General features: G+C 44.3%; 1 protein-coding gene across 3 annotated transcripts; it reads left to right on the top strand.

Annotated features, from left to right (window-relative positions):
• The first annotated feature begins 14,037 nt into the window (after window positions 1-14,037).
• Window positions 14,038-60,900, top strand: LOC133628677 (mothers against decapentaplegic homolog 4). Of its 3 annotated transcripts, none has more exons than XM_062017111.1 (12): window positions 14,038-14,320; window positions 29,104-29,469; window positions 30,380-30,554; window positions 30,980-31,009; window positions 34,593-34,808; window positions 36,534-36,653; window positions 36,786-36,896; window positions 38,797-38,847; window positions 40,745-40,928; window positions 41,736-41,904; window positions 43,592-43,730; window positions 44,825-60,900. In XM_062017111.1, the coding sequence occupies exons 2-12, from the start codon at window positions 29,221-29,223 to the stop codon at window positions 45,034-45,036; spliced, it is 1,656 nt and encodes a 551-aa protein (XP_061873095.1). In that variant the 5' UTR covers window positions 14,038-14,320; window positions 29,104-29,220; the 3' UTR covers window positions 45,037-60,900. The 3 variants fall into 3 exon arrangements, with proteins under 3 accessions (XP_061873095.1, XP_061873097.1, XP_061873096.1); XM_062017112.1 differs by lacking the exon at window positions 14,038-14,320 and adding an exon at window positions 28,272-28,317; XM_062017113.1 differs by lacking the exon at window positions 36,534-36,653.
• The last annotated feature ends 11,189 nt before the right edge of the window (window positions 60,901-72,089 follow it).

Raw genomic sequence — 72,089 nt, 5'->3', positions numbered from 1 at the left:
ACATGTGTCTGTAGTAATTCTGGGCTTTTTTAATTTAGCAAACGCAGTACCTGGGAGCTGGAGTGAGAAAAACTCAGACACAAAACAAAGTCCAAATATTTAAGTGCAGTTCTTCACCTGTTTGAATCAATCTGTCCTGGAGGTTCATATAGATTGTTGACAACTTCCTGTCACAGGTGATTGAGGAACCAATGAGGAGGAGTGTGCTGCTGGACCTGGTACTGACAAATAAGGAGGGTCTGGTTAGAGATTTGAAGGTTGGAGGCAATCTCGGCTGCAGTGACCATGAGATGATAGAGTTCAATATCCTGTGTGAAAGAGACAGGACACAAAGCAGGACCATAACCCTGGATTTTAGGCGAGCCAAATTTGGCCTCTTCAAAGACCTGCTTGGATGGATCACATGGGATATGATTCTAGATGGTAGAAGTGCCCAAGAGAGCTGTTTGATCTTCAAGCACCACTTCCTCCAAATCCAGGATCAGTGTGTCCAAATGCGCAAGAAAGGAGGAAAAGGAGGTAGGAGGCCTCCATGCATGAGCAAGGATCTGCTGGGACAACTCAGGCAGAAAGCAGCCATCTATGAGAGGTGGAAACAGGGCCTGACCTCTTGGAAAGAGTATAGGAACATTGCCAGAGCATGCAGAGGTGCAACTAGGAATTCTAGAGCCCTTCTAGAATTATATTTAGCCAGGGAAGTGAAGGACGGTAATAAGGCATTTTTCAAGTACATCAGCAACAGAAGGAAGACAAGGGGGAATGTAGGCCTGCAGAGGGTGCCCTGGTGACCGAGGATGCAGAGAAGGTCGAAGTACTGAATGCCTTCTTTGCTTCAGTCTTTACAGTCAAGGCTGGCCCTCAGGAAGCACAGTCCAGCAAGGATAGTAGGATGGCCTGGACAGCAGAGGACTTGCCCTTGGTGGAAGAGGAAGAGGTTGGGCAAGCTTAATGCTTATAAGTCAATAGGTCCTGATGGGATGCATCCTAGAGTGCTGAGTGAGCTGGCTGATGTGATTGCTAAGCCTCTCTCCATCATTTTTGTGTTCAATACTATCATGGAGGATGGGCGAGGTGCCTGAGGACTGGAAAAAAGACAATGTCATTCCATTCTTCAAAAAGGGCAGGAAGGACAACCCAGGAAAATACAGGCCGGTCAGCCTCACCTCCATCCCTGGAAAAGTGATGGAACAACTAATCCTGAATGTCGTCACTAAACATGGTGTTTATCAGGGGCAGTCAACATGGAATCACCAAGGGGAAATCCTGTTTGACCAACCTGATAGCCTTCTAGGAGTGCATAACCGGCTGGCTAGATGAGGGGAGAGCAGCGGATGTCATTCACCTTGACTTCAATAAGGCTTTTGATATTGTCTCCCATAACATCCTCATCAGAAAGCTCAGACAGTGTGGCTTGGATGAGTGGACAGTGAGGTGGATCGAGAGCTGGCTGAATGACAGATCCCAAAGGGTGGTGATCAATGGCACAAAATCGAGTTGGAGGCCTGTGGGCAGTGGAGTTCCTCAGGGATCGGTTCTGGGGCCAGTCTTGTTCAACATCTTCATCAATGACCTGGATGAGGGGACAGAGTGTACCCTCAGCAAGTTTGCTGATGACACCAAACTGGGAGGACTGGCTGATTCCCCAGAAGGCTGTGCTGCCATTCAGCCAGATCTTGACCGGCTTGAGAGTTGGGCAGAGGGGAACCTCATGAGGTTCAACAAGGACAAGTGCAGAGTCCTGCATCTGGGAAGGAACAACCCCATGCACCAGTACAGGCTGGGAGATCGAACTGCTAGAGACCTGGGAGTCCTGATTGATAATAAGTTAAACATGAGCCAGCAATGTGCCCTTGTGGCCAAGAAAGGCCAATGGCATCCTGGGATGTAGCCAGCATGTCAAGGGAGGTTCTTCTCCAGCTCTACTCTGCCCTGGTGAGGCTTCATCTGGAATACTGTGTCCAGTTCTGTGCCCCTCAGCTGAAGAGAGACAAAGAACTTCTGGAGAATGTGTAGCGCAGGGCCACCAATATGATCAGGGGAATGAAATATCTTTCATACGAGGAAAGGCTGCGGGAACTGTGGCTATTTAGTCTAGAAAAGATGAAACTGAGAGGGGATCTTATTAATATTTACAAATATCTAAAGGGTGGGTGTCAGGAGGTTGGGGCATCCCTTTTTTTGATTGTATCTATCAACAGGACAAGGGATAATGGGATGAAGGTGGAACACAAAAAGTTGCATTTAAACATAAGAAAAAACTATTTTACTGTGAGGGTGACAGAGCAGTGGAACAGGCTGCCCAGAGGGGTTGTGGAGTCTCCTTCCTTGGAGGTCTTCAAGACCCACCTGGACATGTTCCTATGCGACCTGATCTAGGTTGACCTGCTTCTGCAGGGGGGTTGGACTAGATGATCTCTAAAGGTCCCTTCCAACCCCTACCATTCTGTGATTCTACGGTTCTATGGGGATTACGGTCAGTTCATTACAGATGGACTTTGCCTCTGCCTCTTCTCAGGAGGAGGCCTCCGCACACTTCCCACTGCTACAGTGTGGAGTCCCTCCCACGGGAGACAGTCCCTCATGAACTTCTCCGGTGTGGGTCATTCCCATAGGCTACAGTACTTCACAAACTGCTCCAGCATGGGGCCTGCCATGGGGACAGCTCCTCACGCACCGCCCCAACATGAGTCATCCACCAGGTGAACAGTCCTTCAGGTACCGACTGCTCCAGCATGAGTCCCTCACAGGATCACAAGTTCTGACAGCAAACCTGCTCTGGCATGGGCTCCTCTCTCCCCACGGACTCCGAGGTCCTGCCAGGAACTTGCTGCAGGGCTTCCCATGGAGTCATAGCCTCCTTCAGGCATCCACCCGCTCTGGCATGGGGTCTTCCATGGACTGTAATGGTACAGCTGTGTCACCACGGTCTTCACCACAGGTCACAGGGGAGTCTTTCTTTCAGGGCCTAAGCATCCTCCTCCCCCTCCTTCCCAACTGACCTTGGTGTCTGCAGAGATGTTTTCACATTCTCACTCCCTGTTGCTGCTGCAGTTTTGCAACTGCACAACAACTTCTCAAATATGTTAATCACAGATGTGCTACCTCAATCACTAATTGGCCAGGCCTGGGTCAGGTGCAGGGTCCATCTTAGAACTGACTGGCCCTAGCCCTATCAGCTACAGGGGAAGCTTCTGGCAGCTCTTTAAAGAAGACACCCCTGTAGCTCCCCCTACCAAAAAACCTGGCCCAGGCAAAACCACTGCACTGTCAAAAGTGAATCGGTCTTAACAATTTAATTAAAGCTCTAAGTTTGTATACCTGTTCCCTGCATCAGTGAGGTTTTGGAAGTATGTTCTGGAAGTCTTTAGGCAAATGACAAGGAGGTTTTTTTCAAGTGTTCCTCCAAGTACATTTTCAAAGCTATGTTATCCTTATAAAAGCATGTTTGTAGAAATACCCCAAAGGGGGGAATTTCACCTGTGTATAGCTGTCTGTTTCTGCAATAAATTTATTCTTTCAGTTGAGGGACATTTTGACCAACTTCTTCTCCTTCCCACCTCAAAAACTAGAAGTTGGAGTTTCCCAAATTTTAGCTCAATTTTCGGATCAAAAGTAAAATTAGTGGGTTTGAAAAATCTACCCTGAATATGTTTCCCCTAGCATGGATTACTGAAAGCTGAAACATTTCATCACTTTCTAATAAACACTGAAAACTCTGGCAGGTTTAAATACAGCTGTTGGACTTCGTGCTTTTACTTTTGTGGAGTTGATGGCAATCCAGATGGAAAACAAAGTATTTTTAATATACAATTTCCCTCCCTGTTTTCAATGTAGAATAACAAAGCTTCAAAAATCAGAGGTCTTGAAAGATCTCTCCCTTGTAAATGTTGCCTCACTCAAAAGTGGTTTGTTTGTGGTGAGAATCCTCACCCAGACTAAGATGGTGATTGGAGAAGTTAAATCCCACAGATAGTTTTTTCATACTTTTCATGTTTTCCTCACTAAGAATGTATTTGGCTGTAATTAAGCATCAGTCTTCAAAGAAAAAGGAGTGTGATTTCCTAGTTTTTGCCTAAATGAATCAAATTTAATTCAATGTCTTATCCCCGCCCTTCAAACAGACTGTCTACCCAGGAAAAGATGACAAATAGCAGCCTTTTGCATTGCATTTTCTCACTACAATCTTCTTAAGAACATGGAAGTGACTTTAAATGACTTAGTAGTGTGAGCAGGAAATTTTGGTATGGCAATATAACAAATTTTTTAAATTTCCATCATTCTTAGTTCTTATCAGAGTACCTATGACAGCATACCAACACCCTGCCAAACATCTCTCATTTTGCAAAAATTGATTGTGATTTGCAGTGGAAATGGGGTTTTTTTGTGCACTTTTCCCTTCTGTTTTGTATTTTAATGGTGGCCTAACACTACAAAGGTAGAAAGATGTAACCTTCTAGGCTTTTTTTAAAAAAAAAATAATAATTTCCTTTTCAGCTGGATTCCTTTGGAGAGTTTCCTTTTTCTGGACGAGGTGATCATAGAATTACAAGAATCACAGAATCTCAAGGGTTGGAAAGGACCTCGAAAGATCATCCAGTCCAACCCCCCTGCCAGAACAGGACCACCTAGAGTAGGTCACACAGGAACTCATCCAGGTGGGTTTGGAATGTCTCCAGAGAAGGAGACTCAATAACACATCTGGGCAGCCTGTTCCAGTGCCCCGTCACCCTCATAGTGAAGAAATTCTTCCTTGTGTTTCTTTGGAACCTCTTGTGTTCCAGTTTATACCCATTGCTCCTTGTCCTATCATTGGACATCATTGAGAACAGACTGGTTCCATCCTCCTGACATCCACCTGTAGTGGGTCTGGGACGGTAGTGATTTTCCACAGCAGCTCCTGCAGTGCTGTGCTTACTGTTGATATCAATATTATGACTACCGCTTGCACAACATCGGGGCTGTCCCTCCAGCATTCCTTCCCCCACCTTCACCAATAGCTGTGAGTGGGCATGATCTTGGGAGGGACTATGGCCAGGACAGCTGACCCAGGCTGACCAAGGAGATATTCCATACCATATGACGTCAGCTCAGTAATATAAACTGGGGGAAAGGAGCAGGAAGGGGAGGCGAGATTCATTTCTGGCCTTCCCAAAGCAACCGCTACGCGTACTGAAGCCCTGCTTCTCGGGAGGTGGCCGGACATCGCTGCTGATGGGAAGTAGAGAGTAACAGCTTATCTGCTTCTGCTTTGCTTCCCGCGCGCGCGGCTTTGCTGCTTATTTATTAAACTGCTTTTATCTCAACCCACGAGATTCCCATCTTATTTTCTCCCCTTCCCTGGCTTGCTTCTCGGGAGGTGGGGGGTAAAGCGGTGTGGTGGGCACCTGGCATCCAGCCAGGCTCAAACTACCACAGCCCTTTTGGCGGCCAACGTGGGGCGAGATAATAGCAGATTTACATTAACTGCATTGCAATTACAGTAAACCAATGAGAGCAAAGTTCCTGTGCTGGTCACGGAGCCTTGCTGCTATGCAGCTTATCTTACACTTTCTAATGTTTGGGAACACGATGCTCCTAACATTGACTCTCGGCTGTGCTTTAACCTTAATAGCTTTGCTAAGCTGGCTATATAATTTTGTGAAGAGGATGAAAGGGCCTGGGAACATGATGGCCCAAATAATAATAGCAAGTCTCATTCTGTTACTGATGAATTTAGTGTGCTGTGGGAGCTATCTTGTGGAGGCCATGGGGCAAAGCACCTCTTTCTCCTCAGCTCGGACTGATCTAGACAATTCTGTTACACAGACTTCCCAGGTCCTTAGTCACCCTTATACGAGAGTTTTAATATTACTAATTAACGTGGTTGGTATATTATATATCTTGTGGAATCTGGAGTCATCTGGGTATCAGAGAGTACAAATTTGTGATGGAAACATGTTAAAATGCCCCCTGAAGCGGCCAGTCCCTGGGTGGCAGGGTATGTGGATGAATTTAGGCAAATTCCTAGGACGGTTATCACCTCCTGTAACCTGGGATTTTACATCTGAACAGATAAAAAACCCTGCTTTACTGACACGCTACCTGATAGAAGGGTGTCTTACCTACCCTAATGAGGCCCATCAGGTTCAGGCACTATACTGGGGCCTAGCCTCTGCCTACCGAGCTGCACTCCAGTCCTCTCAGAGAACTGTGATTGAAATGGAAACTCAAACGGTACCTGAGACCAACATAGTTGAGTCAGTCGCAGTCCAGCCCTCTCAGAGAACTATGGCCGAGGTGGAAATTCAAACTATACCTGAGACTACCATGGTTGAGTCAGGGAACCAAACAACAACCACAGTGGTTGCCCCAGTAGTGAAAAAGAAGCAGTGGATAAGGAGGTCAAGTCCATATCATCGATTAGTAAGGGCAGACGAGGAGGAAGAGGAAAGGCTAGAAGAAGAAACTGGTCCTTCGGTAAGGAGATCAGGAGAAGTGAAAGAAATCGAAAAGGAAATGGAAACTACACGGTCCCTCACCTCAACAGAACTTAGAGATATGCGAAAAGATTACAGTCGCCAGCCAGGTGAGCGGATTGGTGCCTGGCTGCTCCAATGCTGGGATAACGGGGCTGACAGTCAACAATTGGAAGGCAGAGAAGCCCAACAGCTAGGATCTCTTGCTAGGGACCGGGGAATTGATAAAGGCATTGGAAAGAAAACCTCAGTTTGTAGTCTCTGGAAACGACTCCTCTCAAGTGTACGGGCAAGATACCCATTCAAGGAAGACCTTGTAAATGCCTGAGGAAGTAGCTCGCGCCCAAGAGGCACCACCATATAATGAACTGTCAGAAGATGAGAGGCATTATGCTTTGTTTACTGATGGATCCTGCCGCGTGGTAGGAAATCATCGTAAGTGGAAAGCTGCTGTGTGGAGTCCCACACGACGAGTTGTTGAGGCCACTGAAGGAGAAGGTGAGTCAAGTCAGTTTGCTGAAGTGAAGGCTATCCAACTAGCTCTAAAGATTGCAGAACGAGAGAAGTGGCCAGTACTCTATCTTTACACTGACTCCTGGATGGTGGCTAATGCTCTATGGGGATGGCTACAGCAATGGAAGAAGACCAACTGGCAGCGCAAGGGTAAACCCATCTGGGCTGCTGCATTATGGCAAGACATTGCTGCTCGGGTGGAAAATATGACTCTGAAGGTACGTCATGTAGATGCTCATGTGCCAAAAAGCCGTGCCAATGAAGAACAATGGAATAACCAACAGGTAGATAAAGCTGCTAAAATTGAACTAGCTCAGGTAGATCTAGACTGGGAGCGTAAAGGTGAGCTATTTATAGCTCGATGGGCCCATGAAACATCAGGACATCTGGGAAGAGATGCAACATATAGATGGGCTCGTGATCGAGGGGTGGACTTGACCATGGAAGCCATCACACAGGTCACCCATGAATGTGAAACATGTGCCGCAATCAAGTGAGCCACACGAATCAAGTCTCCCTGGAACAGAGGCCGATGGCTGGGTTTTCAGTATGGTGAGGCCTGGCAAATTGACTATGTTGGACCACTACCACGAACACATCAAGGCAAGCGGTATATACTCACCATGGTGGAAGCAACTACCGGTTGGTTGGAAACATACCCTGTAAACCACGCCACTGCCCGAAATACTGTCTTGGGTCTTGAAAGGCAAGTTTTGTGGCGACACGGCACTCCAGAAAGAATTGAATCAGATAATGGAACTCATTTTCGAAATAATCTCATAAACTCCTGGGCAAAGAAACATGGCATTGAGTGGATATACCACATCCCCTATCACCCTCAAGCCTCTGGAAAGATTGAGAGATATAATGGGTTACTAAAGACCATGTTGAGAGCACTGGGCAATGGGGCATGGAAGCAGTGGGATAAAAATTTAGCAGAAGCCACTTGGCTGGTCAATAGCAGAGGTTCAACTAACCGTCCTGGTCCTGCCCAAACAAAACCACTACATACTGTGGGAGGAGATAAGGTCCCCGTAGTGCACCCAGGGAAATGGCTGGGGAAGGCAGTATGGGTTGCACCTCCCATGGGAAAAGGCAAACCCATTTGTGGGATTGTCTTTGCTCAAGGGCCTGGCTGTACTTGGTGGGTGATGAGAAAGGATGGGGAAACTCGATGTGTACCTCAAGGAGACTTAACCTTGGGGGAAAAATAACCTGTTATGTGAGTTATCTGTTGTAGATGAACTTTGCAAGAAAAACCGGACAAGTGGACAAACCAAGCCGGTGCTGGTGCCCAACACTGAACATACTGTTTCCCCTGGCCTGGATATTCATCTTGATGGATGAGACAGAAGTTATGATCTGCTCCAGTGAACATCTACAGAGGATGAAAGATATAAGAATGTTGTTTGTTTGTTTGATGCAAGATGCAAGAGGGAATACAAGAATGATGTTTGTCTGTTGAAGAGTGGGGGTACTGGTTAATGAGAGTATATAAGAATGTATATGGATTGTTAAGATGGTTTGTCTGAGCATGACATAAATGGTATGGAATGAGGGGTGGAGACTGTAGTGGGTCTGGGATGGTAGTGATTTTCCACAGCAGCTCCTGCAGTGCTGTGCTTACTGTTGATATCAATATTATGACTACCGCTTGCACAACATCGGGGCTGTCCCTCCAGCATTCCTTCCTCCACCTTCACCAATAGCTGTGAGTGGGCATGATCTTGGGAGGGACTATGGCCAGGACAGCTGACCCAGGCTGACCAAGGAGATATTCCATACCATATGACGTCAGCTCAGTAATATAAACTGGGGGAAAGGAGCAGGAAGGGGAGGCGAGATTCATTTCTGGCCTTCCCAAAGCAACCGCTACGCGTACTGAAGCCCTGCTTCTCGGGAGGTGGCCGGACATCGCTGCTGATGGGAAGTAGAGAGTAACAGCTTATCTGCTTCTGCTTTGCTTCCCACGCGCGCGGCTTTGCTGCTTATTTATTAAACTGCTTTTATCTCAACCCACGAGATTCCCATCTTATTTTCTCCCCTTCCCTGGCTTGCTGAGGAGGTGGGGGGTAAAGCGGTGTGGTGGGCACCTGGCATCCAGCCAGGCTCAAACTACCACACCACCCTTTATATATTTGTAAACATGAATGAGGTCACACCTCAGTCTCCTCCAAGCTAAAGAGCCCCAGCTCCCTCAATGTTTCATCACAAGGGAGACGCTCCACTCTGTCATCTTTGTGGCCCTGTGCTGAACTCCCTACAGCAGCTCCCTGTCCTTCTTGAACTGAGGGGCCCAGAACTGGACACAATATTCCAGTTGTGGTCTCACAAGGGCAGAGTAGAAGGGGAGGAGAACCTCTCTTGACCTACTAACCACAGCCCTTCCAGTCCACCCCAGGATGCCATTGGCCTTCTTGGCCACAAGGGCACATTGCTGGCTCATGCTCATCCTGCTGTCCACCAAGACTCCCAGGTCCCTTTTCCCTCTCATACTCTCTAACAGTTCATTCCCCAACCTGTACTGGTACAAGGGGTTATTCTTTCCCAGATGCAAGACTCTACACTTGCCCTTGTTGAATTTCATTAGATTTCTCCCTGCCCAACTCTCCAGCCTGTCCAGGTCTCGTTGAATGGCAGCACAGCCTTCTGGGTTGTCAGCCACTCCCCTCAGTTTAATATCATCAGCAAACTTGCTGACAGTGCCCTCCATTCCCTCAGCAAGGTCATTAATGAATAGATTGAATAGTACTGGTCCCAGCACTGACCCCTGAGGGACTCCACTAGACACAGGCCTCCAACTAGACCCTGCTCTGTTGATTACAACGCTCTGCCTTCTTCCCTTCAACCAGTTAACAATCCACCTCACTACCTGATCATCCAGCCCACACCTTTTCAGTTTTGCCATGAGGATGCTGTGGGAGATGGTGTCAAATGCTTTACTGAAATGGAGATAAACCACATCCACTGCACTACCACCATCTATCCACCTGGTTACAGCTTCATAAAAGGCTATCAGGTTGTTCAAACATGACTTCCCTTTGGTAAAGCCATGTTGACTGCTCCTAATGAGCTGCTTGTCCTTTAAATGCCTGGAGACAGTATCCAGGATAAGTTATTCCATTACCTTTCCAGGGATGGAGGTGAGGCTGATCAGTCTGTAGTTTCCTGGCTCCTCCTTCTTACCCTTTTTGAAGGCTGGAGTGACATTTGCTCTCCTCCAGTCCTCAGGCACTTCTGTTCTCCATGACTTACTGAAGATGATGGAGAGTGGTTTAGCAATGACTTCCGCCAGCTCCCTCAGCAACTGCGGGTGCATCCCATTGGGGCCCATGGATTTATGTACATCCAGATTGCTCAATTGATCCTTAACCCAGTCCTCATTAACCAAACAGAACTCCTCCTTTAACCTGACTTCCTCTGGAGTCTGGGGCTCCTTGAGGACAGCCTCCAGTAGTATAGACAGAGGCAAAGAAGGCATTCAGTAACTCCACCTTCTCTGTATCCTCTGTCACAAGGGTACTCGCCTCATTCAACAGTGGGCCTACATTGCCTCTAGCGTTAGCTTTGTCTGCAATGTATTTGAAGAAGCCCTTCTTGTTGTCCTTGACCTCCTGTGCAAGGCACAACTCCAACAAGGCTTTAACTTTCCTAGTTGCCCCCCTACATCCTCTGACAACAGCCTTATATTCATCCCAAGTGGCCATCCCTTCCTTTCATGATCTATAGACTCTCTTCTTCCACTTGAGTTTGCCCAATAGTTCCCTGTTTAACCACGCGGGTGGGTCTCCTGGTTCCCTTGCTTGATTTCTTAACTGCTGGGATGCTGATCCTGAGCCTGGAAAAAGTGATCTTTGAACAGAGACCAACTGTCTTGCACCCCTTTATGCTCTAATACCCAGTCCCACGAGATGTCCCCTAGTAATTGCTTAAAAAGGCCAAAGTTGACCCTTCTAAAGTCCAGGGTTACAATCCAGCTTGGTATTCTGTTCCTACCACAGAAGATCTTGAACTCCATCATCTCGTGGTCACTGCAGCCAAGGCTACCCTCAACCTTCATTGCATCAACCAGACCCTGCTTGTTTGTAAGTACAAGATCCACTAGTGCTCCTCTGCTAGTTGGCACATCCACCATTTGCAGCAAGAAGTGATCATCAATGCACTGAAGGAACCTTCTGGACTGTAAGTGACTAGCTGTGTAGGTGTTCCAGCAAATGTCTGAGTAGTTGAAATCTCCCATGAGAACCAGGGCCTGTGATTTTGAGGCTGCTCCCAGATGCCTGTAGAAGGCCTCATCAACTTCCCTATCCTGATTAGGTCGTCTGTAATAGACACCCACAACAGTGTCACACATGCTAGCCTGCCCCTTAATTCTAAGGCACAAACTCTCAACTTGCCCCTCATCCTCACCTGGACAGAATTCAGTACATTCTAGCTGTTCTTTCACATAAAGAGCAACTCTACCACCTCGCCTTGCTGGCCTGTCTTTCCTAAAAAGGACATAGCCATCCATAACCACATTCCAGTCATGGGAGCTGTCCCACCATGTCTCTGCAATAGGCACCAGATCATAGCCCCTTGCCCGTACACATATTTCCTGCTTCTCCTGTTTATTCCCCATGCTACATGCATTCATTTCAAGAAGGAAGCCGATCGTGTTGGGTTCATCCCCGGCACTGGCTTGTCACCCTTAGGCTCAACTCCAGTGGGCCTGGTTTTATCCCCTTCCCCCTTCAAAACTAGTTTAAAGCCCTTCCTATGAGCCCCACTAACTTGTTTGCAAGGATCCTTCTCCCCTTTTGAGACAGATGAACTCTATCTGTCACCAGACTTGGTGTCATGAAAATTTCACCATGGTCAAAAAACCCAAAGTTGTGTTGGTGGCACCAGTCTCTGAGCCACCTGTTAATCAGATGGGTTTTCCTTTTTCTTTCAGTGTTCCTCCCTGCCATGAGGGGGATGGAGGAGAACACTACTTGTGCTCCCGAGCCATCTAGTATTCTCCCCAGTGCCTTGAAATAATTTTTAATAGCTTTTGTATTCCTTTCCATAACCTCATCATTACCAACCTGCATTACCAACAGCAGGTAGTAGTCAGTTGGCCGCACCAGATGAGGGAGGTTCCTGGCAACATCTATAACCCAAGTCCCAGGGAGGCAGCAGACCCCTCTGTGGGATGGATCCAGTTGACATATGGGGCCTTCAGTTCCCTTCAGAAGTGAATCACCTACTACTATAACCTTCCTTTTCTTTTTAATTGAGGTAGTCCTAATGCATGAGAGTGACTGACTCACCCTGGGTGCTTCCTCAAGTTTCCCTACCTCTTCATATTGCATTGCCTGGCACTCAACTTCCAAAGCCCCATACCTGTTGTGCAAGGGCAACTGGGGAGGAGCAGGTAGCCAGGAAGAAATCTGCCTGCCTCCCCACGAAGGGACCTGTATCCATTCCCCTCCATCTTTTAAGTCCCCTCTGTTAACCTGACAGTAGGAGATCCTGTACTTCTTGTGAAGGCTCAACTTGTTGCTTACACCTCAGAGACTGTAGATTCTCTGTCCACCAATCTATCTCTCTCTCTCGCACTCCCTGACACTCCTCAGTCTTTACCCCTCCTCCTTCAGTTCAACCACCAGGCTAAGCAGGTCATTCACCTGGTCACATTGAATACAGGTGTTGTCTTTTACATCACCTGCTAAGAGTGCCAGACCCCAGCACTCTCTGCAGCCAGAGACCTGAACACCTAGATGTTTACAAGGGACCTCTCTCTGGGTCACCACACTCCTTCGAAAAACACGTTTTGCCGAGGTTGCTACCATAGCTGTTGCCCCACTGACTGCTCCAAGTAACTCCTCTTTCCCCGATGACTCACCAACCACAACCCTGTGCTCGAGTTTGCTCGGTGGTGTTTAAATCCCCTGCTGCGGCCACGCCTCAGTTAGCCCCACCTCCCTACCAAGGGATGCCGGATCACTGGAGAGGCTAGTGCCCCTCGCCACGTGTAGCCTGGCCTGAGAAAAATGAACCCCTGAGTACCTGTTCTGCTGCTCCGGGGACAGTCCACTCTGGCTGTGGCTCCAAAGGCTGATCGCAGGGAGTGATTAAAAATGGCAAAAGCTGTTGCATTTGCGGCCTGGTGCATTTTTTGTGGCTGGATTTGTGGGGTTTTGCCCTTTTGGGAGGTTGCATTTGTGGGGCTTTGAGTTTGTTGGGGTTGCATTTCCAGGGCTTTCAACTTCTGGGGCTGTGTTTGTGGGGTTTTACACTTCCAGAGGTTGTATTTATGGGGATTCAGTTTGCGGGTTTTTGCACTTAAAGGGGTTGCTTTTGCGGACCTGTGCATTTTTGGAGCTGTGCCTTCTTGGGGTAGTGCTTGTGATGTGGAGCTTTATACTGACATGTATTAATAAATCTTATACTGACTTATTGCAGTAGTATAAAGTATAAAGCTTCTATCTCATACAGACAAAACTATCTGCACACATGAGCTGTAAAAGGGTCATGCTTATCTGCTTATACAATACCTCCTTGGAGGCAGAAAAGCCAGTGAAACCAGTTCGGCTAGGGGCCAAGTGATATCCGAAGTTGTGCAAAGATCAGGGGTGAGAAAGACTCAAGACTTAGCAGCCTTCATCCCCCACGGCTCCTGACCACCATCACCGGGAGACATCACGCAAATGAAAGGAAGAGAAAACCTAATTTACATGCGAAAGCGGGGACAGGTTCTATCTTTGTATAGGCGGATAATATAATCATATGATTTTGTAACAAATGTAAGTCAAGCAAGTTGCCGAGTCGGGTACACACGTTTGTGGTGGAGCGAACCCCCGTGCGCCCGGCGCCGAATAAACATACCTTCTTTATAACTCTACGAGTTATAGAGCCTGTTTCCGCACGTCATTTACGATTTGCGCCGCCACCAACCACAAAAATAAACCCCGAACACACCCGCCCGCTTTGCTTCCAGGCTGCCGACGGCGCGACAACCGCGAGACGGCGGGTGTACAAGCACAGTGGCAGCGGGAAGGGGGTGGGTGTTACCTGGAGGTCGCGCATGCGCAGTGGTAGTTGGACGTGTCGGCAGCGGAGCGCGAGCGCCAGTGCTGCGATAACAACAAGGCGGCGGCTGGCCCAGGGTGGCTAGGTCTCCCTTCCCTCGCGCCACGGGTTTGTGAGTGTAGCTCCACCGGCCCAGCCTGGCTGCAGACTGGGGAGGGGAAAGTGGAGGCCCGGCTCGGCCCGGCCCGCTCTGGCCTGGCTCCGCCCCCTCCGCTGAACCGTGGCCGGCCGAGGCGAGAGAAGCTTCACCACAGCCGTAGGCCGCGCCCGGATAGTGGCCGCTGCCCGCGGCCCAGGTAACATCCGCTCTCGGCTCCCACCCGCCCGCTGAAGCCGCCCGCAGCGCGCCCCCTCTTCTCCTATCCGTCTCCCCTGCCGCCTCAGCCCTAGGCCGTGCAGGGGACGTGCTGGCTGCCGCTCCGGGGAGCCGGGGCAGCACCTCCACTTCTCACCCTCTTGCTACCCGGGGCTTCTTGGCCCCGCTGTACTGGGTTCCCTTCCTCGTCTCCTACCCCATCTCCCCTGCTTTCCCCGAGGGAGAAACAAATATGATCCTCCCTGCCTCCAAACTTTTAGTATTTAGTATTTTTTTTTAATCTTGCTGCTTTCTCTAAAGGCTCTTCAGCTGGCCTGTCCCCGGTTAAACTTTATGTTCGTGCAGATCGCTCTCTTTGTGCTCTCCCCCCCAACGCTGGAGAACGTCCTGGCTGATTTTTTTGTGGAAGGTCCTTCGTGTTTAGTTCTTTGAAATCTACTATCTTATTTGCAATAATAGACAACGGTGCTTTTAGCTGATTTTTCAGACAATGCAGGGCTGCTTAGCGCAAGGAGTGTTAATTAAAGGTTATTCCTCCTTTACTGTTATTTTTCCTTCCCATCTCTGTTTCTGGGCTGATTTGTGACTTGCTGTATAGTTAAGTCTTCCAGGTTTTACTATGGAAGGCTGGTTAATTTATGAGGTAATCTAATTGCAAGTTAAGTATGTTATTACTTCGAGCCTAAATTGTACTACTGCAAACCAATTGTCATCAAACATACAATTGGAGTAGGATTGTGGTATCTTTTGCCACCACTTCTCAAATTATCTTGGTTAGGAATGGTGGGCCACTGTCAGCAAGCAAGAGGTATTTCAGTCTCTGCAATCGCTTTCATCTTTATAATTTGCGGACTCTTGTGCTGTTGTTACTTTGTTCAGTAATGGAAGTAAATACATGCAAAGTTGTTGAAATGGCTATACTGCCTTATAAAACTGAATATACTTTCGTACTCCAGTGTCAGGATAAGTAGGCAACTTGTCCTTCTGGCCCTCTGTCTGGATTGCTACTGGAAGGAGTTTCTTCTTACTTTGCATTCATGAACCTCTTTCAGTTTGCTTGTTGCATATGCATGCGTGTTTAATATGATACAGACACTTTATTTCAAAGAGCTGAAGCCTAAAGAGAAGCAGTAAGTGTCTCAAACTGAATAGAATTTCTTTTTTATGTAGATGGCTCTTTACATAATGCATTTGAGTGCAGCTAAAACAATAAGGAGGTGAGTTTTGAGAGATACCAACAGATTTAGTGAAGAACAAAGGTACTGAGAGTGGGTTGGCTAATCCTGGTGAGGGGCAGCCTTCACCGTGCTTTTGTTAAGATCCTACTGGAATTTTAAGACTCTGTTTTTCTATGTTGTTAACCATGTGAAAAACTATACTTCTGTTTGGGGCTGGAATTTTCTGTGCTTGCTTTGCCCAGAGATGATTTTTTTTATATTATTTTTTTGAAAGCTCGAATAAATGCAGAGAAAATTATTCCTGTGCAGATTACAAATAAAGAACAGATGTTACCTGGTACACCTATTGCTAGGGTATCAAATACAAGTGAAAAATCATACCACTTCTGCCTGAGCAAGGTTTGACTCTGCCTTGTATTGTTCAGCATAGCCACAAATGTTTCCTCTGTTTGTGAAATTTTGACAAATCCCTACTTGTCCATGTCGAAGGAAGCCTTTTTCAAGAAGATGAGTCTTGCAGGATATTGCAAGAGGAAGAGTTTGGTTCAGGTTTGCTCTGTCATTCTACGGCAAGGACTTCCACTCCCTTCTGCTTTCTGAATGTGGTTTCTCCTGACACTTTCAGGTTTTCATCCCCTCCTTACCCTCCCCGGGTGCTAGGCTGAGGAGGAGATGGCCTCTTGCTCAGTGGGACAGCAAGGGTGCTCTCTCAGACGGCAGAGGGTGCAAGATGACTAGATCTGTTTCATATTCCAAGTGCTTCTGAAAGCTGTTGAAGTGCACAGGTAGAAGCTGAGAGGAGTAAAGATGCTGACAGTTGCAGTTGGGCAGTGACATCGGATCAGATCCTTTCACAAAGAAATTACTGCTCATACTTTTTTAACTGTGAACTTCTGTAAAGATGAAAGAGTTGCCACTCCTAGTTAGTGTAAAACTTATCCAGTTGCTTTTATGCTGTCATGTATCATAAATTTTTGTAGCTACTGACAGCGGGATGAGCAGAATTGATACTGATGATTCAGATATGTGTACAAAAATAGTATTCTGGCGAATGTTAGTTCTTACTGTATAGAACAGTGTACCTTCTTAGTACTCTCTCTTACTCTTTAATACTAGCTGTTCTTATGTCTAGAAACATTTTGTTCCTGTTCACCCTTTGGGCAAGTAGATAATAGTTAATTGTGCTGGAAAGTATCTGCAGTTGAATCACTTATATCTTTGTCAAATCATGAGCTGCCTTTTGGGTTTTTTTCAGTTTATGGATTTTTCTTTATCATAAAACTTCTACCACTGCATTATTCTGAAGGGAGGCTGGACTAGATGATCTTTAAAGGTCCCTTCCAACCCTACCATTCTACCATTTGTGGTGGTTTGACCCTGGCTGGATGCCAGGTGTTTACCACACTGCTCTATCACCCCCTTCCTCAGCAAGCCAGGGACAGGAGAAATTAAGATGGGAGTCTCGTGAGCCTCTGTATCTACAGTGGCTATACCAAAAGCCCATCAATACCCCTTGGGGTCTTTGAAGTACCCTCTCCTGAGGTAATCTATGCCAAGAATACAAGAGGCCTCTGGACCAGTCACAATGGGATGTTTTTCCTATTTGTCCCCTGTTAAGCTCAATTCAGCCTCTAATACAGATAATTCTTGACATCCCCCTGTCACTCCAGAGATCCAGACAGAATCTGTGCCCCTATACCTTGATGGCATCGATGTACACTGTGCTCCTGTATCTACTAAGGCCTTATATCTTTGTAGGTCTGATGTGCTAGGCCATCAAACCTACACAGTCATCCCATCATTCGGTTATCCCATTCCTCCTCCTGACTGGAGGCAGGGTCCCTCTATTTCTGTAGTATATCAGAGTATTCACTATCTGATCCTTGCAATTGCAGACGTGAAGTCTCCTCATTGGCATCAAAGGAGGTGATTGCAGTTCTTTTATGTCTGGGAGATTGCTGATTGCCATCTTCTTTCCTTGCAGCTACTATGCTGACAGCCTTCTTGGGTGATCCTTTTTAAACACCTGTCTTCCCCCTTAGTTCATGTACACAAGCTTCAAGCTTAAAAGTGGGTTCACCGTCCCATTTCCTCATATCCTTTCCTTGGCCACACAAAAAGAGCCAGAGTTCATTTCATGGCATACTCGTACGTCGGGGACTTCCTTTTCCCTTGGTCAGGGCAGTGGATGACTGAATTCTTGGGATATTTCTGACAGACCATTATCCTACAGTGGTGAGGAGGTGCAGAGACTCTGTTCATAGTTTTGCAACCAAGTAGATATTCTCTCCGCTGTTGGTATATCCATGTCTGGATCATACATCATTGCTAAGATATTAGAATACGCAGCTGGGGCACTCTGAATCACTTTTCTCCACATGACCCGTGTACACTGGACATAGTCTGGAGCTGTGGAGACCTCGGCATTATCTAGATCACTATAGATGACTTCCATCACAGCTAATTCCCTTAGGTACTGGATGTCTTCATCGGCTGTAGTCCACTTTCCTTGGGCATTTACAAGATCTTCCTTGAATGGGTATCTTGCCCTTACACTTGAGAGGAGCCATTTCCAGAGACTGCAAATTGAGGTCCACTGTTTCTTTTTTACTACGGGGGCAATCACCGTGGTTGTTGTTTGGTTCCGTGACTCAATCATGGTGGTCTCAGATACAGTTTGAGTTTCCACCTCGACCATACTTCTTCGAGAGGACTGGACTGTGGCTTGGTAGGCAGAAGCTAGGCCCCAGTATAGTGCCTGAACCTGATGGGCCTCATTGGGGTAGGCAAGACACCCTTCTATCAGGTGGTGTGCCAGTATAGCAGGTTTTTTTATCTGTCCAGTTGTAAAATCCCAAGTTACAGGAGGTGATAAGTGTCCTAGGAATTAGCCTAAATTCATACACACACACTGCCACCCAGGGACTGGCTGCTTCAGGGTGCATTTCAACATCTCTTTATCCCAAATTTGTCCTCTCTGATACCCAGATGAGTCCAGATTCCACAAAATGCGTATTATATTAGCCATGTTGATTAGTAACATTAAAAAACTCACATAAGGGTGACCTGGGAAGTCTGTGTACCAAAATTACCTACATCAGTCCGAACTGAGGTGAAGGAGGTGCATTGCCCCATTACCTCCACAAGATAGCTCCCACAGCACAGTAAACCCATCAGTAACAGAATGAGACTCACAATTATTATTTGGGCCATCATGTTCCCAGGCCCCTTCATCATTCTCACAAAATCGTACAGTAAACATAGCAAAGCTATCAACTTTAGAGTGCAACACAGAGTGAAAGTTAGGAACAGCATGTTCCGAAACATAGCAAAGTAAAAGTTAAACTGTATTACAGCAAAGCTCCGTGACCTGCACAGGAGTTTGCGCCTATTAGCTTACTATAATTACAGTGCATTTAATGTAAAACTGCTATTATCTCACCCCACGTTGGGTGCCATAAAGGCTGTGGTGGTTTCACCCTGGCTGCATGCCAGATGCCCACCACACCGCTCTATCATCCACCTCCTCAGCAAGCCAGGGACAGGAGAAAATAAGATGGGAGTCTCGTGAGTTGAGATAAAAAGCAGTTTAATAAGGAAATAGCAAAGCCATGCATGTGAGAAGTGAAGCAAAGCAAAATAAGCTGTTACTCTCTACTTCCCATCAGCAGCAATGTCCGGCCACCTTCCGAGAAGCAGGGCTTCGGTACGCGTAATGATTGCTTTTTGGAAGGCCAAAAAAGAATCTTGCCCCCCCTTCCTGCTCCTCTTCCCCAGTTTATATTACTGAGCTGATGTCCTATGGTATGGAATATCTCCTTGGTCAGCCTGGGTCAGATGTTCTGGCCATGATCCCTCCCAAGATTGTGCTCACCCACAGCTATTGGTGAAGGCAGGGGAAGGAATGCTGGAGGGACAGCCCTGATGCTGTGCGAGCAGTAGTCACAACATGGATGTGCTATCAATACCAACAGTAAGCACAGCACTACAAGAGCTGCTGTGGAAAATCGCCACCACCCCAGACCCACTACACCATTCTACCGTTCTTAAACTATAAAACTCTGTAGTAATGTTTTGGTGGTTAAAAACTATCAAATGGATGTGCTGCTTTTCTGACATCTTAGTGTTTGTCTAATTTTGGAAGCAACAGCTTATGCAAGAGCCTTTCTTCTCCTTTATTTGTGTGAAATGTTCTAGCAAGATGTCAGTTTTTATGCTATTCTAATTAACCAGTTTGTTAGTGTTATGTTACTGCCTGGTATCAAACTGCTGGAAATCTGTGACTGGGATGATGGTTAGTAGTAAATCATGCTCCCATAGATTGGTGACAGCTTCAAGTAAATAGTATTTCTTTTTTCTTGGATATGTTTTTCCAAGTGTTACCTTCATATTTACAATTTGGGAATATGAATTTGGAATTTCCAAAACTTGAAAATTTCTGTAATCTGGATTTTTTCGCATTAATTCATTTCCCTCCTCACCCCAGTGTAGGTATCTCCAAAAATGCAGACTGTACGTCTTTCCCTTGAACAGTATACAGCACCATAGGCTTCTGTCTGATTGTGATCTTTCTTTGTTACTGCAATAGACATGACTTCATTTTCTTACTTGGAAGCTCAGGTGTTAGGAGCTTTTTTTTTACCATACTGGCAATACTTAAGTCATGACTCATCACAAAGGATATTCTCTCTGCAAATTTGCTGACTTGCTTATACCCTTCTACAGTATGTTACAATGGATAATAGCCAAGTTACCTTAAAATTCATAGCGTGGCTAGAAGTGCGATGTTGGTCCCGGTGAATGCCACTAGACACACTTCCTTGTCCTATATTCGTCTTTAATATCCCTCTATATGTTTATGTACATAAAACTAGTTTTTACATGGATATACTAGTACTAAGAATCATATAGACTGATTGGGGTGGGAAGTGACCTTAAAGCTCATCTAGTCCCAACCCCCTTGCCATGGGCAGGGACACCTTCTGCTAGCCCAGATTGCTTCAAGCCCCATCCAACCTGGCCTTGAACACTTCCAGTGATGGGGCAGCCACAGCCTCTCTGGGCAACCTTTGCATAACTGCTGCTAAAAATCTGTGTTCATATTATTTAGAATAGTTCAACTAGAAGGGGGACCTACAACGATCATCTCTTGATGGTAATTTGAAATGCTCTAAGGTGACACAGGATTGTTATCTGATCAGTTTGTTCTCAAAGATTAAAAATCTCAGCCATTATATTTAAAGGCTTCCTGAGTCTTGAATGTGTCATCTGATCCTTAGCACATGTAAAATCTTTTTTCTTTGATTTTTAACTTTGCAGACTGGTTGTATTTCCATCACAACTGTTTATTTCAGACTTCTTGTGCATGCGATTGCAAATCCATCTTACGTTTTTGCTTCACTCGTGATCTGTCAGTGTATGTTTCACGTTCCTCTGCCTTCCCCACCAGCATCTCTGGACCTTCAGCATTACGTCTGTATCTGGAACATCTTTTCTGAGCTAATCTGCAAGACTGCTTCCCATTTTCCATCACAAGCTTTTCAAAGAGCCGTTCCTGTGCCAACATCTGCAGGAACTATTTTTCCAGTTGTGTCAAGGCTGTACTATATTTTTAAATTTTAAATACAATATTTCACAGTTCTTAGCATCTTAGTTTTTAAAACCAAATGTTACTTGATCACTCCTAATCACACTACAAGATTCTCAAGTTGTCTTGTTTGGAAAAATATATAGTTTACTGTAGAAACTTAACAAATAAAATATATTCTAAGAAAGTGACATGGAGAGGGAGTTTTGCCCTTTTGCCTGTGTCTTAAAGTAACTATCCAGTGGCATTTGGACTGTCACATTTTTAGACTGAGTTTCTTGGTGAATTTGATCCCTCTGCAGCTGCAATTGGCTTAAACCTTGCTGTAAATTAAGAGGATAGTGTATCGTATTGGCATCGGGCCTGGATTAACTGTCGTGCCCAAGCCGTTGGATTACTGATTGCCTTGATCATATTCATTTGGATTACATCCTTGACTTCCAGTTCCATCTGTAACCACCTGATTTGTCCTCATAAGCGTATAATTTCCTTTTCTTGTTTGGGGTTGATTGGTCTCCCTAAATGCAAAGCATGGCTTTTGTGGGAGGAGAGGGGAGAAGATAAGCAATTTATGAGTGTAAAAAGTATGCCTTGAAGATTGTGCTTACTGTGTAGAAAATAATGTGGTTTTTTTTTTTAAAGAACTCTGGATTTGTAACTTTTCAGCAAATTTCAACCACATTAGAGTATTGGACATGGGAATTCTTTGGAGAAAGGTATTTTCTCAGATATGTTTCCAGATTTGCTAGTTGAATGGCTAGGACATGTTGATAGGGGTTTAGGTGAAATCTTCCTGTTTTTTCAGCAACCCCTCTTTGTCTCAGTTGAGCTTCTGAACTACTGCAGTAATACCTCTGTAAAAGCAAGGAAGTGAAGTCCATGTGTTTTTTTTAACTGTGAAAAGCAGAAAAACTTTTTTCTCTTTTTAAAATCCTTGTACCCTCTTCAGACTCTCCGTATATGTCTGTATGCATCTGCATGCTTTTTTGATGAAGAATTTCAAACTGAAATACACCTCAGCAACTCTCAGGCCTCGTGTGAGGCCTTCCAAATGATCGCATCTCTCAAATACCTAGTGTGCTGTCCAAAGAGTTGCTGCAAATATTAGGCTTGCACTGTTTTTGTTACCCTTGTTTTTTACATGTAAAAGCACTTGTTCGTAAGCTATGCTAGCTTATTATATTTTCTTGCTGGTGCAGCTGAAGAGATGATATTCTACCTTGTTTGCCAGTATTTTTCTGTATTTATTATCCCTTTGGGTGAGATATCATCTGCTTTTTTGTACTTGGCACAGTTTGGTTTTTTTTCCTAGTTGATCAGGAGCACCTGATCCTGGAGCTCTGAGCTGGCTTTTGCAGAAGATGCTGAACTTTAAATCCAGTCTCTGTTTTCTAGTCATGCTAGTAAAAAAGACTGCTGATTTGAGAGGGAGAACATAGCAGTTGAGCTGCGAACAGGGGAGTAATTTGAGTCAGTATGGTGCTTATTTTGCTTTCCTGCCCATAAGATAAATGTAAGCATGGTGAGAGTACTAGTGTAAATGTTCAGTAATATTATTTCCACATAGGTAACTAAAATAAAATATATTATTGACTTGTATGAGGTAGCATACTGATATAAATGTTTTTAGAGTATTTCTATATTGCTCAGGTAACCATTTCTGGCAGAATTAACCATAGACATGAAAATTAGGCATGTGGCACCAGTATTTTTAATTTTGACAGCTGCTTCACGCTTTGAAATTCATTGCGCAGGCTAAAAAGATACATCACCCTTCAGCAAGGCAGCCATAGGGAAGTAGGACGTACTGAAGAATTACAGTATTTGTTCAAGTCTGCATCAGTCTTGAAGGAAGAATTTCAGTTCATGGTTACTTATCAGTTCTCTGAGATAGTAGTGTGTTTGCTACAGATCACCAAAGATGTTTTTAATTACCTGACAATCTTCTTTTGTCTTTGTGATTCTTCCTCCAATACTTAGATTATCGCAGAACACTAGTTGTTGTTTACTTATTTTGTAATATAGCTGTTGATACTTTGAAATAAATTATTTTCTCTAACATAATAAGATACATCTCTAACTTTGTTATCTTGTCTAGCATCTTTTCCTTCTGTGGTCTGCTCGCAAAAGGGAGAGAAATACCTTTTTGTTCCTTGGTAGGCAAAGTTGAGAGCTTCAGTACAAGTGTTATCTCCTGCTTTTTACATGTTCCCTGTCTCTTCCCTCTGCCCATTTTCCCCTTAAACATACTCTCTCTCATTTCTGTTTCTATGAAATTCCTATGTAGAGGGAATTAGAAGACTTTTTCTCAATATATTTGACCCTACCTCTTCCATTGTAAATCAAAACAAGAGCTGTAGTGTGGGATCACCTAGTTGGGTGCTAAGGAGGGAATCTGAAGTTTTGTGCTTACATCAAATAAACATTAAATCACATAGGCATACTGTTGTTTTGCAGAGCGCTGGAACACAAAAAGTTCCACTTAAACATAAGAAAAAACTATTTCACTGTGAGAGTGACGGAGCAGTGGAACAGGCTGCCCAGAGGGGTTGTGGACTAGATGATCTCTAAAGGTCCCTTCCAACCCCTACCATTCGATGATCTGGCACTCCATGTCTGAGGGCATGCTGGAACCTCATCTTCAAAGGCTTATTTTCTAAAAATATATTGCATTTAGCTTTTATTTGCACACATGAAAGTAATATAGTAAGAAGGTGTTAAGGCATCTTTTGAATGTGCAACTCAGTCAAAAATAGACTTGTAGAGCTATTTTCTGAGAAACTAAGTTTGTGGAAGGTAAAAACTTGACTTGTCTGCAAAATATCCTAAGAATTCAGAACTGCATCACAGCATTTATCAAGATGTGCCAGATTAATAACCTCCACTTCACCCCCTTTTTTCAGGGATCAAATATGCAAGATGAAATACAGGATCTCTGTTGAGAGGGACTTGTAAAGGGAGGCTTCCGAATTATGCACCAGCAGTGGGTAACAGTGTTCAAAATCCTAAACAAGTGATCTGGCTTTCAAAAGTGCCAAACAGTCAGAAGCTCCTGTTGAGGACAGTAGCAGCTGAGGGGTGACAACATTTCTGAAGATTGTTCCATTTCAATAAGGGTTTCATAGAATCATAGAATGGTAGGGGTTGGAAGGGACCTTTAGAGATCGTCTAATCCAACCCCCCTGCAGAAGCAGGTTCACCTAGATCAAGTCGCATAGGAACATGTCCAGGCGGGTCTTGAAGACCTCCAAGGAAGGAGAGTCCACAACATCCCTGGGCAGCCTGTTCCACTGCTCCGTCACTCTCATGGTGAAATAGTTTTTTCTTATGTTTAAGTGGAACTTTTTGTGTTCCAGCTTCATCCCATTACCCCTTGTCCTGTTACTAGCTACTATAGAAAAGAGGGATGTCCCAACCTCCTGACACTCACCCTATAGATATTTATAAATGTTAATAAGGTCACCCCTCAATTTCCTCTTCTCCAGACTAAACAGCCCCAGTTCCCGCAGTCTTTCCTAGTATGAAAGATGTTCTATACCCTTGATCATCTTGGTGGCCCTGTGCTGGACTCTCTCCAGCAGTTCCCTGTCCCTCTTGAGCTGAGGAGCCCAGAACTGGACACAGTACTCCAGATGAGGCCTCACCAGGGCAGAGTAGAGGGGGAGCAGAACCTCCCTCGACCCGCTTGTTGTTCATCTGAAAGTCAGCAAGCAGAATTCTCATTCATGGTTTTAGGGGTGTGGAAGGTAGAGCTGCATGTCAAATTTTAAGCATCTTCTTATTTCAAGCTCTTTTGACTAATAGCTTGATCAGAAACACAGAATCATTATGGTTGGAAAAGACCTTTAAGATTATCAAGTCCAACTACTAACCTCACACTGCCAGGCCTATCACTAAACTAAACCATATCCCTCAGCACCTCATCTCTGCATCTTTTGACTATCTCTAGGGATGGGGCCTCCACCCCATGGAACAGCCTGTTCCAATGCTTAATAACCCTCTTGGTGAAAAAGTTCTTCATATCCAATCTAAACCTCCCCTGGTGCATCTTGAACCCATTTCCTCTTGTCCTATCATTCATTACTGGAGATAAGAGACTGACCTCCGCCTTACTAGAACACCCCTTCAGGTAGTTGTAGAGAGTGATCATATCTCCTCTCAGCCTCCTCTTTAGGCTAAACATCCCCAGCTCCCTCAGTCACTCCTCATCATGCTTGTTCTCCAGACCCTTCACCAGCTTTGTTGTCCATCTCTGTATACGTTCCAGCCCTTCATTGTTCTTTTTGTAGTAAGGGGCCCAGAACTGAACACAGTATTCAAGGTGTGGCCTCATCAGTGTTGAGTACAGGGGGACAGTCACCTCCTTGGCCCTGCTGGTCACATTATTTCTGATAGAAGCCACTGGCCTTGGCCACCTGGGCACACTGCTGACTCATGTTCAACTGGCTGTCAATTAACACTCCTAGGTCCTTTTCTGCTGGACAGCTTTCCAGCCACTCTACCCCAAGCCTGTAGTGTTGCATGGGGTTGTTGTGATCTTAGTGACTTATGCATATCTATTTGGAATGCTGTTTTATATTTAAGGAAAATGATGTTCTATTCTTTTTTAGCTGGCAAGCTTTTATGGATTTATGCGAGTGCAGGTTGCCATGGAGAATGACTGGCAGGTTAAGCTTGACTTTTAAAAAAGAGGCTTCTTGAGTTGATGTGCAAAAAAATCCTAGTATTGAGGGAGAAACTTAAATAACTAGGTAAAATGATCTTACTAAAACTTTTAGGTAATTGTTTTCTTTTGGGAGAAATTAGGTCCAGAAGCATCCTTATAAAAGAAGAAAACTATTGAAAATGGAGGATAAGGAAGGATTTACGTTTTGTTTTTTTTTTCCAAGTATACCAAAGTATTCTCTATTAAAGTTGAAATTGGAGAAAATATTAAATAGGGAAGACTTTTTCCTTTTATAATTGTGCTGGATTTGTGTTATAGTATTTATTTGACATGAAGGGAAGCCATGCATTCACACTGTAACTTGTGTGATGTGTTGACTTTCTAAATTAACATCATGCTCTTCCTTTTGTGCAATGTATTTGTTTCCAATAGATAGCTGCTACTACTGTACCTCTAATAACATGGAAAATCCCAGGGCAGTAACAGATCTTTGACTGGAGGTATTCCTTAGATAATGTGAGCAATCATTTTTTTCCTTAAATATTTAAATAAAATATATTTTATTTACATTGCTGAGAAGAACATATTAGTTTCAGGCTTATATTTTAAGTTTCATTAGAAAATGTAAATGTAGGAAAATAACTTGTGTTACTTGCTGGCAGTTTCTTGAAGTCAGATCACAGAGTTGGTAGAATGGTGTCAGTGGATGACTACCTGAAGCCAGAGCTGCTTGAAGAACCAAAGCAGCATTTTGAAAAAATTAGGCTCCTTTTCTGTGAGTGCACAAAACCTGCTGTCCTATGTTTCTGGGTAAAGCAAGATAAAACATAATTAGCTCATTCAGAATTGAGAAAATCAGGCCAGCTCTTCTAATTTCTGAATTTAAAGGAAGCTTGACAAAGGAGGAGGTCTGCTGGCTTTGAGAAGAATTTCTTAATGACCAGAAACCACTGCAGGTTCTTAACAAATAGAGTTTAAAGGCCTAATGTGTTGAGAGACTTATTCTTTCCCTTATATTTAGTGTAATTAAGGCTGTTCTATGTGAGACAACCTGGAAGTGCTTTTTTAGTAACTTGAGCTGTTATGTCTTGACCCAGAACCAGCTGGATCCAATCAAAGAAAAAAGAAGACAGTTGGGATTTCAATATCTAAAGACACATGATACTAACTCACATGAATGGGCATTAAGTTAATGGCCACGTACAATTTTTCTTTCTGATTAGCAAAGAGGACTAAGAGTTTGTCTGAGGTCAGAATATAGCTGAACTATTTGTGCAGGATTATTAAATAAAGATGGCAGATGATTCTGGTGTACTTTCATGCTTCTTTGCTATGAAAGTTTGTTTAAATCAACACCCTTTGATTCCCAGTCAGTATTTTCACTTGGATTCATCCTACCAGCATACACCATAGGAAATTGTCACTGTTCTTCCTTTCCTGATTCAGAACCTGTCCATATGTGGTAGTTTGAGCCTGACTGGATGCCAGGTGCCCACCACACCGCTTTATCCCCCACCTCCTCAGCAAGCCAGGGAAGGAGAGAAAATAAGATGGGAGTCTCGTGGGTTGAGATAAAAGCAGTTTAATAAATAAGCAGCAAAGCCGCACGCGCGGGAAGCAAAGCAAAAGCAGATAAAGCTGTTACTCTCTACTTCCCATCAGCAGTGATGTCTGGACACCTCCCGAGAAGCAGGGCTTCAGTACGCGTAGCGGTTGCTTTTGGAAGGCCAGAAATGAATCTTGCCTCCCCTTCCTGCTCCTCTCCCCCAGTTTATATTACTGAGCTGACGTCATATGGTATGGAATATCTCCTTGGTCAGCCTGGGTCAGCTGTCCTGGCCATAATCCCTCCCAAGATCATGCCCACCCACAGCTATTGGTGAAGGTGGGGGAAGGAATGCTGGAGGGACAGCCCTGATGCTGTGTGAGCAGTAGTCATAATATTGATATCAACAGTAAGCACAGCACTGCAGGAGCTGCTGTGGAAAATCACTACCATCCCAGACCCACTACACCATATAATAATCCCTACATTTCTGACAGAGCCGAGAGGGTGGTGATCAATGGCACAAAATCGAGTTGGAGGCCTGTGGCCAGTGGAGTTCCACAGGGACTGATTCTGGGGCCAGTCTTGTTCAACATCTTCATCAACAACCTGGATGAGGGGACTGAGGGTACCCTCAGCAAGTTTGCTAATGGCACCAAACTGGGAGGACTGGCTGATTCCCCAGAAGGCTGTGCTGCCATTCAGCAGGATCTCAACCAGCTTGAGAGTTGGGCAGAGAGGAACGTCATGAGGTTCAACAAGGACAAGTGCAGAGTCCTGCACCTAGGGAGGAACAACCCCATGCACCAGTATAGACTGGAGATTGACCTGCTGGAGATGAGCTCTGCAGAGAGAGACCTGGGAGTGCTGGTTGGAAATAAACTAACCATGAGCCAAGAATGGGCCCTCGTGGCCAAGAAAGGCTAACGTCATCCTGGGATGCATCAAGAAGAGTGTAGCCATCAGGTCAAGGGAGGTGGTTCTCCTCTACTCTGCCCTGGTGAGGCCTCATCTGGAGTCCTGTGTCCAGTTCTGGGCTCCTCAGCTCAAGAGGGACAGAGAACTTCTGAAGAGAGATCAGCGCAGGGCCACCAAGCTGATCCAGGGGACCGGAACATCTTTCATACTAGGAAAGACTGCAGGAATTGGGGCTGTTTTGTCTAGAAAAAGAGGAGACTGAGGAGGGATCTTATTAATATTTACAAATATCTAAAGGGTGGGTGTCAGGAGGTTGGGACATCCCTTTTTTCGATTGTATCTATCAACAGGACAAGGGGTAATGGGATGAAGCTGGAACACAAAAAGTTCCTTTTAAACATAAGAAAAAACTATTTCACCGTGAGAGTGACGGAGCAGTGGAACAGGCTGCCCAGGGATGTTGTGGAGTCTCCTTCCTTGGAGGTGTTCAAGACCCACCTGGACATGTTCCTATGCGACCTGATCTAGATTGACCTGCTTCTGCAGGGGGGTTGGATTAGATGATCTCTAAAGGTCCCTTCCAACCCCTACCATTCTATGATTCTGTGATACTATGTGTACGTGTATAATATAAACCATAATCTTTATTTAAATATTGTCACTAGGGGAAAAATAAATCTAAAACTATGCAAGCTGCGTTTTAAGCATGTTTTAGCTATCATGGGAGAAGCAATGCAGTTTTTTCATGTGCTTTTAATATCCTGCACTTAGCTTGAAAATAAAAGTAGCGAAAAGCCACAGACTTCCTTATAGACATGATCTGCAATTTGTTAAAAACAATTCTAATGTAGATATTTTTTCCTCCTAGGTTTTACCAAGGGACAGTACATCTAACACTTAACTTGGATCATCTCTTGTTCATCAGCTTGAAAATCATAACAACCCCCAAAACTGAAATTTGATCTGAAAGAAAAGGCTGTGATAAATGGACAATATGTCTATTACTAACACACCAACAAGTAACGATGCTTGTCTGAGCATTGTTCACAGCTTGATGTGCCATCGACAAGGTGGAGAGAGTGAAACTTTTGCAAAACGTGCAATTGAAAGTTTAGTTAAAAAGCTAAAGGAGAAAAAAGATGAATTGGACTCTTTGATTACAGCTATAACCACAAATGGAGCTCATCCTAGCAAGTGTGTTACAATACAGAGAACACTGGATGGGAGGCTTCAGGTTAGTACAAGTGAAAATCAGATATTTTCCTCCTAGGGAATCTGGAGAAAAAGTTAGTGACACAGGATCCTAGAGTGTTGAGGAAGAGTAGCTCTTCTCTTGCACCCCCCCTCACCTCTATTTGTAGGCATGTCTTACTGCTGGAGCTCTGGAATGCTGCAGTAGTTGATGATTTTTTTTTTTTTTTCCCAAAGGAGCAGAAGGCATTGGATCAGCAGTTCTAAATGAGTGTGTGTGTGGCAGTAAAAAGCAGGGTCACGTAACAAATTCGGCTGTCTATTCTGGCATTTTCACTGCAAGCTTCTATTAGCTCTGTGTTAGCAGTGTGAAGAAAGACCTGTGATCCCTTGCTAAGGTACTCCAAGGAATCTGCACTGAGGATTTATTTTAACCTTATATCATCAGTACTCAGTACCTGTATAGCTTGGGTGGTGACTTCCTTGTTCCAGGACAGATGTCATGTTTGTTGACTAGCTTTTGTCTACGCTAGAAGCATTTTATTTTTATTTTTCAGTATAATGAATTGGCATTCTTCTACTTGTAAATTCCTTATAGTGTAGCTTAGTGCTTCATTCCTCTTCTTCTGGGGCAAAGCTCTTTGATCATCCTTAGTGGGGAAGGTGACCATACATACTACATTAAGCACAAATTCTGCTTCTACCATTTTATATCCAGTATTTTTTTCTTAAGAATCACAGTGGTGACTTAACCGTAGCAAAAGCCTAAGAGAAGTTTGTTTCTGTTGAGTACAGAACTTAGGTAAACTGCACACTACCTCTTTATTTTCTTTCATATTTCGATGATGGAGAGAAGTGGTGGTTTTGTTTGTCCCCTTCCAACTTTGCTCCTTAATAAGTAAAGCGAAATGCCTTGCTACTTTCCCAATCAACTTTTGTGTCTAACTTTTTAGGTGGCTGGTCGCAAGGGATTCCCTCATGTGATTTACGCTCGTCTTTGGAGGTGGCCTGATCTTCATAAAAATGAACTCAAGCATGTTAAATATTGTCAGTATGCTTTTGACTTAAAATGTGACAGTGTCTGTGTAAATCCATACCATTATGAGCGTGTAGTATCACCTGGCATCGGTAAGTAGACTCTTGATTTAAAATGGAACAGTGGGAATAGAATGTAAAATGTTTTCCTTTTGAGTGTAGAAAATACAGGCCTCAATTAGAAACATTAACTTTTAATGATTAAATGTAAGTCACTCTCGTATGCTCTTCCTAATGGAATTATTATTTTACCTTTAATTCCAAATTTGAAAGAACAGTTTGTGGCTTTTGTTTAAGCCTTTCTGTTGGCTTTGCACACAGTTCTTACAGTTAATGTGTGTCCTAGGAATAATTTAGGAATAATTAAGCATTGTTAGACTTGTAATGGAGAGGATATAATATGTGGAGTCTCTAGTACTAATCTGTAAAGGCTATTAAACTTAATGTTCAAACATGGATGAAGATTTCTGTGTGTATAATCCTCCACACCTCCTTTTCTTTTTTTCTTCTTTTTAAAGATCTCTCAGGACTGACACTACAGAATTCTGGTAAGTAGTTCTGTTTACTGTTGCATTTCTATGGGCACAAACTGTGTTAAGCTTTTTGGTGTGTATGCAGTTTATTCCTCACTATTTCCTTGGGAGGGAGTACAGAGAGTAGATGGAAACTAATTTGTCTCTCCAGTTTTGGATAACCAGCTAGGTAGCATATGACAAGCAAGAACTGGTAAATTCTTTAAATTGAGGCTTTAGCTCAGCTTGTAGCTATGTTCTGTTTTCATTTTCTGCAACTTATAAACCCCAACAAAAGAGAAAAACAAAAACCTCACTGTTGAATGGTGCTGATTAAAAAAAACCCTACAACCCCAAACACCAAGAACTTGCACCTGTATAATATACTAATTAATTGAACTGGGAATCATACAATCATAGAATGGTAGGGATTTGAAGAGACCTTTGGAGATCATCTGGTCCAACCCCCCTGCAGAAGCAGATCCACCTAGATCAGGTCACATAGGAACATGTCCAGGTGGGTCTTGAAGACCTCCAAGGAAGGAGCTTCATAACCCCTTGACTTGTTGCTAGATACCATCGATAAAAAGCATGCCTCAACCTCCTGACACCCACCATTTAGATATTTGGAAATATTAATAAGATCCTCCCTCAGTCTCCTCTTCTCTAGACTAAACAGTCCTAGTTCCTGCAGCCTTTCCTTATATGAAAGATATTCCAGTCTCTTGATCAGCTTGGTGGCCCTGCGCTGGACTCTCTCCAGCAGTTCCCTGTCCATCTTGAGCTGAGGAGCCTAGAACTGGACACAGTACCCCAGATGAGGCCTCACCAGGGCAAAGTAGAGAGGGAGCAGAACCTCCCTTGACCTGCTTTCGACACTCTTCTTGATGCATCCCAAGATGCCATTGGCCTTCTTGGCCACGAGGGCACATTGCTGGCTCATGTTCAGTTTATCATCAACCAGGATTCCCAGGTCTCCTGGGGCTGCTCTCAAGCAGATCAATCCCCAGCCTATACTGGTGCATGGGGTTGTTCCTTCCCAGATGCAGGACTCTGCACTTGTCCTTGTTGAACCTCATGAGGTTCCTCTCTGCCCACCTCTCAAGCCAGTTGAGATCCCGCTGAATGGCAGCACAGCCTTCTGGGGAATCAGACAGTCCTCCCAGTTTGGTGTTATCAGCGAACTTGCTGAGGGTACACTGTCCCCTCATCCAGGTTGTTGATGAAGATGTTGAATAAGACTGGCCCTAGAACTGATCCCAGTGGAAGTCCACTGGCCGCAGGCCTCCAATTGATCATCATCCTCCGAGTTCTGTTACTGAGCCAGCTCTTGATCCACCTCACTGTCCACTCATCCAAGCCACACTGTCTGAGCTTTCTGATGAGGATGTTATGGGAGACAGTGTCAAAAGCCTTGCTTAAGTCAAGGTAGATGACATCTGCTGCTCTCCCCTCATCTAGCCAGCCTGTTATGCACTCCTAGAGTGCTATCAGGTTAGTCAAACAGGATTTCCCCTTGGTGAATCCATGTTGAGTCCCCCGATAACCATCTTTTCCTTCATAAGTGTAGTGGTAACATTCAGAATGAGTTGTTCCATCACCTTTCCAGGGATGGAGGTGAGGCTGACTGGCCTGTAGTTTCCGGGGTCATCCTTCCTGCCCTTTTTGAAGATTGGAGTGATATTGGCCTTTCTCCAGTCCTCAGGCACCTCACCTGTCCTCCATGATTTTGCGAAGATGCCCCTTAATTTTTACCCATAAGCACTCAACCTGCCCCTCATCCCCACCCAGACAGAGTTCAATACACATTACATAGAGAGCAACTTCGCCTCCTCACCTTGTCAACCTGTCTTTCCTAAACAATCCATAGCCCTCCATGGCTGTGCTTCAGTCATGGAAGCTGTCCCACCAGGTCTCTGTGACTGCAATGAGGTCGTAGCCCTGCATCCACACCCACATCTCCAGTTCCTCCTGCTTATTTCCCAGACTGCGTGCATTGGTGTAGAGGCAACACAGGGGCTTACTCAAACACGCTGATTTCCCTGGACAGATGCAGGAGGATCCTCCCCGGTTTGACTCTCCCTCAGGGTGGTCAGCCTTCCATATCTCAGCATGGTGTGTGGATGAGGGACACTTATCCTGACATTCCCTGTCCTGCCCTGTTTGCCTGCTAGACAGGATAGCTTGCTCTATGTTGCTTCTCCCCCCACCCCCCAAGTCCTTTAGTTTAAAGCCCTCTTGATCACGTTGGCTAGCCTATTCCCAAATATTCCACTGCCCTTATGGATTCCATCCTGTCCTATCAAGTTATAGTCGCCAAAGATCCATTGTCATAAAATCCAAAACTTTCCCGCCAGCACCAGCCTCTCAGCCAGGAGTTCGCCTGACTGATTTTTTCATTTTTTACTTCCTCTTTATCTCTGGTGAACAGGACTTAATAAACAGGAATAATAAATGTTTATGATTTAATAAGTAGCTTTACAAGAAAATATTCAAAATTATCTAGAGTGCAATTGAATGAAGCAGTCTAATATTCTTGCTCTCCCTGAAGCTTGAGAGAAACTGGACGCTCATTGTCCAGTGAGCATTATTCAGAAATCTGAGATAGTGCAGCTGGTAACTGCTTTATTTCAAAACAATCTTTGTGGTTTTTTTTTACTTTCCAGAAGAAATTCAGAGAAGGAAATTTGGATAATCTAATGTCTTTAGCACATTATTAGAAGTATTCAAGCAAAAATGACTTAAAGCCCCAAATAACCTGACAGACTGTTAAGTTAAGCTTTAACTTGTATATACTCTTCTCTTTTGCATTGTTACCTGTGTCTTCTGAAAATCCTTTTGTGCAGAATCAAAGCTTAGGAGCTAGCAGTTGAATACATAAATGTTTCCTTGTCCTGTTGTTTGTTTTTTTTTTTTGCAGCAGGAAACAGAAAATTACTGTCAGACTTTATTTAAGGCTGCTTTAAAAATGAGCAGGAAGTTGATGTAGTGTTTTACTTGAACATGCTCAGTAGGATATATAGAAATTCTTGTAGTGGCAATGGTAGTAATTTCCCTACACTATATGTGGAATATTCTGAATTTGTGGCTACATTAAGTATAGTACGTTGTCTTTGAATGTGAATTTGTTTCTAGTCAATTTGGATGTGAGTTGCTCAAAATTAAGGGATGCATGAAGTTTTTTGTGCTGTGTTCATGAATTATATTTTTCATAGGAGCTTTATGTACATTCTTACTTATATACTAGGAGTTGGTTTCCTAGCTACTGCATGAACGTATATTTAGATACTTGACAAAAAGCACGTTTTTCCCTTTTATTAACCATGTCCAATCACATAATGATGGACTAGAAAACAAAATGCTATTGGAGGCTACTGCTTGGTATCAGTGAACAAAATAAGCAGTTTGCTTTCCCATCTAGTTATGCTTTAAAATTTCCTGCTGCTGGCTCAAAGTATTTATTTGTAATTGAGGAGTCCTTTAGCCCTGTTTATAGAGGTTAAATTCTCCCCTCAGTAGTTTTAATAGTGTTGTTATTACTTGAAAGTAGTACTGCAATTTGTCATTAGATCCTGAAAATAGATTTGCTTTGCATATGTGACTGTTGGCTTCTCCACAGGTCCATCAAACATGTTGGTGAAAGACGAATACGTTCATGACTATGAGGGGCAGCCATCGCTGTCTTCTGCTGAAGGCCATTCAGTCCAAACCATCCAGCATCCTCCAAGTAACAGGGCATCCACGGAGCCTTATAGCACCCCAGCCATGTTAGCTCCTACTGAGGCTAGCACTACCAGCACCACTAATTTTCCCAACATTCCTGTGGCTTCAACAAGTAAGATTGAGTTTATATGAAATACCAAATTGTGAAAATGGGAAAACTCAAAGATAATCACTGATTTTTGCCAAAGTAGATCTTGCATTGGAACTGTTCTGCTGCCACACTACACTGCTAAAGCGTGTGGCAAGGTAATCTAGACAGATTCATAAGTGTTAATATCAGATTTTAACTTGGAGCATCATTAAAGTAACTTTTCCTGGTGACCCAGTCTCTTTTCAATGAGTCTGACGTGTTCCAGACTCTTCCAGATGTGCTAAAGGTTCAGTGATACAGTATTAAAAAAAACTGACCACTGACAAAACATTAGGGCTATTATTGAAAGAATTGCTGTAGGAATGGAAGAATTGTATTATTTTATTACCACAGCAAGTGGGACCACAAATAGATTTGCTCTAAGGTGAGAGTATCAAGAGATTTTTAGACAATTCTTCAGTGTTCCACAGCTGACAAAAGGAGTCTTCCAGTTTTAACTTGATTATTTTTATAATGGCCCACTGGACTACCACAGTGACAACCCTAATTTATATTTTCATGAATTTGTTGGAGTACTGTGTTGAATTTTTTTCTTGCTTTTCTGTGTGTATTTGGTACGAGTGGAAGAGTGGTTCATCAGCATCAAACCTCATACTTCAGAACAATAAAACAGTTACCTACGCAGTGTCTTGTAGCCCTAGTGTAGGGAAACCATGAACTTTGGAGGGATTTCACAGACTCTTCATCACTTCAGTAGCAAAGATGTGTGAATATAATGGATTTTGTGTTATCAAATTTGAATTATGCTGGCATGGTGTTTTGATAACATTCTTTAATTTTAGCTGACAACTTTCTTGCTACAACTCATGATGGTTTTGCCAAATGGAGATACAATGTCTATATTTGTCTCCAGCAGAGAAAAAAGGATAGGCAGTTTAATTGTATTGCCTTTGCACAACAGTGTATAGTCAACAACTTTTTCTCATCAGCACTAATTTTTGGAGCCAAGTGGACAGGAAAGAAAAAAGCTCATTTTTAGGTTTTAGTTCAAATTTTCAATGTGTTAAATTCTGCTGGCCACACCGGCTTGAGAGTGCAAGTGTACTTACAAAACTGCTGATCAGTTTAGTGTTAATGACTGAGCTGAAGCCTTTTAAATCAAATTCTGTTAACCTACTCTGAAATCTCTGTAGTTTAAAGCTTAGACAATTCTTGAAATATTTCCCCAGGAACTTTCTCAGGAAGGAGTCCAGTGATGTATGCAGCTCTATTCAAGCAATATTTTAAATAAATAAAGTGCTGTTAAGTATGTTTAGGAGGGACATAAGTTTAAGCAAGTGTCCTCATTGGGAACAGTAATTATAACATGCTGAAAAGAAGCAGCTTACTGGACCTACTGTTGGCCTGTTTGGCTTCATACCAAACCTATTCCAACTGTGGTATTCAGTATAACCTGTGACATCTCTTATTTCCTCTCAAACTGAAAAATGAAATGCGATCGATAAAGAGTTCTCTATGTGCATACTCCTCCTAAAACATTAAGGGTGTCAGAGTCAAAATTAGCTGATGCAGAGCATCTTACTTCAAGTTTTCAAAGACACTCTGGTAGGTGGAAAAAAATACTGGAACTTGTAGGAACTGTGGATTGCAGTGCCCTTAGTTAAGTGTATTTTCCTACCCAGTAGTGCTGAGCTCTTAATTAAAATTTTGGAACGTTCATGAATAGGTAGTGTGTTCTTTTACCAGGTCAACCTACCAGTATATTGACAGGTAGCCATAGTGATGGACTCTTACAGATTGCTTCAGGGCCTCAGCCAGGAACTCAGCAGAATGGGTTTACAGCTCAGCCAGCTACTTACCATCACAGTGAGTATATACGTACATGTACTTTTCTTAGTTTTCTATAACCGGATTCCAAATGTTCAGGAGAAATAGAGAATTAGAAGAGAGATGGGATAAAAACTCCCTTAAAAACCAACCACTCCTTCCTTTTCCTAGATAGTACTACAACTTGGACTGGAAGTCGGACAGCTGCCTACACACCCACCATACCTCACCACCAGAATGGTCATCTTCAGCATCATCCACCTATGCACCCTGGACATTACTGTGAGTAGTGTACACTTTCAGTTCACTTTGTTTCCAATTTTGTTGGTGGATGAGGGCTCATTTGTGATTATTCTTTACCCTAAAATCCTATTTTTTTTTATTTTAGAATTAGCATTACTGTGTTTAGTATGTACTGACAGTTAAATATAAGAACTTGATGTACTTTCCTCCGTTAAAGCAGCAGAGATTAGAAGTTCAGATAGCTATAGCAGTGCCATCTATATTCTAGATTTCTTATTTTACCTAACAAAACTAGCAGTTCCTTTCTACACCTCTGTTTTTAGAGCTTTGCAATCATCTAATTAGTATTTTTTCTGTGGAAAAGAAAGTTGATTTGGAATGTGTTGCAAGTTTTGGAAGAAAAATATCCAAGCGAGTTCTTAGCTGTCTTTATTTTCTAGAAATTTTGAAGTTGTGCCTTAAGTTATAACAGTCTGTGTTAAGCTTTGGAAGATGTGTGTCCATGTACACTAAGCAACTTAATACAACTTTGTGGAAGCTTGTGCAGTAAAGTATTTGTCAATAAAGTGGTCCCGCCACAGTCTGATTTGTGAGTACGTTTGGCACGAATCCCAGAATGGTAGGGATTGGAAGGCACCTCTAGAGGTCATCCAGCCCAACCCCCTGCTAAAGCAGGTTATTCTAGATCAAAAACTTGAAAATCTTTTTCATCTAGTAAATAGGACTACTGCCTCTTGTTTTAAGGTACAGGAGATGGGAAGGAAAAAAAGTGATGAACAAAAGTGATGAAAATATATACTGTGCTAGTGTGTCTAGCACAGTATATACTTTATAAGCCTATAGTGCAAAAAAACCCACCCAAATTAAAGTTTTTGTATATTTTGTGGCAAAAGGCTAGAATGGTTCTTTATTTCCTAATATAGTACTTGAGCAGATCACCTGTTTGTGGCAGACATTAGTGGAGGGCAGAATATATTGTGAGTTCATGTTAGAATGACTTCTCAGCTTGTCTCTATTAAGAAAATTGTGGCTATTAGGTTTCATTATTTTTTTCTGATAGAATCTCACTATATTTATCATCTTGTCAAAAATACTAGGATGTAAAAACTTGAGTGATGCTCTAGATACTCTATATAGTTTCTCAGTGTATGTATCTTTCCATAAATAATGTTTGTAACTGGCTGGTAATGCCACATAGAGCTTTTCTTGGCTGCTGGCATTTCTCACTTCACAAAGTTGCATATTTTGATACCTACTGATGTTGTTCCTGTTTTGACATCTTGCAAAAGCTGCTGTTACTTGGAAAGACTTAAACATAGTATTCTTTTTTTCTTCTGTGCTGCCTCTGAGAGACCTAGTTAGTTTATAGAAGTGAAGAGAAAAAAATTGACCAAGACTGTATTCAGTAATGTTTTCTTGAAAACAATGGGTTCTCTAGGGTTGTGGGGTTTTTTTCCATCTTTAGAGAGTGTTTCTTATAGTCAAGTCCACAGCATGTTGGGCAACTTGTTCTGTGATTGATGAAACTAATGAAGTGTGGTTTCTGACAGATATATATCACATGCCTCTATACAATGATTCTCTCCCTGCCCAACTTGGGGACAGAGGTGAAGCCAAAGTCCTATTTTTATTCCATCTCCATGCTACATCTGGTTTCTGCTCTCTACTGGAGCTGGATCTGGCTTGAGCAGCGTGCAGCCTTTTCTCCTAGGATACTAAGGGAGCTTTTTGCTCTACTGAATTTTTAAGAAACCTCCCAGAGTGTATTTCTTCTGTGATCCTTTTTCTTCCCTGTCAGATTTGGCCAACTGATTCAGAAATTACTGGGATTTATAACATCTGGCATCCTTACAAGTCTTTTTTTTCCATAGGAAAACAAGTTAAGAAAGAAAAACTTATTTTTCCTTGTGTAAAATAAATTGCATGTTTTCTTTTAAAGGGCCAGTTCACAATGAACTTGCATTCCAACCTCCTATATCAAATCATCCTGGTGAGTAAAATCTAACATGTTATAGTAAGTATTGTGGAAGCTAATAACTTTGAGTCTGGTTTGTGGGGTGGGGTTTTTTTATCAAGTACTGAAATTTGAGATATATATTCAAAAGGGAGAGGAAAGGAGGAGAGGAACCATTTTGTGATAAATATTCTTTTGAACTCAGACTTCTGTTTTGAAATAGTGGCATACTCTGTGAACTGAATTTAATTTAGATCCCCAAGTCAAAAATTGCAATCCTCAAACCCAAACTGAGCTGGCTTTTACCCTGGAGGTGTTTGAATTCTGAATGTCCTCGATCTTAAACTTTAAAGGGTGCCTGAAGTTGTACTTAGTGCCTGCTTAGAAACACTGTGGAGTTTAGATCATGCCAAAGCCCTCTTTGATGCATGATCAAAGACAGTTCTATAAGTCCTCCATCACAGCCAGATACCCTGAAAGATAGATAGGTATTGCCCTTTTTAGCATTTTGATGCTGAAGTTCTTCTTTGGACCTTTGCACACAAGCTTGCTCGTTTCAAGAATCTTTGTTAATGGCAGCAGTTTGTGAAACATTAAGAAATCTCATCTTGTGGGATGAAGTAGCTCTGTTGCAGGTGCAAGGTGATATTGCTTTTTTGGCAACAGCAAAGCTATTGCCTACACAGGCAGAGCTATGTAGTTGAAAAGCCTAAAAATTTAACCTGTTTATTCATTGCCCAGTGACTAAATCAGTACCAGAAACAAAACTGTTGACAACTGTTGGATGAATATAATTTTATTTTGTTTTATTTAGTATGTCTTTTTCACATTATTTAATTTCACCCTATCAGTCATCAGAGACATGAGTATTTATGTGAAGATAACAAAACTGAAAGGAATTTGGACACCTTAATTGGTTCTTTTCTAATAAAAATAGTACAACAGTTTCTTAAGATAAGTAGGTGTGGTGTTGTGTTTTGCAGTTTGTAATGAAGGAGTGCCACTTATGACACTGGGAGAGCTCTCTTTCCTCTTGGCTTATCAGGCTGCTGTGCTTAGGTCCTATCACATCAGCTCTTCTACTTCCCTTATTTTGAGTACACTGTAGTGCCTATTTTCTTTGCCTCCCCCAACAAGCTGTGTTACCCTGTTTTGGAAATGGACCCTTATAGTCAACAAAGGTGCTGAGTCCCTGAAATCCCCTGACTTAACCTTATGTCAACTTTAGATTTTAATGTGTCTGAAGAGAGAAACTCTAACACTTAAAGCACATGCAACAAAGTGTGCAGAAGGCTTGACAAGCCAGTTGCTCCCAGGCAGCACCCAAGGAACAGATACACATCTACAAAATCATTTTGTGTGCTTAGTCAGGTTTCCTCACTTACTGGAGCATTTGGGTTTTGGTAGCATGCTCTAGGGAAGCAGGGTTTCCCTTCCTTACATAGTAGCTTCTTCCAAGTATCATCTTCTCTTTGTAGCTGATTTGTTTTACAGGGAAAGCTGACTTCACCTAGGAGGTAGTTATTTTTGCATCTTAGGCCAGATCTGTTTGAGAATTAGTTTGTCAGCCTAGCCCTGAATAGGCTACTTTATGCTAAAGGAGGACAAAATCAAGCTATAGTCATCAGATGCAGGAATGTAGATGGCTTACAAAAATCTATCTGGAATAATAAACTGTGCAAAGACTTGCAAAATTTTACCTATGAAAGCCCCTAACACTGATGCATGCTTAAATGAAAACACTAAGCCCATGTTTATTGCAGTGTGCAGTATTTTTCTGTGCTAGCAGATGTGTCTGTCAATCTGAACTTGCTCATGTGAATGTGCACTTACTCTGAATGACAAATGTAGTTACAGGAAGCTTCATTGTCTGGAATGGACTTATGGGGGATTTTTTGTGCCTTTAAGTCAGTTAATTGTATACATTCTTTAGCTCCAGAATATTGGTGTTCCATCGCATATTTTGAAATGGATGTGCAAGTTGGAGAAACATTTAAGGTACCTTCAAGCTGTCCCATTGTCACTGTTGATGGATACGTGGATCCTTCTGGAGGAGACCGTTTTTGCCTGGGCCAGCTTTCCAACGTGCATAGAACAGAAGCCATTGAGAGAGCAAGGTATTCTGTAGATCCCAAAGCTCCAACTGTCTGTGATATTTAACAATATTTCGTTCTGCCTTCAGTGTGTACCTCCCTTTTGAAATTACAATGATGGTATGATCCTCTTAAAGTAGTCTTTCTAGGCCACTACTGTGTAATGCATTCAAAAGGCAAACTGTGTTAACGATCACCTTCAGTGCTTTGCAGCAACATGTTGCTTTTTGTGGCTTTGAGAGGTTGTACCTTCAAGGATAGAATTAGGAACTTGTGCCATTAGGAGTGAAGGAAGGTTAATAGAGAGCTTGTTGGATTTTCATTCATTCTCAGCATGATGGGCTAGGCTTTGATGTGGAAGCATAGAGAGCCAAAGCAGTCTTGCCACTTCCCCTTCCCCTTTGAAATGAAAATCAAATTTCATGTCAACTTTCTAGATAGCTATGAAGGGATACAGACATGCAATTCTACATTAAAATAGGGCTTTGTACATGTATTTGAGTGACTTCCTATCCTAGAACGCTGGTGGGATTTCATATTTCTGAACAGAACTGCATGTGTTTGGTATCCCAGCTCTGTACTGTTAATGAGTGTCAGTTGCTACTCCAGTATCATTGTTTCCATGTTCTGTGTTTCCCATAGATATGTACATTGTATTACAGATTTTGTGTAACTATGTACTAACTTATCCCTTAACTACTGTTTCAAGTCCTTGTATGAGTGGGGTATAAAATAAGGTACCACAGATGACTGTAAAACTGTTTATGGTTTACTTAAGTCTGATTTATAGTGTGTGTACCCCCATGCATTGTAACTGTTTTTCTTTTCGAGATTGCACATAGGTAAAGGGGTGCAGTTAGAGTGCAAAGGAGAAGGTGACGTGTGGGTCAGATGCCTCAGTGACCATGCAGTCTTTGTTCAGAGTTACTACCTGGATAGAGAAGCAGGGCGTGCACCTGGGGATGCTGTCCACAAGATTTACCCAAGTGCATATATAAAGGTTGGTGTGATGTTTCTAGATGAAAATTGGGGGTAAAATGGCATACAGAATCATTTAGGTCAGAAAAGGCCTTTAAAGTTATTGAGTCCAACCACTAACCCAGCACTGCCGCAGCCACCACTAACCCATGTCCCTCAGCCCCACAGTTACATGCCTTCGGAATCCCTCCAGGGATGGGGACTCCACCACTGGCCTGGGCTGCCAGGACTTGACAGCCCTTTCAGGGGAAGAAATTTTTCCTGGTCTCCAATATAAACCTTCCCTGGCACAACTTGAGGCTGTTTCCTCTTATCCTGTTGCTTGTAGCTTGGGAGAAGAGACTGACACCCCACACCCCTGGCCACAACCTCCTGTCAGGGAGTTGCAGAGAGTGCTCCTGTCTCCCTCAGCCTCCTCTTCTCCAGACTGAACACCCCCATTCCCTCAGCTGCTCCCCAGCACACTTGTGCTCCAGCCCCTTCCCCAGCTCTGCTGCCTGGCTCTGGACATTCTCCCTCAGTGCCTCTCTTGGAGTGAGGGAAATTTGGTTCTTGTAAATATTGGGGCAGCTATGAGACACTGAAAGAAATGTAACTTAGCTTTTGATTCTCCTTTAACAAAAACCTAAAAAATTCCATTTGACACGTCACTTAAAGTAACACTTTTAAAAAAACCTTTTAAAATCACTCTAAGCTGAAAGTGTAATCTAGATACTACAAAAGTAACTTTTTATTTTGTCCAATCAATCTTGATAAGTTTTTTGTATTTAGCTTTATGATTTTACTAAAATTTTTAGCATAGGTTATTTGTTTCTTTACTCTCTCCAAAACAAGAAAGTCTGGAAAGTATGTATAAATGCTGTAGAACTGTAAAGTGTGTGTTAGTGTTATAAACATGAAGGGAACCAGAGGTCACAGAAAGTTGCATGCAAACATATTATTTTTAGGAGATCCATACTTGGAGACACCTCTGCCAGACTTGAAACTTCATTTAGGACAAGTCACACTTGTAAAAAAAAAAAAAAAAATTCTTGAATCAGAGGGAAACTACTTGAAATTTGCAGTGGTTTATTTTCCTTTTTTTTTTTAATCTTCAATTTTGCAGGCAGGTTGTGTAACAAAGGTGAAAGAAACCCCACTGGCATCTGTGTGGGAACTTTCTATCATGAGAACAGAGCTTCTGTCTGTATTAATGCCAAATCTGATCATAAAGATACAAAATGCCATCAATCTGGAACCTGTCTGCTGAAATTTCAGGCATATCAATTATTGGTAGCTCTTTTATATAAAAGACTAACACATTTCAGTAAAGCAGCAAAGAAGTTAAGTGAGACTTGATAGTTTCCATTTTCTGGAAATACTGGGATTTCACTAAAAATTTGGGATTTTATCAGTCTCATAGCATCCTTCAGACTCAAATCCTTCAGTTATTTCCTCACAGGGAGCTGCTTTAGCCAGCTCAACTCAGCTCAGACAGGTTCTGACATTGCCAGTGGTGGTAACATCCTATGAGAAGAGTCTCTAAGAATCAGCTTTAATGGATTATTTCCGTTAGAAGTTAAACTAATCAGGGAAAGTTTGCTTTTATTACCCAAGTGTATGGTGAGGCTGTAGAAGTTGCTTTGGGAGAGCAGAGATGGGAGTTAAAGAATTCTTTCCTTCATTGATTTTGCTAAGTCTACATAATTTGATTTTTATTTTGTTTAAAGGTGTTTGATTTACGCCAATGCCACCGTCAGATGCAGCAACAGGCTGCCACTGCCCAAGCTGCTGCTGCTGCCCAAGCTGCAGCAGTAGCTGGAAACATCCCTGGACCAGGATCAGTAGGTGGAATAGCCCCAGCCATTAGTAAGTACATGACCTGCTTGGTCATCTTTTTTCCTTACCTGAAAAAAAATAACACAGCTTTCATCATAGCAGCATCTCCCACCCCTCCACCACAGCACCAGTGAACTTGGAATGAGCTGGTAGATTTGGGGCTGGGGTGGCCTCGTGGTAAGTCTGTATTCCCTCACTTTCTACCTGCTCTGAACACCACTTTTCACTCCGAAAACCATTCAGATACAGGGTCAAATAGTATAACCCTATCACTTTAAACAGAGATACTTTGGGCTGCTTCAACCCGAGTTTGAAAAATGATCTTTGAGATCTAAGCTCATTAAAATGTTACTCAAAATAATGGGGGGATTATTGGGTGACGGAGTCCTTGATGAAATTTAGGGAAACTTAAGATTCTTGAGAAGAGGAAGAAGACAGTGTGAGGGTGATTCTTCTCTTTTGTTTTGAAGTTATTCTTGACTAGAGTTTTCTTAGTTACTACGTTCTAGACCGTTGAAATTTTACTTAAGTACTTGTCAAAGTGTGAGCACTTAAATATCTCGGGCTGCTTTTTATGTGCCATAGTGTTTTCTGACTCTTCCCAGCTCTCCCACAGATTGCTGAAGGCATTTTGGGGAAGGTATTTAACTTTTGTCTTAGCTGTACTTGCGATTTGAAGTTTGCCAACTGTATTCATCGTTTTTATTAGATGTAAGTAGTGTAATTTGTTAATTCAGCTTCCTGCAGGTGGTCAATCTGAGTTCTTACATTTGAAAATGTAGCATTTGGGAAACCTCAAGAACAACTATTTTCAGACTGTATTTCCTAACTAAGGTTTACATGTGTTGTATAAGATGTTTGATTTCATCACCTGCTTTTATTATAAGGAGTTTTATATTCCAGCACCTTTTGAGGATTGCGGAATGATTAAAAAAGTAATTGGAAGGAAAGCAAAATAATTGCTGTGTGCAATTATAGCAGACCTTCTACAAATGTGGATGGCCCTTGGCTGTGGTGAGAGGAAACTGTACGTGAAGAAAGAGCTAAGCAGACAGGACTGGTCAAGCACACAGATGCAGAAAGCATGTGTTTGTGAGCACTTACTTGGAACCTCTCCTGTTTAGGTCTGTCAGCTGCTGCTGGGATTGGTGTAGATGACCTTCGCCGCTTGTGCATACTCAGGATGAGTTTTGTAAAAGGTTGGGGACCTGATTACCCAAGACAGAGCATCAAAGAGACACCGTGCTGGATTGAAATTCACTTACACCGCGCCCTCCAACTTCTAGATGAAGTACTCCATACCATGCCGATTGCAGACCCACAGCCTTTAGACTAAGATCCCTCTGCTGCACTGCTGTGGGCTGTGATTTTTGTGAGAATGATGGATTGTAAAATACAATCCTGTTTATAACCTGAAGATACATTTTACTTTAGTTCTGCTTAGTCTCCTAAAAAACGGGTTTTAAAAATTAATTTACTGCCTTGCTCTTAGCAGAAAGAAACCGAACATGCAGAATTTGATTTTCAGTTATTTTCATAGAATCATAGAATGGTAGGGGTTGGAAGGGACCTTTAGAGATCATCTAGTCTAACCTCCCTGCAAAAGCAGGTTCACCTAGATCAGGTCGCATAGGAACATGTCCAGGCGAGTCTTGAAGACCTCCAAGGAAGGAGCCTCCACAACCCTTCTGGGCAGCCTGTTCCACTGCTCTGTCACCCTCACAGTGAAATATTTTTTTCTTACGTTTAAGTGGAACTTTTTGTGTTCCAGCTTCATCCCATTACCCCTTGTCCTGTTACTAGCTACTATAGAAAAAAGGGATGTCCCAACCTCCTGACACCCACTATATAGATATTTATAAATGTTAATAAGATCTCCCCTCAATCTCCTCTTCTCAGAATTTAATTGTCATAATACATGGCTCAGGGCTTGAAGTGAAAGGTGAAGGCCCTAGACTCCACAGGATTGGGTTTGTTAATTTTGAAACCTCCCTTCTCTATACTGGTGTCTTTGGTGAAAAATCATAGAATCATAGAATGGTAGGGGTTGCAAGGGACCTTTAGAGATCATCCAGTCCAACCCACCTGCAGAAGCAGCTCCACCTAGATCAGGTCACACAGGAATGTGTCCAGGTGGGTTTTGAAGACCTCCGAGGAAGGAGCCTCCACAACCTCCCTGGGCAGCCTGTTCCACTGTTCCGTCACCCTCACAGGAAAATAGTTTTTTCTTATGTTTAAATGCAACTTTTTGTGTTCCAGCTTCCTTCCATTACCCCTTGTCCTGTCACTAGATACCATCAAAAAAAGGGATGCCCCAACATCCTGACACCCACCATATAGATATTTGTAAATATTAATAAGATCCCCCTTCAGTCTCCTCGTCTCCAGACTAAACAGCACCAGTTCCCACAGCTTTTCTTTATAAGGAAGATGCTCCAGTTCCCTGATCAAGCCTTAAGCTTGGCCAACAAGTCTTTAACCTCTTCCACCAAGAGCAAGTCCTCTGCTGTCCAGGCCATCCTACTATCCTTGCTGGACTAGGCTTCCTGAGGGCCAGTCTTAACTGTAAAGACTGAAGCAAAGAAGGCATTCAGTAGTTTGGCCTTCTCTGCATCCTTGGTCAATAGGACACTCTCTGTGTTCAGCAGTGGGCCCATATTCCCCCTAATCTTCCTTTTGCTGATGATGTACCTGAAAACTCCCTTCTTAATTTAATTTGCTTTCCTCACAAGGTTTAATTCTAGAAGGGCTTTAGCCTTCTAAGTTGCACCCCTGCAAGCTCTAGCAGAGTTCCTATCCTCTTCCCAAGAGATCAGGCCCTGTTTCCACCTCTCATAGATGGCTGCTTTCTGCCTGAGTTGTCCCAGCAGATCCTTGCTCATCCATGGAGGCCTCCTGCTTCCTTTTTCCTGCTTTTGTACTCATGGGGACACACTGATCCTGGGCTTGGAGGAAGTGGTGCTTGAAGATCAAACAGCTCTCTTGGGCACTTCTACCATCTAGAATCCTGTCCCATGATATCATCCAAGCAGATCTTTAAAGACGCCAAAGTCAGCTCGCCTAAAATCCAGAGTTATGGTCCTGCTTTATGTCCTGCCTCTTCCACACAGGGTTTTGAACTCTGTCATCTCATGGTCACTGAAGCTGAGGTTGCCTCCAACCTTCACATCTCCAACCAGACCCTCCTTATTTGTCAGCACCAGGTCCAGCAACACACCCCTCCTCATTGGTTCCTCAGTCACCTGTGACAGAAAGTTTTCATCAACAATCTGTAGGAACCTCCTGGACTGTGTGAACTTGGCTGCGTGACTTTGCCAGCAAATATCAGGGAGATTGAGGTCCACCATGATGACCAGGGATTGTGACTGTGCGGCAGCTCTAAACTGTTTGTCGAAGGCCTCATCCACTTCCTCCTCCTGATCATGTATCCTGTAGCAAACTCCTACAAAAATATTGCCTGCTTTGCCCTGCCCCTTAATAAGCACTCAACCTGCCCCTCATCCCCACCCAGGCAGAGTTCAATACATATTGCATAGAGAGCAACTCCACCTCCTCACCTTGTCAGCCTGTCTTTCCTGAACAATACATAACCCTCCATGGCTGTGCTTCAGTCATGGCAGATGTCCCACCACGTCTCTGTGACTGCAATGAGATTGTTAAAAGAAAAAAAAAAAAAAGCCTCACAGAAGTCTTTTGTATGCAGAATATATATTATATATATATATTATATATATTTATATCTGAAAAATCCTTCTAATAGTTGTAAACCCTTATCTTAGAGCAACTTGAAAATTCCAACTGATTTGTGATGTTCTTTTTATGAAACTATAGTTAACAGAAAACCTCTTTATTTTATTGGCTACCTTTTTCTGGGTTTTTTTTTCAGATTAAAAATGTAGAAGCTGCCAAAAAGCTGAGGGATGAAACATAACATTGCTGGCACTGATTAAAAATAGCAAGTGTGAGAAATGTGACTTTTCCTTTGCTAGTTGTTTGGGGTTTTTAAACATACCTTAGACTTTTATTTATACATGTGAGTTTTAAAACATTAAAGGAAATGGATATATTCAGTGCTGGCATTCAAGTTATATTTAACATGAAATACCCAGTCTGCAAAGTTGCCAATGAAATTGAGTAATGAGTAACCAAATGGCAGGAACATATTTTCATAACTGCTACTGACTTTGATTTTACTCCAGGAAAAATTGGCAGATATTTTAAAAACAGGTGCATGACTCTTTTTCCTTGCATATACCATTAAATTGTGTCTGATATTCCTACATCACTAGGATCCAGGTTTTTTTTTGTATCAGTTCAACTTTTTCACTTGGGGCAAGATGGCAGACTTGTTTTTATATCTCTTGGTTCTTTTAAGCCCTATGGCATTAAGGATTTTATCAATTGGCAATGACTTTGTATAGAGAATTTACAGTAGAAAGAAAATGCTAATATATTGACTGTATGACAGATACAATATGTATACTTTCATGCTAGGTAAAATGGCCTCAATAAAATGATGAAAACCCTGATTTTTAAAAATAAAATTAGTTTGCTTCTCTTACATAATTTTGCACCTTGAAACTGTGAGTGCTGGATTACTTCCCTTTTTGCAAGAGCAGCAGCCAACAGCGGTAGGCATTTTTGTTAGTTGAACTTCCTGGGAAGCAAGCCCAATCTTATTTCCTTCCACCGCTTCTCAAGAAAAGCCTCTTCTGAGAATCTCTCCTTTGGCTATTCAAGAGAGAGGAGGAATTCCTGGATTTTCAGCACATTTGTAGGGAGTCAGAGCTCAGTTCAACAGGCGGAGGAGTACATAGGCTCCAACTTCAGTCTTTCAAGCACTGCCAGCCTGCTCTGCATGCCAGTTCTGGTGGTTAACAGAGGTACAAGTCTTGGAGGAGATTATTCTAAGCTTTTTGCCATATTTCTTGCATATTCAGGCACCTCCTGTGGAGATCTGTGACACAGAAATTCTTACAAAATAAGTCAGTAGTTGTTTCTATTGTGGAAGGACAGAAGGCATGACTTTGGGAAATGGATGAGTTTTCTCCAGCTTTTCATTAACAGTGTTGCTTTATGAAGACTAACTTCCAAGATGTTTTTCCTCTTATGTGGCAACATCTTGATGACTGGAAAAAAAGCATTTGCTTTTCTCAAGGCCTTTTATTTAAAACCTTTTTCATTTTCCTTTCCTAATGATCTACTTTGTCTGAAACCCCAGCTGCTTCAGATTCTTGAGGAACACTTTCAATAGAGGGTTCTGACAAGATTCTTGGAGAAGCTTATTAAGCAGCAGCCTGGTTATCCTTCATCTGCAACGGAAAACTTGATTTTGGGGAAGAAATGAGAAGCCTGTTCACATATTCTTCTTGCCAGCCTCCCTTTTGAATTGTTGGCCCTCTTCTTGCTGTTGGGTTCAAGGGGCCTTGGGAAGTGGCTGGCCTTCCAACTGATGAATTGCTTAGGACTGACTTATCATTTGATGAGGAGTCCATGAACTCTTCCAGTTTCATGTGGGGGCTTTGCAAGGTGCTTCTCTTGGTGGGTGACTGATCTCTCTATGGCTACTTTAGCCCTGTTATTGGTAGTTTTGAAAGAGAAAACATTTTAAGCTGATATGGTAGAGAGAAAGGAGAGGAAAGCTCTGCCCTAGAATGATTTAAAAATCCTGAATTGTACCAGAAATCCCTTGGAAGGAGTGGTTAGGGATGGTTACTCCTTAATGTCACTCTTCTGGGCTTGATGAGAGTGCTGTGTGTGGACACTGGCCCCTAACTGTGGTATAAAACCCTTTGCTAAGGGCTGCAGCATTGTGCATCCCTGGGAAGTACTCTGGCTGCTTTTTAGAGAGGGACCTAATGTATGAAGGAGATGAGGGTATCTTCCCCATCACCAAACAGGTCTGTAGTAGCAGTAATTGTTGTACCTGTGTCCAACACCTGTGCCTTACCTTTGAGACTCTTAAGACACTTGTAGAGATGACGGTGTCTTCTCTGCATAGCCTCAATTCTTTTCCTGGGAATCATGAAAAAATTTCTATGCCAGTGTACATGGGGGAAGCTTCTGCCTCTGAACCCTTCAAATGTTGTTTACATCTTTGATGGTGGTCTTGATTGAGACATCTTTAATCTCTTTTTGGAAAAGTAAGCGCTTTAGAAAGGACTGTCTCCTTGATTTGCATTTTGACTCTGCTGCACAGAGGGCCTGGGATCACTGATCACCTCAAATGTGACTGGTTCAAAGGCAGCCAAATGGGTCTTCCTCAAAGTGTGATTCAGACCCCGTTTAAGAAATCCTTTTTCTTCCCTGCTTTCTCCTGCCAGGCCCCATGCTACTTAATAGCTGCTCGATACAAGCAGAAGATACTTTCTTGTCAGGTGTTGTGAGGGATGCAATTTTTGAGAGATTGCTTCCTGTTTTAAAGGCAGACTTGAAAACGATGCTCTCGCCTGCTCCATCTGGCAACAGGTATCTTTCCATGACCAGTAAAGTGTTTTTGAGGACCATGGTGCCGCTCTGGGGACTGAGATGTGCCAGTTGCCTGTCGCAGGGTATTTGTGTTACTCGTGAGTACTAAGCTGGTCCTTTCCACCTCTGAAGTGGCTCGTTGGCACTTTGATCCTGGACAGGGAAATGAAACCAAGGGAAAGCATATCATCACCACTCATGTAGGAGCTGGATGCTGAGCATCTTTTGTCATGTCATCCACCTCCAAAACGCTCTTCTCCATTGTGTGTGTCTAAAGATGATCTGGGAGGTGTGCTAGTGCTGAGCCAGAGCTGCCACATGCGATGCTGCTGAGGCCCCTGAGGCCTCACCTGACTGTTCAGTGCTGTGAAAGTTTCCCTGGGTGAGACCTGCTGGGAAGCAGAACTACTGTCCACAAAATCTCGAGAGGTTGTAGTAGTGTTGGCTGCTGTTGTGCTTCGTGAGTGATACATCACTCCTAAATTTACAGGACTTAATTCTTTCAAGCTCACCAGAAACTACCCAATGCTTTCTTGCTCCAGTACTTTCTTCTGTGTATTTTCAGTGAACTTTGATAGCACTGCAAAGTTGTGATTCAGCTGGACTGAGAGCTGTGAAGTACCTGTAACTCAAAACTTGTTACCAGAGAATTTTTTTTAATATGAAAGCCTCATTAAGCATTTCTTCTTTTTGCTTATCAAAAAGCAATAGCTATCAACAGAATTCCTAGTAGTTCCTTTGTAGCTTACTCTATGTTTTTCATTAGACCTAGTTTGTGGATAATATTAGTGTAGTTAACTTTCCTGAAATTCTTTAACAGAGTGTGGTTTTTATTAAAAAAGGTAAAGATTCGAGTTTTTAGCTTCTTTATTCTATTCAGTGGAGAGCTTGTACCCTCTTTCCAGCCAGCTGCAATCTGGAACTATATAGGGACTGGGAGAGCTCCTCAGGGCAGGGCTGCCATGTCACAGGTTCCTCTCCTCTGAGTCATGCATGTCAGATTCTTGAGTGCAACCAGCATTGAACCAGAGCCAAGTGTGGGTGCTCTTAGCGATGGGAATTATTTCTTTTTAACTGCCAGCTGAGCTGTGTGTGCGATGAGCTTAGAGTGAGTGCCAGCTCTCTGCAGCTATATGTTGGTGAGTGGTTGCTGTCCTGTGTTAGAAAGTGCATTGGAACTCTGCTCCATTTGCTCCTGCAGTTGCCAGGCTGCACAACTCTTCCCAAGAAAGGAATAAAATACCAACCACCACCAGTCAGGGGATTGGGGAATAAAGCAGGTGATGCATTTGTGATGCTCTGGGTTTCTGCTGATCCCAGTAAGCAACTGCATCCTAAGGTTAGAGAAAGGGAAAAAAGACAAATCCACCCTCTGAACCCCAATGATATAAGAGTGGGAGGCAGTGAGAAAATTCCTCCATAATTGCAGACTTGGTGCCCTCTTTGAGCAGGAATGATGTATCAGAGTGGCTTCAGTGTGCAGTTGCTCTGGCTGCAGCTGCAGTGAGAGGGAGGATACTGATGCAGAAGTCATTACCTGTCACAGATTCACAGAATGTTAAGGAGTTGGAAGGGACCTTAAAAGATCATCCAGTCCAACCCCCCTACCAGAGCAGGACCACCTAGAGTAGGTCACACAGGAACTCATTCATGTGGGTTTGGAATGTCTCCAGAGGAGACGGGTCCCAAGGTGCCAGACTAATAACTAATGCAAATGGTGATACTTCCACTGAAACATCTTCCTGGACTTATAGTCCTGCAGTGAGCTCATCCATCACCACCTTAAACCAATTTTATCTCCTTACCTCTCCAGAAACCTTTTTAGCCTCTCCCTCCTGGTGCTGTTAGTAACCCTTTGGGAGCTGCTGACCAATGTAAAACCATTGGAACTCACTCTGGTATTACCTTTTAGAGCACTGAGCAACTACGTACTGGCACATGGTGCTGCACATTTAATTTCCCTGAAACAACAATGTGACTGCAGGCTTGGAGTAAATCCCAGGATCCCAGAATGGTAGGGGTTGGAAGGGACCTTTAGAGATCATCCAGTCCAACCCCCCTGCTAACGCACGTCCACCTAGATCAGATCACACAGGAACAGACCTAGGTGGGTTTGGAAACCTTCAGAAAAGGTGTAGCAGGACACTCTCCCTAATGAAAAGACACAAGCTGAAGGTCATGCTGTTTCTTAGTTGTGAAGGCTGTTACAGAATAGCCTGACTTGACTATCTCCAAGGTTAATTTGGGAGGATGAGAAAAGCCCTGAGCTAGTGGGCAGTGAAACAGACATCTCAGAGATAACGTTGTTGCTGGAAACTAGATCTTCTTGCTAGCTCTACAGAGATGTAAATTCAACAAGATGACTGACGGTCAATCACTTTATTCTATAAAAGCCCAGTCCCATTCTGTGAGGTATGAGAGGATTTCTGCATACTCTCCTTTATAGAGTGTCTGAAAATCTTCCCCCTTGAGTGGGGAGGCCCCTCAGGGTTACCCTCCAGAGCTGAAAGGAAGGGAATTGCTCACTGTCTTTGATATGGGTAACATCATTCTCTATAAAATAAGTAATCTCTATAAAATAAGCTAGCTTTAAACTGTTAATTCAATTAGTTCTAAGTAGTAGCTACAGTACTAATATCATGTAGTAAGTGTTCCTGTAACCCATTGCCTACTAAAACAGAAAACCCGTGTTCTTATCCTGATTGAAACTGTATATGAAATATATTTCCAATTCCAATATTCATATTATTCTGTAAAAATAAAATTCTGTTTTGCTATACCCTCTGAGTTTGCCATCATCACCCTGTGGGCACAGGGAACAGAAGGAGACTACACATCCTCTCTGGACAGCCTGTGCCAGGGCTCCCTCACCCTCAAAGCAAAAGTTTTTCCTTGTGTTCCTGTGGAGCTTCCTGTGTTCCAGCTTGTGCCCGTTACCCCTTGTCCCGTCACTGGGCACAACAGAAAAAAGACTGTCCTCATCCTCTTGGCACCTGCCCTTCAGATATTGAGAAGTGGTGATAAGATCCCCCCTCAGTCTTCTCCAGGATAAACAGCCCCAGGTCTCGCAGCCTTTCCATGGCACAAAGCTAAAGCAGAACCAAAAAAGTCTTAGTCTGAGCATCAACTACTCCTGACCTGACATCCTGTGGGTAAAGTGTGGGCTTCCCATCCTCAGCATAAAGATCATGAGTCTACATTGTGTTTTTCATCTTTCCTTGGGCTCCACATACAAACTTTTTAGAAACATCTATTTCCCCCTCCCGACTGATGGCATGGATGCCATACAGGGTGGGGGATATTCAGCACTGGGGATAAACTGTCTGATACTGCCAGCTGAGCCCTGGCCCTGTTGCCAGCTGATGATACAGCATGTGCCCATGGCAAAACCCCACCTTCAGCATGGTTGGTTGATGACCCAATTTCACTCTTTTCTTGACTTAAGGCAGCCTGACCTGCCCACTTGGGCTGAACCACAGCCTCAGCCTCCACTTCCACATCACTTCTCCTCAAAGTGTGACATTCAGAGAACAAAGCTTAGACTTTCCTTTTGCAGCTTTACATTTCTCCTCCCTGCCATGTCCCATGCTGTAGTTTATGCTGTGGAGCAGATACTTGCTGGCCTCAATGTGGGGGACTTCCTACAGCCACTTGATGCAGATCGTTTGCCCCAAACCAATTTGTTTTCTTTGCAACAACCTGCACCTCCACCTCCTTCAGCTCCTTTTGCAGTTATTTATTTTAAACTTTACCCAAGCAGCTCCTGGAAATGCAACAGAACTTTGGAAAACATCAGCCAAGGGTATTTTGGGGAAAAAAAAAAAACAAAAAAAAAACCCAATAAAACACATCACCCCCCCCCCTCATTTTTTGCTTATACCAGCTGTTTATGCCACCCACCTGCACCAACCTGGCTCCCTGCTCTCAGGTCCCAGTAAGGATTGAGCTGTTTCTGCAGCCTCTGCCACCAGAAATGCTCCTCACCTTACTAGTACTGGCAGCTCCAGTGAGCAGGTGAGCAGAACTGTGGGAATGGGGATTAAGAGGTACCCATGGTCAGGAAGCTGCTTCCTGGGACATCAGGCCCGAGGCTGAAGTTCACTCACCCACAGGCAAATTTCTCCCCAAACTCTCCATTCCAACCATTCCATAAGCCAGTTTGGCTCCTGAGTCTTCATGTGTTGATGGTCTCAACCCAAGGGAAGTGTCACCCCCTCTCTGCCAGAGCTGCAGATACTGTAAGCATCCTCACTGCCCATGGAGAAGGGAGTTTTAGTTCCAAGGAGGCAGAGGATTTCTGGGTGCAGCGCTCTGCCCCGATGCACCAGCCCAACAGCTTGCAGAAATGCAACAACAACACAGAGCACAAAAGGGATTTAGTTTTGGGGTTGTTTTGGTTTTTTTTTTTCAACTTAAAGCATTTTGTTGCTAGCTCCTGAACTGTACCTACTGTCCCTGGGAGCAAGTTCAAACCCTGTGGATAGCTGAGCAGGAACATCTGAACCCTGACTAGTTTTAAGGAGCCAAGGAGAGATGCTGAGCACAGGTACATGTCGTTCCGGGCACAGCCTGCACTGCTTCCCACCCCAAGGTCCATATGAATGCTAGTGAGCAATATCTGCAACAAGAAGCAGAAAAGAACCTTGAACTCCTTCCCCAGCAGCCCAGAGAGGTTTCCCATCCCTGTTTCCTCCCCCTTGCTCCCAACAAGGAGACAGAGGTGGTTTCCCAGGGCAGGGGCTGGGCTTTCGGATCAGCCAGATGCTGTTGCAGGAGGGCAGGACTAGGAGATACTTGTCCAGCTGAATGAAGGTCTTGTGGGGCTTCTGCCTGATGCCAAACCAGCCCTACTGGAGCCCTCCCTGCCTGGGGAGAGCCACTGTAGGAGCTCCTGGCCCAGTGCAGAGCCCAGCCAAGAAAGCAGCTTGGTGCTTCAAGGACTGAAAGGAGAAATCCAAGCTTAATGCCTCCTTAAAAAGCAAAAGGAAAAAAAAAAGGCAAATAGTTTAGCTCTCTTAACCAGACTGGCTGGCAGCAGGGCAGACTGGCTCATTGCCCAGGGTGGCAAGTGCTTTCCTTTCCATGAACAAGAGATAAGATTCCAAGTGGGTCACCCATCACAAGCACTCCTGAACATGGAAAAATAAATTCACAACAGCAAATTGAGAAGTGGCCTTTTTTTTAAAGCCCATGTCTGTTTTAGGCAAATCTGAAGAAACTGCAGTGCTATTGCTCTACTGAATAAACCATATTGAAGGACTTGGGATTTAAGATGGTTGATGTTCATCTAGAAATAGGGAGATTTCATCCCCCGCTGCCTGAGGTTTTGTCTGAGGCCTCTTGCTGCAACACTAAAACCACCTCAAGCCCGAAATGAATTTAAATGCTCTTTGATCTCTTCCCAAGACTTACAATTACGGTTAAAAAGAAATATTCTTTTCTCCATCCTCTTGAAGAAAGTGAACAGCAAGTTTAGGTTTGAGGAGAGGAGCTCCTCAGTGACTTTGAGGCCCACAGGTTCCACCACCACCATAGACCTCAGGGATGTTGCAACAATTGATGAAGGAGGAGGTAAAAGCAAGAAGTGATGACTGTTCAAACAGTGTTGCTCTGAGCTGCAAGATAATGCAGAGCAGTTGGTTGCATGTATTACTAATAGAGACAAATATGGGAAAAGTAAGGTTTCAATTTCCCAAGTTTGTGCCCTCACTGCAAAACAGTCATGGGATCCTGAGGAACAGGATGGAAATATTCAGAGCGACTCCTTAGACTCAGAGATTGAGTTTTAATTTGATCTGGATTCAAAAAACAGGGAGGTGCTGGAAACATGACCCCTCATAAAAATGATGAGGCAGCAGGAGCAAGCTTACATCCTGAAAGAGTTAAGGGAATTTTTAGACATCTATCAGCAAAGGAGTGGAGAAAACACTCCTTGAGCTTGGGATAATGGAGCTGCATCTATTAATTTATTAGCATGTGAAAAAGATTTGTTTAGCCTTATAGCCAATGCTGATCAGACACAAGGATATGCTCCATTGCAAAATATCAGAGATTCTGATGGATGAGATATTCTTGTAAATACATTGTATCAGTGGTTGCATTCATCAGCTTTAATAGCATATACAGAACCTGACGAATTAGTGTCATCCCTCGGGAACTGGTGTACAATGGAAGATGGTATTTATTTGGTGCAGCAGACGGCAATGGCAGTTTTTGAGAGGAATGCCTGTCTCACTAAAACCCTTGATTATACGAGCAGTGACAAAAGCTATGGGTAATACAGGCACCCTAAAAGATACCTTGAGGACAATTAGGGCCGTAATTTCATGGCAGTCTATTCAGGTGGTAAAGGAAGGAAAGCTGGCAAAACCAAAAGAATTTACATTGTGGGTGATGAGGAAACAGACATGGAATGATATTGTACAAGCTGATATCCCACAATCAAAAATAGATGGGATCACAACATCAGAAATGTTTTGTCAATGACAAAAGTTGGCTTTTATATAAAAAAAAAAAAACACCACACCTATCCTCATCACCAATTCTGTGCCCAACCTCCACCCTATCTACCACCCCAATGTATGACACTACATTACAAATGCCAAAGCAACAGAAACTAATGTTTGGCAGGTCCCCCAAAATTGTGCCCACAGCAGCCCGTGAGGGGGACTGACACCCCTGTGTTCCTTTAACTATGAAGTGACAGGCTGGCAAGATTTTGTACATATTAGCTCTCCTGAATACTGGAGCTGAAGTTATTGTATTGCACAGTGATATCAATAATAGAAAAGCTGTATCACAGATATGAGGATTGGAGGAAAGTTTGATCCTGGCCCTCCAAGCTGAGATTGCTGCACGATTGAAACTTTAAATGGTCACTTGTTTCAGGACTTCCCAAGCAGCATTTGCCATTTGATCTCTAACTGTCCTGCATGGATTCCCAAAGTGGGATCTGGTTGTGCTGCCCATGCCTACCAGGGTGGTAACTGTAAATCAGTATTGTATTCCAGGGGCAGAGGAGGAAATTACCCAAACCATTCAGGCACCTCAAGAATCAGGAATTGTTAGGGAAACTGTGACTGCCTTTAACAACCCCATTTGGCCTGTCAAAAAAGCAGATGACACTTGGAGAATGGCTGTAGATTACAGAGAACTGAATAAAGTTACCCCTTCCTCCTTGTAGTTACAGTACCAGACATGATTACTCTCATAGAAAAAAAAAACAACAAAAATGTACAGCCTTGGAATGTGGAGATAGATGTTGCTAATCTTGTCTTTTCTATAATTGCTTCAGAAAGCCAAGACCAGTTTGCCTTTACCTGGCAACAAAAGCAATATAGTTCCAGGTATTGCCTCGAGGCTACAAACGCAGTCCCTCCATTTGCCACCAAATGATAGCAGCTGATGTAGCACTATGGTCTGGTACTGTCACTGTTTACCATTATATTGATGATCTATTGATTAAGTCAGACTCAAAACCAGAAACTGAAACAGCTGCTGAATTGGTGATGGCACGTTTACAATATCAAGGCTTCTTAATCCAAGGAAAATACAGGGCCCTAGTGCTACTGTACAATTTTTGGGAATATTTTGGCATGGACAGATTAGAGAAATACCAAATAAGGTACAGCAAACAGTCCAGAGATTTCCTGTACAAACCACAGTTATAGACTTTTTTTTTACTTTTAGGTTATTGAAGAACTTTTGTGCCTATACTAGGGGAAGCTCTCCAGGTATCCCTACATCTCCTGTGGAGGAGGCATTCCCTTATGACAAGTTAATAGAAGAGCACAAAGAAGATGCCTAGTTTACTGATGAAAGCACAACATACAAAGAAACTACAGGGGAAATGGAATTGTTTACACCTACAGATTGCACACTGAGAGTACAACCTATTACTCTAGATGTGAAGATTCATATAGTAATCCCTTAGAATGCTGTATGGTTCTGTACCCCAATGTATTATCTTATTTTACATCCTTTGTTGATATCAGATTATTGAGTTCTTGTATTTCAGATATCTTTGACAAACACCGGTGTCTGATCTAGAAGAGACAGTATTGGAACAGTATTACTGGTATCACAAACCCAACATCGAATTGAAGTCAAATCTGAAAAAGTGAAGTTACAGCTCTCCAATGTGTATGGGCAATTACCCCACATCATGTTCCCAAACCCAGACTAATATTACCTGAAGGAGCTGGAGCAACAGCATATGTATTACCGAAAGAAGATGATACTCCTGTTTTTCTCTTTTATCACAGGTTGGCTTGTTGTGCTTTGTAGTTTGTGCTACAAACACATACACTGTACATATTTCTGCAAGATCACTATGGCAACATTTAACTCAGCCTCCACTGTAACTACCTCATCAGACTTTTACACTGAAGGAGGTTCAAACACTACAAACCTTTAACAATGTGCTGGAGATGTGTCCTTCAAGGGAGCTCAAGGACAACAAGAAGAGCTTCTTCAAATACATTGCAGACAAAGCTAACGCTAGAGGCAATGTAGGCCCACTGTTGAATGAGGTGGGTGCCCTGGTGACAGAGGATACAAAGAAGGCAGAATGCCTTCTTTGCCTCTGTCTATACTGCTGGAGACTGTCCTCAGGAGCCCCAGACTCCAGGGGAAGTCAGGTTAAAGGAGAATTTTTGTTTAGTTGATGAGGACTGGGTTAAGGATCAATTGAGCAATCTGAATGTGCATAAATCCATGGGCCCCAATGGGATGCACCCGCGGGTCCTGAGGGAGCTGGCGGAAGTCATTGCTAAACCACTCTCCATCATCTTCAGTAAGTCATGGAGAACAGAAGTGCCTGAGGACTGGAGGAAAGCAAATGTTACTCCAGCCTTCAAAAAGGGTAAGAAGGAGGAGCCCCACAGACCGGTCAGCCCCACCTCCATCCCTGGAAAGGTAATGGAATAACATATCCTGGATGCTGTCTCCAGGCATTTAAAGGACAAGAGGGTCATTAGGAGCAGTCAACATGGCTTTACCAAAGGGAAGTCATGTTTGAACAACCTGATAGCCTTTTACAAAGATATGGCTAGATGATCCTAGTGCAGTGAATGTGATTTATCTCCATTTCAGTAAAGCATTTGACACCATCTCCCACAGCATCCTCATGGCAAAACTGAGAAGATGTGGGCTGGATGATCAGGTAGTGAGGTGGATTGTTGAAGGGAAGAAGGCAGAGAGTTGTGATCAATGGGGCAGAGTCTAGTTTGAGGCCTGTATCCAGTGGAGTCCCTCAGAGGTTGATGCTGGGACTGGTACTATTCAATCTATTCATTAATGACCTTGCTGAGGGAATGGAGGGCACTGTCAGCAAGTTTGCTGATGATATTAAACTGAGGGGAGTGGCTGATAACCCAGAAGGCTGTATTGCCATTCAACAAGACCTGGACAGGCTGGAGAGTTGGGCAGAGAGAAATCTAATGAAATTCAACAAGGGCAAGTGTAGAGTCTTGCATCTGGGAAAGAATAACCCCTTGTACCAGTACAGGTTGGGGAATGAACTGTTAGAGAGTATGAGAGGGAAAAGGGACCTGGGAGTCTTGGTGGACAGCAGGATGAGCATGAGCCAGCAATGTGCCCTTGTGGCCAAGAAGGCCAATGGCATCCTGGGGTGGATTAGAAGGGCTGTGGTTAGTAGGTCAAGAGAGGTTCTCCTCCCCTTCTACTCTGCCCTTGTGAGACTACAACTGGAATACTGTGTCCAGTTCTGGGCCCCTCAGTTCAAGAAGGACAGGGAGCTGCTGTAGAGAGTTCAGCACAGGGCCACAAAGATGACAGAGTGGAACATCTCCCTTTGTGATGAAAGGGTGAGGGAGCTGGGACTCTTTAGCTTGAAGAAGAAGATTGAGGTGTGACCTCATTCATGTTTACAAATACATAAAGTGTGATTCTCAGGAGGCTGGAGCCAGGCTGTTCTCAATTATGTCCAATGATAGGACAAGGGGCAACTGGTACAAGCTGGAACATAAGAGGTTCCAAAGAAATACAAGGAATAACTTCTTCCCCGTTCAGGTGAAGGAGCACTGGAAGGAGCTGCCCAGATGGGTTATGGAGTCTCCTTCTCTGGAGACATTCCAAACCCACCTGGACAAGTTCCTGTGTGACCTACTCTAGGTGGTTCTGCTCTGGCATGGGGATTGGACTGGATGATCTCTCAAGGTCCCTTCCAACCCTTAAGATTCTGTGATTCTGTTTCATTGGTGTGCCAACCCCAGTAGCTGTATTACAGGATTATACTATGTTAAGTAATTTTGACATTGCTATTTCCCATAGCTTTGTGTGTTTTTCTTTTCTCCTAAGTAGCTGATGGCTGTACACCTATGAACATTAAAAAATGGAGTGACTTGAGACTGTTTCATCCTTTGACACCATAAGCACTGCATCTATTTTGAAGGCATGAATCACTTCACTGTGACGAATCAGCCAGCATAGAGAATGACGTTAAACTTCTCCAACAGTTAAAGCCTTACACGATACAATCTGCCTGTCTGGTTGACTGGTTTAACTCCGTGACAGATGTATGGGACATCTGATTTAAAGCACTATTGTAGAGATATTTTAATTCCTTCTTTCTCTGTGTGTTTATTACATGCCTCTTGGAATCATTATGCCCTACACCCACAAATCCAAATTAACACCTCCACCTTTGCCAGCGCTAGTAAAAGTGGTCATGATGATTTTGGGGTGGAATGTGGGAACATAACGTAAGATTGTCGAGGAGGACTGTAAATACACTCAAGTGACCTGCAGTAATTGTTGCTTAGCCCTGTGTGCTTGGCAAGTTGTTGAGATTTTACCCAGCCAGGGACAAAGAGCCATGAGAGCTCACTCACTCCTCTCCCTCCAGGATATATAAAGAGACTGATGCGTGACGCAGTTGCTCATCATCCGGGACCCGACTGATGGCTCTGGACCAGCAGCCAAAAACCGTGACCCCAGCAGAGAGCTCCTTCCAGCTAACTCCCCACCTAGATACTGGGCACGGCATCAGGATGGTATTGAATACCTGCTGGCCAGCCTGGGTCAGCTGCCCAGGCTATACTCCTTACTAGTTCCTCATAGAAGTTAACTCTATCTCAACTGAACCCAGTTTCTTATAAAAGTTAACCCAATCCTAGCCCAAACCAGGACATTCCATCCCTTAGTCTATACCATCTACATCAAGTGTAGGTTTACACTTTACAATTATCTACCACCACACTTCGTCTCCCTGAAAATATGGATACACACAGAGGTATATAATTCTCTCAGTTTATGGGCCATCCCTCTAATGTGCCTGTTGAGTTCATTTAGTCCATAACTTCAAGTCTTCATTCATTGTAGATCTTCCACAACAGGAGAGATGGTGTGTGTGTGTGAGGCAGGTCATCGCATGCAGTACCAGGAGTCTGCAGCTGATCTATCTGGAGTGTATTATGCCCATGATCTGTGAGTTGAAGGCGCTGATCTTGAGGAAGTCATTGGATGCCAGTTCACATTCCACCATTCTATATTTTGCTCATCCAAGTCCATCCTCCAGTGATTTGGGTGGTTCTTCCTGCAATATCAGTGATATCATATAGAGCAACTATGGTAGTGGTGATATACAACAGCAGAGTTATTTAACACCTAAAATCAAATTCCCTTGAGGTATACATTGAGTCTCCCCATCCTTGTGCATCACCCACCAAGCGCACCCAGGTTCCTGAGCGAAAATAATCCCATGGATGGCTTTGCCTTTACCTGAGTCAGGACACACTCAGACTGCCTTCCCTAACAGATCTTTTATGTGCACTACAAGGACTTTATCCCCTTCTACAGTATGCAAAAGTTCTGATTGGGCAGGGCCAACTCAGTTGACAGATCCTCTAGAGCTGACTAACCAGGCGGTCTTTTCTAAATGTATATCCCAATTTTTTAAGGTCCCATTCCCCCCATTGCTCTCAGTGTGGTCTTGAATAATCCATTGTATCATTCCATTTTTCCAGAGGCTGGTGCGTGATAGGGGATGTGATAAACCCACTCAATGCCATGGTCTTTGGCCCAGGTGTCTATAAGGTTGTTTCAGAAGTGTGTCCCATTGCCTGACAATTCTTTCTGCAGTGCCATGTCACCATAGGATTTTCTTTTCAAGGCCCTGAATGGTGTTCCGGGTGGTGGCATGAGGCACGGGATATGTTTCCAACCATTCAGTGATTGCCTCCACCACTGAGAGCACATGGAGTTTGCCTTGGTGAGTCAGTGGCAGTGTAATATAATCAAGCTGCCAGGCCTCCCCATATTTATATTTCTGCGATCACCCTTCATACCATATGGGCTTCAACCATTTGGCTGCTTTGATTGTAGCACGTCTCACACTCATGGATAACCTGTGCAACAGTGTCCAAGGTTAAGTCCACCCCTTGATCATGAGCCCATCTATGGGTGGCATCTCTTCTTTGATATCCTGAGGTGTCATGGGCCCATTGAGCTAAAAACTCCCTCTTGTGTTGCAAATCCAAATCTACCTGAGCCACTCCAATTTTGGCCGCCTTGTCCACTTGCTGGTTATGCAGATGTTCTTCCATGGCCCGGTTCTTAGGTACGTGGGTGTCTACAATGGTGCACCTTCACAACCAGCTTCTCCAGCCGAGCAGTGATCTCTTGCTATACTGGGGCAGCTCAGATGGGTTTACCCCATCGTTGCCAGTTATTCCATCTCCATTGTTGTAGCCATCCCCACAGAGTATTTGCTGATATGCACGAGTCAGTGTAGAAATAAAGCCTAGGCAACTGCGCAACAACTTCTCAAATACATTAATCACAGAGGTGTTACCTCAGTCACTAATTGTCCAGGCCTTGGTCAGCTGTGGGGTCCATCTTAGAATTGACTGGGCCTAACCCTGTCAGCTACAGGGGAAGCTTCTGGCAGATCTTTGTTTAAAGAAGCCACTCCTATAGCTCCCCCCACTACCAAAAAACCTGGCCCAGGCATAACCACTACAGATACACATCAAACTTCCCCAATCCTTCTGCATCACCCACCAAGTGCATCCAGATCCTTGGGTAAAACTGATCCCCTGGATGGGATTGCCTTTGCCTGAGGCAGGACCCAAATTGTCTTTCCTAACAGATTTTTCATACGTACTGCAGGGACTTTATCCCCTTCCACAGTGTGTAGGAGTTCTGATTAAGGAAGGCCAGCTCAACTGACAGATCCACTCATATACACTATCCAGGTGTGCTTGCTAGATGTGTCCCAATGTTTGAAGGTCCCACCTCCCATCACTCTCAACGTGGTCTTGAATAGTCCATTGTATCATTCAGTTTTCCCAGAGGCTGGTGCATGATAGGGGATGTGATAGACTCCATGCCGTGCTCTCTGGCCCAGGTGTCTATAAGGTTGTTTTTGAAATGTGTCCCATTGTCTAACTCAAGTCTTTCTGCCATGTCACCATAGGACTTGCCTTTCAAGGCCCAGGATGGTGTTCCAGGCGGTGGCATGAGGCATAGGATATGTTTCCAGACATCCAGTGGTTGCCTCCACCATGGTGAGGATGTAGTGCTTGCCTTGGTGAGTCAGTGGCAGTGTAATGTAAACAATCTGCCAAACCTTTCTGTATTTATACTTGAGCCATCATCCTTCATACCACAGAGGCTTCAACCATTTGACCTGTTTGATTGCAGCACATATATCACATTCATGGATAATCTGTGCAGTAGCATCCAAGGTCAAGTCCACCTCTCAATCACGAGCCCATCTATAAGTGGCATCTCTTCCTTGATGTCCTGAGGCATCATGGGCCCACCGAGTTGTAAAAAATTCACCTTTATGTTGCCAGTCTAAATGCACCTGTGCCACTTCAGTATTGGAAGCTTGGTCCACCTCCTGGTTGTGCTGATGTTCTTCATTTAGGTATGTGGACATCTATGTGTCACCTCTTCACAACTCGCTTCTCCATCCGAGCAGCAATGTCTTGCCACAAAGAGGCAGCCCTGATGAGTTTGCCCCAGTGTTGCGAGTTATTCTCTTTCCATTATTGTAGCCACCCCTGCAAAGCATTTGTCATCATCCATGAGTTAGTATAGGGGTATAGTATTGGTCATTTTTCTCATTCAGTGATGTCTAAAGGTGATGGCTTTCACCACTGCAAACTGACTCGACTCACCTTCTGCAGCTTCAGCAACTTGTCATAGGGGATTCCACACAGCTGCTTTCCACCTTCGATGTTTTCCCACAATATGGAAGGACCCATCAGTGAACAAAGCATATTGCTTGTCATGTTCTGACAGCTTATTGTATGGTGGGGCCTCTTCAGCATGTCACCTTTCCAGGCAATATTCCAAAGTCTTTGCACTCTGGCCAGCTGGCAGAGAAGGCCAAAGTACTGAATGCCTTCTTTGCTTCAGTCTTTACAGTCAAGGCCAGCCCTCGGGAAGCCCAGTCCAGCAAGGATAGTAGGATGGCCTGGACAGCAGAGGACTTGCCCTGGGTGGAAGAGGAAGAGGTTAGAGACTTGTTGGACAAGCTTAACGCTCATAAGTCAATGGGTCCTGATAGGATGCATCCTAGAGTGCTGAGAGAGCTGGCTGATGTGATTGCTAAGCTTTTCTCTATCATCTTCGAAAAATCATGGAAGACAGGGGAGGTGCCTGAGGACTGGAGAAAGGCCAATGTCACTGCAGTCTTCAAAAAGGGCAGGAAGGACGACTCAGAAAACTACAGACTGGTCAGCCTTACTTTCCAGAGTCAAAGACTATCTTCTTGGAGGTAGAGTCAGTGCTTGTTTATTAGTAATTGTCCTGGTTTAGGCCCATCAGGGAACAAAGACCACGATTAGCCTCGAGTACCGAAGAGGCTGAGAATTGCTCGAGGGCAGGGAGAGCTTAATTGCCGCTTAAGGATCAGGACAAAACAGATCAGGCTACTCGGTTTGGGGAAGAAAACAGAGAAACAATTTAATGCAACATCAACTAAAACATACCCCAAAAACCTAAAACATAACCAAAATGAAACAACCCAGAGTAATACATCAGTGAAGAGTCCAACCAGCCTTTTTAAGAACACCTTCTTGCCACACCTCCCCTCTTCCCGGGCTCAGAGCCCTGATCCCGGTGTTTTTACCCTGTCCCCCCCTGAACGGTTCGGGGGGCAGGCAGTGGGGGTTTCAGTTAGTCTGTTCCGGATGGCTTCTGCCGTTTGTCCCTCCTCAGGACGGGTGAACTCCACACCAGTCCTCCCTGCGAGTCCGTGGGGTAACTCACACACACAGCAGCCCTGCACGGGCTGCTCTGACGTGCACCCATTCCAAAGGCTGCAGCTCCTCTCTGCCTCTCGTGTGGGGCTGCTCTGCGACGTGCAGGCTCTCCAACACGGCCTGGGCCATGGCCGTCTCCCCACACAGTCCCTCGCCCGTCCGGGCTCACTCACATGGAGCTGCTGGTAACTCTCGGTCCTGCCATGGATCTCCATAGGTTGTAGGGGCACAGCTTGCATTTTCGCCTCGGCTTGCAGAGGAGTCTCTGGTCTATTGCTTCTCCTTCCTTCCTCCTTCTCTGGCTGTAGGGTCCGCGTGGTCGCCTCCATCTTGTATCACTCATACACCTCCTGCCTCGCATTCCGAATTCCCATCCCCTAAATAGTGATCGCAGAGGCGCCAGATTGGCCCAGCCGGGCCGGAGGTGGGTCTGAACCCAGGAGCCGAGGAAGAGTCCGCAAACTCTTTACCGGGTCTTCACTGCAACCCGTTCCCCCTGTTACTAAGTCAAAAGCTGCTCCTTGCTAAACCAGAACAGTAATACACACTGATATTTATACAATAGTACAGAATTCAGGTGATAGTAACATAACATTTATTGGTTACATCTGCAAAGCAATATGCTACTTGGCACAAGCTAATTGGTTAATTGCTAAAGCTCACACTCTTAGTTTAAGCAAAATCTCAGCACAGCTGTGGTTAAAAATATCCTGCTTTTACTTCTTCTCAGCTGCTCAGTGTTTTCAGGCAGCCTCCTCCTGGCATGCGCCCAAGGTCAAGCTGACCTGGCTATCTGTGTGAAAGCTTGGATTGTGTAAACATGCTTCTAACAAAACATGTCCTGTATCAGCAAGAAACTTCTCTACAACTTCCAACTCTGGAAAGGTGACGGAACAACTCATCCTGAATGTTGTCACTGAACATATGAAAGAAAAGGTGGTTATCAGGGGGAGTCAACATGGATTCACCAAAGGGAAATCCTGTTTGATCAACCTGATAGCCTTCTATGAGTGCATATCCGGCTGAGCGGATGTTGTTGTAGGCGTCCAGAAGATCTCGGGTTGTAACGCGAGAGGTGGAGGGTACAGAAGAGGTGGGCGCGGGGTGGAGTGAAAGGAGGTGCTTGTGTTAGCAGATAAAAGCACATGGTGTAAACAATTAGTTGGAATAAAGCATCATCCATACTGTGTATGTAGTGACCTGGTCCCCTCAGCGGGGGTTGCCTGAGTGATCCATGTGGCCGGCCTGGTGATGTTGCCGGTAGCAGCAACATATGGTGACCCTGACATGATCGGCAGAATGCAGGACATCCACGGCCATGGCACAATTGGAACAGATGATTAAGGTACTCAAGGCGGTGGCGCCTGATGTGGGCGTGCGGGTTCAATGCACGCCCATAGCCGCGTGCATCCTATGGATGCGGAGGCGGGGTACGGTACGGGCACCCACAGAGTTATTAAGTGTCCAGAATTGGACAGCAGTGGAGGAGGAGATGTTACAGGCTGCCTTAGTGGGGACCAAGGGGATGGATCAGCATCTTAAAGCGTGGGGGGAGGTTAAGAGGACTCTGTCTAAAGCAACAGAGGAGAAACAGTTTTTGTTGTCGGCGCAGAAAGCTATCCGGGGGTAGGGGCGAAAAGCGCAGACAGAGGAGAGAGTTTGTAATGATCAGAAGGCTCAAACGAGCGTGGAAGTGGAGAATCTGGGGGTGCAGACGGGTCCCTCACTATGTGGGGACGTGGAATATGATAAACTTGACAGCGAGGAGGAGAGTGAGGGATGTGGCCCCGGAGTAGAGCCCCCGCGGGAGAGCTGCTTCCCAGTCGAGTCCAGCCAGCCGAGTTACCCCTGGAACGAGTTGCAGAGGAAGCGGACGGGGAATGCCGAGCGGGCGGAGTCGAGTAGGGGTACGGCGCATCAGGGAGATCAGAGAGAGTGGGTGGGCGCGACCCCGTGTTAAACTGGGCACCATCGGGCACGCGAGGAGAGACAAAAAGAAAACGCAGGAGAGAGTAATACCGATTGCGCCGCCGGGGACGGCACGGAGTGAGTCAGACCCCCCCCCCCCGCCCCTTCCATCTGCAGCCGCCGCGGCGCAGCGACTTCCCGCGCCCGTTAAGTTTCTCCGGAGTGGGCTCTACATCATCAGACCAAGATCCCTCTCCAAGTGGAGAGCAGATAGTTGTTGCTTGCCCTCAGTGTGCTTCGGCGCTACCATGGGAAGCTGGAGTTGATCCCCGAGGGTTGCTCCCGAATCAGATCTGGCAAACGGATGTCACAATTTATGAGCCCTTTTGTCTCAACCATCACCTCCATGTCACCATTGACACCTGCAGTGGCTACATACTAGCTACCTCCATGCCTCGAGCCACAGCACGCCACGCGATCAGGCACTGGCTACAATGTATAGCCGTCCTAGGATGTCTTGAACAAATCAAAACTGACAATGGACCTTGTTACACCTCCCATGTGCCACAAGAATTCTGTCGAACCTGGCAGATCAAATTGGTACACGGTATCCCTCACAATAGCCAGAGACAGGTGATCTTGAAGGCGCTCACGCTACTCTTAAAGTACAGCTCAACCATCTTAGGGAGAGGGAGAGCATGGGACATAGAATTCCCCCTGATATGCAACACGATATTTTAATGCACTATCTGTACGTCCTTAACCACTTTGTTCCAGGGTCAGGACCCATACCAGCACAAGCACACTGTAGGGAGCAAGAGCCGGTAGCAGTATATAAATTACCAGCAGTCAAATTGCGGCAAATCAACACTGGGGAGTGGGAGTCAGGATGGAGGCTTAGATGCCTGGGTCGAGGGTATGCTTGTGTAGAAAAGGAGGGAATCCACTAGTGGGTCCCAGCAAAACAAATACAACCAGAGATATGAGTCTAATGGTCTACTGAGTCTCTTTTGCAGATTGATGTGTTCTTCGGAGTGCTCGCCACGACGCAGATCCAGCTGGGGTCACTCAACTATTGGTGAGATTGGGCAGTGAAGTGGAACATGACCAGCACCTGTTTATATCTTCCCACAATTGGCTCAGATAGCACGTGTGCTGGGCAGACACGTTATGTATCAGCCCGTGCCACAGGATGCTGGAGTCATTGAGCATAGGGAGGGGGAGATGTTGTAGGCATCTGGAAGATCTCGGGTTGTAACGCGAGAGGTGGAGGGTACAGAACAGACGGGCACGGGGTGGAGTGAAAGGAGGTGCTTGTGTTAGCAGATAAAAGCACATGGTGTAAACAATTAGTTGGAATAAAGCATTATCCATACTGTGTATGTTGTGATCTTGTCCCTCAGCGGGGTTGGGCTGAGTGATCCATGCAGGCAGCCTGGTGATGTTGCCAGTAGCGGCAACAGGATGTCATCTACTTCAGCAAGGTTTTTGACACTGTCTCCCACAACATCCTCATCAGAAAGCTCAGACAGTGTGGCTTCGATGAGTGGACGGTGAGGTGGATCGAGAGCTGGCTGAATGACAGAGCCAAGAGGGCACAGAGTCGAGTTGGAGGCCTGTGGCCAGTGGAGTTCCACAGGGATCGGTTCTGGGGCCAGTCTTGTTCAACATCTTCATCAACGACCTGGATGAGGGGACAGAGTGTGCCCTCAGCAAGTTGGCTGATGACACCAAACTGGGAGGACTGACTGATTCACCATAAGGCTGTGCTGCCATTCAGCAGGATCTCGACCAGCTTGAGAGTTGGGCAGAGAGGAACCTCATGAGGTTCAACAAGGACAAGTGCAGAATCCTGCACCTAGGGAGGAACAACCCCATGCACCAGTACAGGCTGGGGATTGACCTGCTGGAGAGCAGCTCTGCAGAGAGAGACCTGGGAGTATTGGTTGATAATAAGATAAATATGAGTCAGCAATGTGCCCTCATGGCCAAGAAGGCCAATGGCATCCTGGGATGCATCAAGAAGAGTATAACCATCAGATCAAGGGAGGTTCTTCTCCAGCTCTACTCTGCCCTGGTGAGGTCTCATCTGGAGTACTGTGTCCAGTTCTGGGCTCCTCAGCTCAAGAGGGACAGGGAAGTGCTGGAGAGAGTCCAGCGCAGGGCCACCAAGATGATCAGAGGACTGGAACATCTTTCATACTAGGAAAGGCTGTGGGAACTGGGGCTGTCTAGAAAAGAGGAGACTGAGGAGGGATCTTATTAATATTTACAAATATCTAAATGGTGGGTTTCAGGAGGTTCAGGCATCTCTTTTTTTGATTGTATCTAACAACAGGACAAGGGGTAATGAGATGAAGCTGGAACACAAAAAGTTGCATTTAAACATAAGAAAAAACTATTTCACTGTGAGAGTGACGGAGCAGTGGAACAGGCTGCCCAGGGATGTCGTGGAGTCTCCTTCCTTGGAGGTGTTCAAGACCCACCTGGACATGTTCCTATGCGACCTGATCTAGATTGACCTGCTTCTGCAGGGGGGTTGGACTAGATGATCCCTAAAGGTCGCTTCTAACCCTACCATTCTATGATTCTATGATTCACCTTTGTTGTGTAGATAAAACCACAGGTTGCCCCAGTGTGTGCACCCTCTGTATCTCCTCTCTTGATCAGAGGAATGCCTGCTCCTAATAGCAGAGACATGGGGTTGTACAGGTGGAGAGTAGGAGATATCTTTCTTAAATTGATGGAACTCCCACGATAGTTTCTCCCCAGTAGAAACACAGGGCCGTAAGAAGAAAGACTTTGTATTTCCTTCGTACTGCTGGAGTGGGCTGACCACTTCATCCACCGTTTTCCCTTTACCTTCTTTCCAGGACATGACAGCCAACGAGTTGGCATACGATGGTGGTGCGCTCTGGAGGAACTTTTGCCACATGGAGGGTGTGCACTGGACTTCATCTGTGTCATGGTTTGACATTAAGCTGTTTCTGGTTATGGGGAAGGGGATATAAAATGGCTTCTGTAAGAAGTTGCTCAACACTCTCCCCAGATCTGAGCCAGACCCACTTCTGAGGCTGAGCCAATTAGACACCTCCGCAATTACTCTTTAAGAAGCTGGAAGAGGAGGATTAGTCTTGTTTCTTCTTGTTCTGTTCTTTCTTCTTTTCCCAGCTGGTGGTGGTGCAAGGAGTTGGGAGAGAAACAACCATGCGGACCCCAAAGTCAGTGAGGGAAGAGAGGAGGAGGTGTGCTGGAGCAGAGACTCCCCTGCATCCTGCGGAGAAAAGTGGTGAAGCAGAGATTTGTTTGCACTTTGTTAAAGACAAGAGCAGTGAATATGCCCAGAGGCTATGTCCTTTATGAGGGCCTCCATATTCACAGAATCTGTAACTGTTGGGAAGAACTCATGCCAAAGAATCATAGAACGGTAGGGGTTGGAAGGGACCTTTAGAGATCTAATCCAACCGCCTATGCAGAAGCAGGTTCACCTAGATCAGGTCACATAGGAACATATCCAGGCGGGTCTTGAAGATCTCCAAGGAAGGAGACTCCACAACCCCTCTGGGCAGCTTGTTCCACTGCTCCGTCACCCTCACGGTGAAATAGTTTTTTCTTATGTTTAAGTGCAACTTTTTTGTGTTCCAGCTTCATCCCATTACCCCTTGTCCTGTTACTAGTTACTATAGAAAAAAGGGATGTCCCAACCTCCTGACACCCACCCTTTAGATATTTATAAATGTTAATAAGATCACCCCTCAATCTCCTCTTCTCCAGACTAAACATTAAAACTATGCCCAGAAGAGGCAGTTTCCCTTGGGAGAGACCCCATATTGGCAGAAGCCATAGCTGCTAGGAAGAACCCACACCAGAGAAGTTCATTAAGGACTGCGTCCCATGGGAGCAGGGGAACAATGTGAGGAGTCGTCCTCTGAGAAGAGGGAAGCGGCAGAGACCATCTGTGAGAGACTGACCACATCCCCTCTTGCCTACTCCCCTGAGCTGTTGAACGGGGAGGAGGGAGAGATATTGAGCCCAGGAGGAAAGGAGGGATGGGGGAGGGGCATCTTAGCGCTGATTGTAATTTTCTCAATCATCCTACTCTCTTTTTGCTTTTTGTTCCGTTCTGTTTCTTGTAGGTAGAAGAATAAACTTTCCTTCTTTCCTCTCTGAGTACTGGAGTCTGTTTTGCCCAGAACTGTAATTGGCAGCAAGCCCTCCCTGCCCTTGTCTCAATCCACAACAACCTTGGTTATCTTTTTCCTCCCATCTCACTGGGGCCTCCACCATCCTAACAAGGATGGGGGTGAATGGGAGGCACCAAGCGAGAGACTATCATGGTGCTTCTTTGCTAGCTGGGCTAAACCACAACAATCTTCATCGATGGATAACTGTATGTCATCTGGATCATTATAAATCACTTCTAGTACAGCCAATTCCCTCAGGTACTGGATACCTTTCTCCATGGCAGTACAATTTCCTGGGTGACATGTAATATCTTCCTTGAATGGATACCTTTCCTTCTCACCTGAGAAAAGTTGCCTCCAAAGGCTATGTACTTGCCTCCTTCCAATTGCTTTGTTAATGCCTCCTTCCCTAGACAGGGAGCCCAGTTGTTTGGCTTCCCTGCCCTCTAGTTCCAGGCTACTGGCCCCATTATCCCAGGCTCAGAGCAGCAAGATGACAATGTGCTCCCCTGGCTGACGATTGCAGTCTTTTCGTATGTCTCACAACTTGCTCAGGGATTGGGATTGGGGGGTAATTGTCTCATTCGTGACTT

The sequence above is a fragment of the Colius striatus genome, chromosome W, assembly GCF_028858725.1.
Source record: "Colius striatus isolate bColStr4 chromosome W, bColStr4.1.hap1, whole genome shotgun sequence".
Taxonomy (NCBI): Eukaryota; Metazoa; Chordata; class Aves; order Coliiformes; family Coliidae; genus Colius; species Colius striatus.
This window is presented reverse-complemented; position numbering and strand designations above follow the sequence as displayed.

Bases quoted from the DNA above. Each gene is read 5' to 3' on its own strand.
- LOC133628677 (XM_062017111.1), top strand. From the start codon at position 29,221: ATGGACAATATGTCTATTACTAACACACCAACAAGTAACGATGCTTGT. The intron at 40,929-41,735 runs GTATTCTGTAGA...TTTCTTTTCGAG, and splicing joins GAAGCCATTGAGAGAGCAAG to ATTGCACATAGGTAAAGGGG. The intron at 43,731-44,824 runs GTAAGTACATGA...TCTCCTGTTTAG, and splicing joins TGGAATAGCCCCAGCCATTA to GTCTGTCAGCTGCTGCTGGG.